Genomic DNA, 72,089 nt, shown 5'->3' with positions numbered 1-72,089 from the left:
TAATAATCGGATTAATGCTATAACAGTAGGTGAATACAAGTTTTGAATATATCGCGTTGCAAAGCCCCATTCAGTGATCCCAGCGAAAGTGAAAAAAAAAATCAAATTGTTACTTTTATAAAAAAATTCGATGAAAAAAATGGGCACAAAACCCAAGAAAACGGCAGTATTGACGAAGTTGAAGCCCCATCTAAATACATGTAGCTAATTTATATAATTATACTGTCAGTATATAAATTACAGATTCACGTAAATGCATTATTTTTGTCTTAAATAGGCCGACACGGCTTAGGGCTGAACCACTAGCAGAAGACACCAAGTTGATGTTTTATGACCTTTGACATTCTTTTGTGGCGAGTGACATGGTCAGTTCAATTCACGCCGAGTGTCCTTGACAGGTTTAACTCTGCTTCGGTGATCATGAAAGAATTGAAAAGATAACCTCTGCCCCAACAATCCCAAGCAATTGTCTGAAACTGCTCCAAGGATTATTAAATCAGGATGTGACACTTCGTAATTTGCATGTGTCCAATTCATATGTTAATAGCATATTGTTATTAAAATGATGGTCTGACCTGGCCAGAGGGCGTTAATATAATAGACGTTTGATCAAGGGACAGAGTAGTTTCCGTTTGTATCGGCAACCGAACGAAACATAATTATTATGCACATTCCGACCAAACTAGCTTTGCCAGGCAGAGTAGGCCATGACGCGTAGGCCTATGTGCCGAACGTACATTTTAAAGTATTTGCATAACTCTTTTGCATGAAACTGTAACAGTACGACAGCAACTTAGCTCACTTCCGGTAATTTTTACCGGCGTGACCTTTGCTGTTACGTAACGTAATGTTGAAAATCAGGTGGCAAATACAGTTTTTCAGAAAACAACAAAAAATGGAATACACGAGTGGTCTCTCCCTTCATTTCCATATTGAGCCCATAGATAAGATATGAAACATGAGTATAAGGCAAACAGTAACGTGTAAAAGTCCAATTATTGTGGAGAAAATGAATGTTTATTGTGCGCGAAGTAGCCTAAAAATTTAAAAAAATGCATGTCACGATCACCAAAATGGTTATATCTGCAACTATGAGCCAACGCCGGTCGTATGCTTTTCTGTAATGATAGATATTAGCTAACTTGAGCTTGTATTAAATTTTCAGCGAAAATGATTGGTGGAACAATCGAGTCGTAGGTTGGAAAGTTGCTTTCAAAACGGCTTCCCCTCGCAATCGTGCGTGACCATAAGTGACCAGTGTCAGCAGGAAAATTAACAGCCGGCCTTGTCCATATAATCGATTAATAATTGTCAGGATCGTCCAGTTGACTACAGTGATATTTATTTATTCATACACAATACTGCCCTGTCATACAAAATATCGAAGTTAATATAAAATGTAATTTCAAGCCATTTGACTGAACTTACAAACAGTTTATAAAAGATTATTGTTGAACGAGACACTGAATTAGAAATAACATTGTAAAAGGTACGAGAATAAGTTAGCAGGTTGTGATGGTCTAGTGGCTAAGTCCGTGCCTGAAGTGCGTGAGGTTGGAGGTTCGAACCCTACCATAGCGGGTTTTTTTTTGTTGAAAATATTTATGATATTAGTAAATAACTTTCAGGAAGGGTTTCTGATCATTTGAAGCAGAAATAATGAGGTAAAAATGAAAGAAAGCATTTTTTTTATATCTTGACCGCTTGTGGTGTTCTATTGAAGATAATTAAAGTTACTCTAGACAACGAAACGCTGATTCCAATTCTGTGTATGTCTGGGTATGGTGTAAGAACGGTGTAAAAATTACAAATAATATTATGCCAAAATATCAGGTTTGAAATTCGTAAATTATGGCTGACGCTATCTTATTTTTTAATATGTAGGCCTACGCATAAAGAAAAACATTGCAAACGTGTTGCATAGAAAAATTTTTAATTGATCATAATACTGACGGGCCTACACCATAGGCCTAACAGAACAAGAGAGAAAAAAATCGAAATACTGTAGGATTCGAACCTTCAACCTCTCGCACTTCAAACCACGGCGTTAACCACTAGACCATCACCAGGAGGGTGAAAGTGCATATAGGAACAATGCCAAAAACTACGTCACGCCGGTCACGCCTTTGTTCGAGTTAAACTACATCATTCGCCATTTTGTAAATATTAACGCATGATCGTTGCTTTGAAGTTTCCACCGGATAGTCTGTGGATAGCGCAAGAGCATGCTTTGACCATGCGCAAAAAATGAATATCATGAAGATGTTTAAGATTGATTCTTAGATGTTTCAAAAATTACCGTCATATTGCATAGATTCATCAAAGAATGGTTTGAAGTACTAACCTTATTTAGTAATTTTAAAAAATCGGGAGAATTTTACAAAATCAATGTTTTTACCTGTCGGTATTACAACTCGTGAAACACATTAGTGATGTGCCTGGGTGACCTAATCTACTAACCTTTAACGTTTCCTCTATGAACTCTAACCCTCCTGCAATATGGCGCCTATTGTCTAGAGTTAAACTACATCATTCGGTGTGTTACGTAATAGCTACGATGCCTATCCCTTTATATCCCTGCCATCACAACCTGCTGTAACATACTCGTATCTTTTGCAATCTTATTTCTCATTCAGGGACTCGCTCAACAATAATATTTTTTAAACTGCTTTTAAGTTCAGTCAAATGAGGTGATATTACTTTTTATATTGACTTCAATATTTTGTAAGTCAATGCAGTATTTTACTTGAATAAAGAAATATCACTGGAGTCAACTGGACGATTCTGACGATTATTATTCGATATAATGACAAGGCCGGCTGCTATTTTGCTAGTGACACTTGTCACTAACGGGACACGCACGATTGAGACACAGGCCGTTTTGAGAGTAACTTTCCAACCTACGACTCGATTGTTCCACCAATCATTTTCGCTGAAATTTTAATACAAGCTCAAGTTAGTTAATATCTATCATTAGAGAAAAGCATAAGACCGGCGTTTGCTCATAGTTGTAGATATAACCATTTTGGTGATCGTGACATGCAATTTTTCTCATTTTCCCGGCCACTTTGGACATGTTCAAACTTCTTTATTTTCAATATTATTCAACTTTTACTCGTTTTATGTTCTTTGCACAAATGTTTGGTATCTTATCCGTGATCATGGTACACAATTTAAAAAAAAAACGACCCGTGTCTCCCATTTCTGGAGCTATTTCGCTAAAACATGTTTGCCGGCCAAATTTTCAACATTTAGTTACGTAACCCGTGTTCACCAACCCGTAAAATTTTTCTATCGAACAAAACAGGTCACGAAGTTGCCGTCGTACTGTAATTGTCATCTAAAACAAACAAACAAAAACAATATTATTTGAAGTTTTAATTAAAAAAATTACCCTATTTTACTAAATTAATCACAACACTGACATGAATACAAGTTTTAGTATTATTTAATAATATTATTTCCTCTATCGTTTGATGTACAATGGTACAGGGTTTTTTTTTTTTTTGGGGGGGGCAAAATAGTTTTGTACTTTTAAATATTAAAATATGAGGGTGGGGTCATAACAGTTTTAGGTCCATTAACTTGTGAGACCGGGGGTCAACAAAGTTTTGGGTTAACGAAGAGGGGGGTGGGGGTTAAAAAATTGTAACACGAAAAAATATATTGTACCCCCACCGAAGTATTTCTGAACACTCCCTAAACTTAGTTGATTTTTCAGCAAATGTTATTTTTCAGTGAGTTTTGCTTTTATTCTGTGTTAAATTATGGCAAACGGAAACGATCAAAATATGATGTAGCTAGGAAATAAATACTATAGATCGCCCGCACTCACGTTCATGCAGTAGGACCTACTGATCATGCATCGAACCATAGGCCTAGATGTTAAAGAAATGCTAATCACTTGCACCTGTAAGATTAGTTTCTTTGAAAAGAACGGTATTGTATTCAATCTATTATATGATTGAAGACAGGTGTACAGACGGCTTGAAGTGAGCCTATGATTTTTTTTTCTGGGGTCTTGTGGTGTACGCTGGTTATCATCGATGTTGAAGTGCCTATAATAGTTCAATGTAAGAAAATGAGCCAATAGACGTGATGAATAAAGATCGGATTTTTGGATTATTAGTGGTGGTATACAATTAAATGTCAAAATTACTGTGCCATTCTACTTTTCAACAATAATTCATACTGGCAGGCTATACCAATAAGTGTATTAGTGCAGATTGATATTTTTCGGGATACTTTTCCACAGGGAGGAAGCACATGGCAAAAACTCTTGCCGCGGGTGCCATTTTGGAATCACGTGAAGTGTCAAATTATTTTTTGACTTCAAATGCTCACTGTATTTCATATCTTATGCTTGTCGTATATTTCCTTTGTATTATCGATAGTTAGTCTCAATTTCGACATTACTATATCAACAAGACATTCCCTTATCAAATTAAAAGAGTTTCTTGCAGAAACAAATCACTGTGGCCTGATGGGATCATAGTAGTTGACCCACTTCCGCCCGGTCTAACCTTGCTTGGGGGCGCTTTTTACTATCTTCAACAGGTTCGATTCGCTAAACTTACGACACCTTTATGTGGTGACCTCAATCCCATGGGCTGAGTAAGAGTTGATGTGAATTATTCATAACCGATCGATACCTTGCCTCACTTTGTTGAGAGCAAGCCAACAAAATTTGCCATAGGTTTGCGTGGCTAAACAAAAGCCGTGAATTTAGTGTCACCCCCCTGACTGCTCTTCGGATGATGTATCATAAGAACTCAGTCGTCAAATGATGATAGTCATATAATGACCAAAAGATTATTACTGACTATATCATTGAAGACTGAGTTCCGCAGTCTTAATACAAAATCTGAATTTTGATGATTTTTACGATCGTCCGGATGAAAAAAAATCACTGAATGGGCCGTTAGTTCCTCCTCTCCTTACACTGGCAATATGGATCAAAGAAAAAAATAAAAAAATAAAGAAAACAAGAAAAAAAAAGACAAAGAAAAGAAACAATAAAAGAAAAACAAATATGAAAAGTTCGAACAATATTTGGTTTATAAAATTAATGTGACCGTGATGAGGCTCGAACTCACCACCTTCCGATTTAAAGTTCGAAGCGCTAGTGTACCAAATTCTGATGCCTTACCAAGTGAGCTGTGCTCCTGAGATACGAAATAAAAATAAAATAATACACTGTATACCTGCTTGTGTCGGTAATTGATTTGCTCAAATTCCATAATGGTACAGTGCAACAGAGCAAAAATGCCCAAAAATTTAAAAGCTATATAATTTATGACCACTATACACTACACATAAAAATACTAATACAAGGGAATTTCAACGTAAGAATCCAAACAATTAAGTACCAACATGCACAGCTTTGTCCTTATATCACATTTGGGTTTTTAACAAAATGTTATCAAACCTCTACTGTGATTGGCAGCTGCACAAGGCATCTCTTTGATAGCTGATCATGGCCATCCATTCAGCAAGTGGCTACTAACTGACCTTGACAGGCTTGAATGAGCACTGTCATCTGCTACAAAACCATCACACTCTAGGACCTGGTCACTCCATAATGCTACAGCTACAGGGAGCACAGTACTTTGACAATGGAGTGAAAGACTATTATTATTGATTAGGCGCGGATTTTAAAAGTACAGCTCCTATGCGTGTATAGCAAAAAATTGGAATAGAATGTTTGGAATCATGTAACTAAAGTACTAAATGCATTCTGCAAAATGCGCTCTGACCAATTTATAAAGCGTTTCATTAGCTTTAATTTGACATATTGTTTGACATATTTGGAATTATGGTAAATCATTAAATAAAATATTTATTAATTAATCAATTATGTCAATTAATTAAAAATTTAATGCAAATATGCATATTTACTCTGACAGAATTGTAGGATTTGACAAGAGCCATCTTTCTTGTAAGTTTGATTCTTATAACATACCGGTATCGTATTGCGTCCCGTTATAGTTGCGGAAAAAAAATACGCGTGCAGGACACACATACGCACACACCCCCACACACACCCCCACCCAGAGGATCGTACCGTTTTACAATCTTATAACATTCATTGGCGCTAGTAGTAGTAAATTTCAATTTTCTTTGCTTTACCTCACTTGTTCTGCTCAAAATTAAAAGGGGACATATCTAGCTGACAGCAAAAGCTTACATTTTATGGAAATTATGTTTAACTATTTGCTTAAACAGCACAAAACAGATAAAGCAGACAAATATACTATACATAGGCCTATACATGTATGGTATCATGCCAGGGACTGTTTAAGAATATAACATTCGATTTATGATATTTACTTCGAGGACTGTTATTTATCAAAAATGTGAAAAATATCAAATTTTAATAATTTGTCATAAAATTTGTATTATATCGTGAATTTCAAACAATGAAATTTATTTGATATCAGAAAGACATTCTTCGTATTCAGAATGCAATTCAATATGTCTGATGTGCTCTCATGTCCCACAAAAAATACTATCGAAACGCTCAAAACGCTCATTCCAGATCCCTTAATTTGGTTAATTTTCTTTTCTTGTTTTCTTTCTTTATTTTTCTTTGATTTATATTGCCAGGGCAAGGAGAGTGAATTAAAGGCCCATTCAGTGATTTTTTGATTTTTTTTCATCCCGACGATCGTAACAATCATCAAAATTCAGATTTTGGATACTAGACTGCGGAACTCAGTCTTCAATGATAGTCAGTAATTTTTATATTTTGGACATTATTATGACTATCATTTGAGGACTGAGTTCTTATGATCCGAGGAGCAGTTTCAGACAATTGCTTGGGATTATTGGGGCAGAGGTTATCTTTTGAATTCTTTCATGACCACTGAAGCATAGTCAAACCTGTCAAGGACACTCGGCGTGAATTGAAAGACCATGTCACTCGCCACAAAAGAATGTCAAAGGTCATAAAACACCACTTTTGTGTCTTCTGCTATCTAAAGGCCTATGGCTGATTTTGTACCTTTCGTCATTGTCATAGATGTGCTAACATAGCTTGCTAGTGCAGTGGTTCAGCCGAAAACCGTGTGTCTAAGACAAAAAATAATGCATTTACGTGAGTCTGTAATTTATATAGGGGAGAGCGGGGAGTGTTCGCCCTATTTTTTCTGACCAGCCTAGCGATGTCAATTTTAAGGTTAGGGATGATCTGATTAGCCCATGTGAAAGCCCTATGTCTTAGCTATATACGACCACAATCCCAGACCTATAGGCCTTACAATAGCAACAGGATAGAGCAAACAAAAAGTTTTGCAAAGTGGCGAACTTGCCCCATATTGGGGCAGGTTCGCCCATATGGTGAGGTAAGTTCACCCTAATCACAAAAAAGGTTTAAACATTGCATAACAATAACATATTCAATGGACACATTTAGCAAGAGTATACAGGGCATTCATTCTCTTCTGGGGAGTCACTAGATTTGATGCAGGGGTCGGGTCAGGGTAAAATGTAGGGGTCCAAAGTGAGCTTAAACGAATCATGTTTACAACTTCGGGGAGAAATGGATTAGGACATAAACTGTGGTATGAGTAATACCGATATCACATAACTTTAAAAGAACATGTTTTTCATAGTTTTACCTTGTTTAATGGTTTAATTATCAATATTTTGTATAATACGCTGATGGGGCAGGTTCGCCCTCCAGTTTGGGGTAAGTCCGCCCGGGGAAGATATAGGGCGAACATGCCCCATCCTCAAAAGGGCGAACGAGCCCCTTGTGCACATTTTTGTATTTTCTTCAGGGTATGCAAAACACAAATCGAATAAGGAGATTATAACTGCATTAAATCTTTGACAAATCCCATATGTTCCCAATACAGATTTCCATTAAAACCATCTGTATTTATGTATCAATGATAATACAACATTATGAATGCAAGAAAAAATTACGTTTTGGTGTAATTTTTTTGTTTTGGCTGCAGTTCGATGAACATGTCCCTATATGTCGCGTAGCTAATATGAGAAGTTTATAATGACCTATGGCACCTAATTTTGCCATCACCAAATTCCCTGATAGCCGTAGTGCTGAGAAACAAGGGGTGGGCGAACCTGCCCCTAGGGCGAACACTCCCCGCTCTCCCCTACCGGTACTGACAGTATATAAATTAGCTACATGTATTTGAATGGGGCTTCAACTTCGTCAATACTGTCGTTTTCCTGTTTTGTTTTTTTGCCATTTGTTTTTCATAAAAAATTTTTATAAACGTAACAATTTGATTTTTTTTTTCACTTTCGCTGGGATCACTGAATGGGACTTTATAGCGCGGATTATTCAAAACTTGTTTTTACCTACTGCTATATAGTATTAATCCGATTATTACATAACTTTGCCAGCGTATTCAAGACATAGGTTATGTAGGGATAAACTGTACACATGGGTATAGAAGCCCTGCATGCTTTTATCGATTGGCTCCAAACAAAGGATTTGAACCGGTGTCCTTCACCGTAATCACGGCGCAGTAGCCTACAGTCCATTCAATCAAATGTTGTCAGTGTGCGAGACGAACGATGTATAAATCTGGAGGTCACATCATCACTTATCATGCTTATTGTAAAAAGTTTGTCCAATGCATATACTGTGTGTATTGTTCCCGGGTATTGTCAATACAGTTAACAGGTATTATATTTTGAAAAGGCCGCTATAGTATATTCACAGGGGTGTCTTGAATGGCCAATCATATGGGACATAATCAAATTGCAGTGACTGCTTCCTTTGTTACCACATGTCAGTCATCTTGTGATTATTGGACCATGTAGGCCTAAACCTGCAAAAAATGAGCCAAAGTGCAGGCCCTATGATAAAAATTATGCATAATGCGCAATAATATTATATATTAATCAACGCATTTGATGTTTTTGAGGATTTGGGTACCTATTTAAAGTATTAATACTTAAAATTTATATGCAATATTGTAATATAACTGGTAAGAGGATGCGGCCCTGATGTAAAGACATCGTTACGAGCAGCATCATGAGCTATCATGTGACTAAAACGCCGAATGTGATTGGTTTATAAGCTGCACGTAACGAGAAAGAAGCTACGCGTAGCTAGTCCCACGTTCTGAGCCGCTTAGCTTGCCATAGGCCTACACGTAGTGTGATGGACTGGAAACTACATGTAGACGCATCGATCTGAGGACAGCTTTCAAACATAAGTCTTGATAGTAATACGCTGTTACTTAGCATATCTGGAGGCAGCAGCATTTTTCTACAGTCACGTGATAATGGCACCGGCGGATAATACACGGGGGAAGCCGACGGTGTGGAAACCGGGTCATTCTTCGGTATAAGGTGCACAATTGTACGTTTATTTCTATTCACCTCCTTTATTGACCATGTGTATGTTATAGTTGTACCACTAGGGTCGTAAGTTTGTTAATTTCGTAATATAGGCCCTACCATCACGATTTTTCGTGATTTTCACTATGAGAGAATCATTTCCGTCACGTGACGGAGATGATACAGCAGAATTTCCATTCCTTGACATCAGCTCCGTCACTCTACAGATAATGCCCTGCTTTGACCTTAAAACTGGTCAAATGGAAATGTAATGATATGTAATGTTGCATAATCTTGGTTATACTCCCTTCCTCTGTAGGTAAAAAACAAATGTTCAATGTGCGACACATTTTTGGTATCAGTTGAACTTCGTTGCAATTGTGACAGAGATGACGACGGTGATGGAGATGACATTAGCTGCAGAAAAAGCCAAACAATTATATCAAGCTGCTAATAAAGATTGAGCCAAACACTTTTTAACTACACTGGAGACATGTCTCTTTCTTAATCTGTAAAAAAATTAACAGAAAAATCATTTTGAAATGTCTATTTTCCAAACCTTCAAATGTGCACCTTATTACCGAAGAATGACCCGTCCACATCTTTTTTTTTTCCTTTTTCAGCTTTTTGTATTTTATCTGTACTTGGAGCTGGTGGGGAGAGAAAGCATAAAATACATTCAGGAAAAATACCCGGGAAAAATACAACTTGAACCGAACATCAAGGCTCCATTTCAAATTTTATGCTGGTTTCATACTTTCCTGCCGCTTGCCGCTTTGCCGCTCTGAAGATGATTTTACTTCACTGCGCAATCTCACTAAAAACGCTAGCGGTGACCAGCGGCAAGCCGATATATCGATCACTCCACCGCTTTGCCGCGGCGGCAGCACCGCTGGGAGTTGAATTCAAGTAAACTCGGAGCGGCGCCGCTCTGACGTATGAGAACAAAATACGATTTTGGAGCGGTGCTGAGCGGCAAGAGTAGCTTTCAGAGTCATGCCGCTGCCGCTTAGCGGTGTGCCGCTCCGCTTGCAGAAAAGTACAAGCGGCATGATGAAGCGTCATGCCGCTCAGCGGCAAGCGGCAGAAAGTATGAAACCAGCTTAACCCTAAAAAATCACTCATTTTTGAAACCGGACGTTGTTCGAATTCGCGCCAAAACTCTGAAATAAAATATTGGGATTTTTTCTTAGATTCCTTCATGTAGACACCTTCCCAGAAACAAATGAGCTGAAAACGGGCGAATTTTGACAATATCTTTAGAAAATAAGCCGCAGCAAGCTCAAATAAGCGGTGGACTATTTTAACCGAGTGGAGTGATCATGTACGGTAGGCCTACTTGTCTGGGGGAGTGATTTGGTGGTGCGCCCTCTGAAAAGATTTGAAGAATAGAAGGCTGACGTTGCGCCAAAACATGTGGGCCTATTTAATGATATATGAACTACCACTAAATGTTCTTGTCAGTGCTACAGTGCAAAACTTCTCTTTAAGTCCACTTTTTACATCAAAGACAGGTTCCACGCAAAACCAGGTCTACATTTCCGAAAATCCAAACGCCTGGATGCCATTAATTATCGCTACCCACCCAGTAAATTATTTTCCCTAATTTGAGGGCGAAAATAAATTAAATTGCCCACCCAGTAGGCCTAAATTATCCTTACCTCCCTGTTGTCCATGGGCCCTGATGCTCTTGCTACGCAACGCCCCTGGCCTACATATTTGCAATATGGTAAGTCATCATTCGGTATCGTATTGGTGGATTTAGTGCTGCAATGAAGATCTAAAATATTTAGGAACCAATAGCCTACCCTTAAATTAGTAGGCCTAGGCCTATTGTTCACTGAACCGTAGCACCACTTCAAGGTCAGTGACAACCTTTGAGATTTCCTTCCACTCCAATACCGAGTAGGCCTAGGCCTAAACCCAAGTTTGGGGTATGAAACAAAAGCGAAACGTTTGGCGTTGGGGTAGCCTAAATGAAACACTTGGTATAATGTTGCCGAATTTTGTTCTTCATTGAGGAAATTGTATTCTCAGCGTTCCATTTACCCCACCGTTCCATTTAGGGGAAGGTGGGGCATAACGGAACACCTAACTTCAAGGATGCTCTGTGACGTCACCATAAGTAATAGGCCTATGACTGTAAAAATTATATGTTCAGTTGAAGAATGTATTTACCTTTAATATACCATTAACCAATATAACTTGAATCTTACAGTTTTTTATAAAAATGAAGAAATATTTTCAAAGAAATAAATCCGTTTTGCCCCACTATCGGGGCAAAACGGAACCCCCCTATGGGGCAAAACGGCACCCTGGGTGTAAACTTGTATCAGTAGTTCCATCGGTAGGCCATAGGCCTAGTTATATGTTGGCCTATATTCAGTTAGGCCTACAATATTAAGTGGGCCGACCATCTCTGTGGAGTGAGTTAACTTCTTATAGACCTAGTAGGCCTATAATATGTATGACCAATATTTGATTAGAAAGAAATATTGAGTAGGCCTACCCATCTCTGTAGAGTAAGTTAACTTTTAATCATTAATTCTTTCTGTAGGCCTAGTTTAATATGCCTATGTTTCAGCAAAGTGTTTACCATGCTCGAGTAGGCCCCTAGATAACGCCTACATTTTCTTGAGTGAAGACGTATTTATGTACAATTGGGGCAAAACGGAACCCATCTGTGGGGCAAAACGCCCGGGCCAAAACGGAACCCTGTTCCGTTATGCCCCACACTAGGGGTTCCGTTTTGCCCCATACCCGATTTTTTAGGAATAGGTTGTATGCATAATACATTGTAGCATAGGCCTATAGCCCATGCAGTACATACAGGTCAAAGCTAGTACCTTAGGGGGCGGTCACTATTTACGCCAGGGGGGGGGATGGAGGATTTTCCAACTTTTCCCTCAAATTTTTTCATGTTCCCCCTGTTGGCTTCAGAAAAAAATTCAGGTTCCCCCCATCGAGCAGGTAAAAAAATTCAGGTTCCCCCCTCCCTAACAAAAACAATACTACGGTCTTCATGTATTTTTACTTTGTACTTTTATTGTCTCTCTTTTAAAATAATGAAATATATGAGTATTCATAATCATGGAAAGAGTTCTGTATACTGTACCCCTTGTTTTTTAATAAGTTTGTACAAGAAATGTTTTTTTTCTTGGCCTTTTAAAATCACAAATGGAATATAAACAGAAAAATAAAATTAAGTTACTGGTAAAAGTATAGTACAGGTGCACAGAACTCTAGCCTGTACATGTATTAAATATCACAGTGCTATATTCACAGGCAGATTCTTGTGACTGGCAACGCAGGTTTAATATTAGACTGCGCTGCATTCCTTTTTTTTTGTTGATAAACAATTCATACGTTTCCATGCATGAAACCATTTAAAATATATGACGAAACACATCACATCTCCAGTGACTGCCCTGCCAGTTTTCTCATGGATATCTGAGCTGTTGAATCAGAACAGGAATGATGAGTTTTCCATGGTGAGGTCAGAGAGATTAATTTAGGGAATGATAAATTAAACTGGTCTACTACAGTAGACTAGTTTAATATGTGCACCAAGCGACTCGAGGGTGCTACAAGTAGGACTCAAGGTGATTAGAGAAGAAAAAAGACTCACAAAAAACAAAGGGGAAAAAAAGTCAACACATTGACAAACTACTTTGCTTCGACAAGTAAACAAAATGAACATGAATCATGCTCAGATTCAGAAAGTTCAGATTCAGAAAGCTCAGCCTCAGATACAGACTCAAGTAGCAATTGAGAAAGGTTATAAAAAATAGTTAACAATTTTTGTGACATCCTATAACATCATACTTGGGTAAAAATTGCTATTTAAAAATGGTCATAATCATCTTTATTATAAAGCAATTGTCTAGGATCAGGGACTTTTTCCACCACAAAAATGGTTAGTTTTCAAGATATTGATGAAAACTGTCAAAATTTAGATTTGTTGATAAAACAATTTAAATTTTGCTTCTTTTTGGCCTATTAAGGGCTGGGGTATGAACGTTTGGACAGTATTTATTTTGGGACATCAGAGCACATCAGACATATCGAATTGCATTCCGAATACGAAGAATGTCATTCTAATATCAAATAATTTTGATTTTTTGAAATTCGCAATTTAATACGCATTTTATGGCAAATCATTAAAAATTGATATTTTTGATATTTAACAGTACTTGAGGTAAACTTTATAAATCTGATGATTTATACTTAAAGTGTATGTAGGTGGGATGAAAAGCCGACGATCAATTGAAAATTTTGACCTTTCGTATTGAAGATATGGATTTTTTTCCCAAAACACCAAACAAAATTAGGTCTTTTGGGAAAAAAATCCATATCTTCAATATGAAAGGTCAAAATTTTCAATTGACCGTCGGCTTTTCCTCCCTGCTACATACACTTTAAGAATATATCATTAGATTTATATAATTTACTTCGAGGACTGTTATATATCAAAAATTTGAAAAATATCAAATTTTTATAATTTGTCATAAAATTTGTATTATATTGTGATTTAAAAAAAATGAAAATTATTTGATATCAGAAAGACATGCTTCGTATTCAGAATGCAATTCGATAGGTCTGAGGTGTTCTCATGTCCCACAAAAAATACTATCGAAACGCAATAAACGCTCATTTTAGATCCCTTAAGGCCAACTTAAATTAATTGTTTGTCTCAAAGCCCACCTATTTTTCAAAAACTTTATTGTTTTGCTATTTTTTATATTTTTTTTTAAAGATTTTTTTCAAATGTTTTTTCAATTAATGTCAAAAGGCAAAACGTTTGGGTAAATTTTCAGTATTTTCGGGATGTTTGTAAAATAAAATTAAGAAAATAAAAAAGAAAACTTGGATTTGTGGGATATCGAATGCTTGTCCATTTGCTAAATGCGCGCGGGGGCTTTGAGACAAACATTTTTTTAATTTGGCCTAATTGGAAAAATCATTGGTTTGTGTGAAATTTGATGACGGAAATTGAGTCTAACTCTCTTGCCCTTTCCAAAAATGTATGATTTGAGTACATAACTTTGAAAGGTAAAACTTGACAGCATTTTGTATTTTTCACAAAATTTAGGTTTGACGTACCCCATGCCCCAGCAAAAAGTAATTTACAAGCCAAGAAAAGTAGTGGGATCTGTCCTTTTGTCAAGATTAAAATTTGAATAGTAATAATTATATTTGTCTTCATATACTGGTTAAAAATTCAATTTATTTTTGGATCATATATCAATAATACACATTTTTCATTCAAGAAAACAGTTTAGAATTGTGGGTTAGTACATTGATACTTTTGTATAATATTTTCCTGGGTTAGTCAGGCTGTAAGACTTTTTTCTCCATCTGCTTTCAGATTTGCACATATACATTTTGTATTTTGTACTTTAATGGTTTTGAAAGAGTGTACTGTGCTGTTTTGTAGGTGTAGAATAGTAATAACAACATCTGTATTTGTAGCAAAAGCAAAAATGAAAATACTTTCAAATTAGTTTCGAAGCTTGTGGCGAAAGTGCTGGCTGCGGGGCCATGGTGATAATTGCGTAGCACCTAACATGCACGTACATTGCAAGTATTTGCACATTTTACACATTAAAAGAACGAGGCCCTGTAGCCTGCACTTTCACAAACCTGGGAACAATTTTGACTTTCACTGTAAAAATCAGTAGTGAATCAGCCTTGTTTGTACATTGTATTTTATGTTACATTTAATCCAAGAAAACATGTCATGCCACCAAGGCTGTCAAAAGATTAAATAAAGTAGTGAATATGCACATATGCTTTAATATCAACATGTACTACCGCTCTGTCACTCTGCTTTTCCTGTTTTACAGTGGGTTGTGGTTTTTTTTAATATACTGGGGAAAAAATTCATGTTCCCCCCAAATGGAATAAATATAATTCGTGTTCCCCCCAATCATAATAGAATTTTTTTCGTGTTCACCCCTTCAATCCTCCATCCCCCCCCTGGCGTAAATAGTGACTGCCCCTTAGTGTTTACATATACACAATTATTTAAGAATCCGATATTAATGAAGTAAAATTTCAGCACATTAAACATCTTCATATCTTAGCCTACGTCAGACAGGTTGTAATTTTTTGACTCGATCTTGCTCGGATGTCAGTAGATTGTTTCAGATCAAATTTTTGTTGTAAATCTGTGTGGCCATACTTGTGTTCCTCGATATAATTTGCATAGACGACAGTATTGCCAAGGCCTATTTTCCCTATGGGTCCGTTTTGCCCCGGGGGTCCGTTATGCCCCACCTTCCCCTAGGGTAACTTGGGGCAAATTGGGACACAGGGTAATTTGGGACAGTGATTTCGGAAATACTTTTATACCTTAAAATAGTCACATTTTGCCCATTTTTGCAACAAAATAACTTTGATATAATGTCTATTTATATTTCAAACCGTTTAAAAGTACCATTCTTCATTAAACAGGAACTTCTGAGGGCCGTAAGCTTAACACATCAAAATAAGTATTCCATTTTTTTGTCATGTCTAAGCAGAGTTCGCGACTTGTGGCTCAATATCTGAATCAATGGTCCGGATTAGTGTTTCTCAAATTAAAAATAACTTCTAAGCTACCCTTTCAATTAAATAAGACAAAAATTGTAACTTTTTCTTCGAAAATTATAAGAAAAGCTTTCTTTTAGAAATATGCCAAATTAGGGTAAAATGGGACGCCATTGATTTACTGTGTGCTAACTCAAACTGTCCCATTTTGCCCCAACAAAAAAAGTCCCATAGTAAATCAATGGCGTCCCATTTTACCCCAGCTGTCCCATTTTACCCCAGCCTCTGTTACAGAAAAATCTTGCAGTGGGGTAAAATGGGACGCCTTAAAGACACCTTAATAAAATAATGAAGCCGGAAGCCGACCGGCACCAATTTTTGTGAAACGTAAGTCTGACTTTTTCTAGCCCAGTAGCCTACTGGTGCTAGTACTGGGCGAGTGATAAAGCGGCTTATTACTGGCCCAGTACTGGTAGAAGTTAGCTGTGTAGACTCTTGGCGATAGGCCCCTATACATTTTGTTTTGTAGTGGTCACTTGTCGCAAGTTGCCGGGTATTAGTATTAGGGCCTATAGCCGAGTAAAATCTGGTGGGGCAAAATGGGACATTAGGTGGACCAATTTGCCCCACCCCCTACACCAATTTACCCTAGGCCTACTAGAATCAAAAATGCCCGCAAAAATGGTTAAAGTCACCCCCCCTTCCGAAGAAAATGATAGTCAGGCCACCCAAAGAGATTTTTAAAAAAGTCAGATGGGTTTCCTTAGTTTTAAGCACTAAAGTAATAAAGACAACGGAATTCATGATGAGGCTGTCAGACTATCAAGAGAAGAGACTGATCTTCATTCGTCACCATTGTACACTCATTGCCAAGGAGCTGGCGTCCGTTGCCTTGGTATCGTTGTAATCAATGACGTCACTCACTGGCCAAATTTTCCCAATCAATTACCCAGCATTCAACTCACCGGAAAACCGCATTACCAACGCGAAATGATATTTTTCTCAATAAATGCTAGAAAAATTAGTTTTAGCGCTATAAATGCACATAACTGATTGATTTGGATTACAAATAATAACTAAATAACTCTGAATTCATTTGACATGAATAATGAATCATTTTAATATAAAAGTTCAATGAAAAAGTGGATTATTTTTGTAATGCGGTTGATGCGGAAAAAGGTGTAGTTCGGCCACAGCTGAACGTGGGAAAACAACACATTCCTACGGCTGCAAGATGAGCTCCGATATAGAATCTCATGTTTTGAGAAAATATGAAATCAAGAAAAGGCTGGGTAAAGGGGTAAGCTATTAAATATAAATGAACATGTACGAATTCAGCTCATGAGCATTGTATTACAAGGCATTTCAGGGCGTAAGCTTACAGTTACACGTACACTCACAGTCACAGACATGACAGACCACGTCATGACATTGACAGGCCAGTACTCGCACTAGTCGCAGGCACCGTAGTACTAGTACGCGCCGCTGAACATGACCATGGCACCAGAGTCTCAGTGATAAAACAAATTGGGATATGACAGCTCATTATAAAAGTAATAAAGCTATGTAAGCTGCCATACCCTGCCAGGCATTGCGTATCCTGGAACACTACCCGATTTCAACCGGCTTTATCGCTAGCGAGGACAAAACTTTTTAGGTTTATTCTAGGAACATCTACAAATTTGGTATCACTGTAAAGAGCATTAAGAAACTTAGACAATGGTACCAAAAACAGCTCTATAGCTCAAAGTATGGGGGAGTTATACCTATTTGAAGTTGTGAAGGGTAGCGGAATTTGTCTGTCATTTTTTGTTTATGGTACCCAGGATTTATTTGTCTAGCACTTGAATATTTTTACAAGTAACAAATCTGGTATCAATGTAAAGGGCATTAAAAAGAAAGACAATGGTGCCAGAATCAGCTCTATAACTTAAAATATGGGGAGGTTAGCATGTTAGGCCCTTTAGTACAACTGATTCTTAGTTTCATGTTTCATGGTTGAAAACAAGGGATGAGGCGACTTTTAATTATTAATTATGAATTATCTATTATTTTCTTTATTTTAAAACAAGTGGTCGCAACCTACATCAACCCGTTTTGACTTGGAACATACATTTAATTATTTCACAACTATGTTTGATTTTATACATAAGTATAAATGGTACAGTTATGTTCTTTGTTTATTCATCATTATAGTTGATATGATCAAAGTCAGAAAATAGCAAATGCAAGTTATTAAAAGTTATTTTAAAAGAGAAAATCCAAAATAAAAATAAAATAATTAAATATTTTGCAATTCTCTGTTTTGGATGCGGGCGGGAAACAGGAAACTAAGAATTAATTGTAAAGGGCCTTATGCCTATTTAAAGTCATGTGAAGTTTACTGGTTTTTTTGTGAGTCAATTTTTTGCGTACAATAAATACAGCATTATTTTAGAGACGATGATATTGCCTCCAAGAAATAAATAAATAAATATTGTAAGTAAATAAACAAGTAAATTTAGGAATGAATGAATAAAGGAATAAATAAAAAAAAATAAACAAATGAATATATGTAATCATAATCTAATATGACCCATGCAACACATGAACATGTTCTGCCAGTGCCATTAGGCTAATGGAACTCGATTGTTAGTTTCCGATTGACCGCCCGCATCACATTTTCAATTTGACCAAAACTTTCATTATTTTGATAAAAAAGTCAATTATCTGAAAATTGAGATGAAAATAACCAAAATTGAAACTCTCAAAATGTCTGACATCCCCTGCTGATCATAATCAGCAGTTTTTCTTAGTTGTACATGTAGGGGTATATGGTAAATAATGGAAATTTATGGATTACCTCATCATGTTTCTAGTGATTACAAAACTTGCAAATTTCTTTTCATTTAAATAAAAACAAATTCAAATCTTTTCTCAATCTGTTGCAAAATGTCTGTAATGATGATCTAAGCATTAATACCTGTTTTGAAATGGTCTTTCATCAACAATATATACTTTGGTACTGGTGGGGTACCTAAATTTGGAGAAAGCTGTTCATAAAATCATTGATTTTGTTGACATAAATGGATAATGAAAAGAGACCGAATAATGAATATAATGAAATAGCGACCTCGTCCTTTTTTTCAAACATCCAATCGGAAACTAATAATCGAGTTCCATTGGCCTTAGTTTACTTGTCAACCTCATCTGACACTGCACTACTCAACTTTAGTATTGAAAAAAAAATACAAAGGAAGTGAAAAAAAATTGAAAAAAAATTATACAAATTCTTAAAGTATCATAGAGTTGATTAAAAGTAGTAACAAAAATAATATCACTTGAATTAAGTGTGCATTTTGCCACATACGACATGACCCGATATGCGCTACATCTCCCACCCCAGCGTCAGCCCGATCAGGAACAACACGTGCACCGCCACCTCACCACTTCTCCCCGTATTGTCGTATTTTCACGGCCAATTGCAAATACGTGTCATCACAGTAATTCCCTTTGCGCATCTATGCGCGATGGATTTCTGCAGAAGAATGACCACAAACAAAGTTAAAATACTCTAAAATTTCATATTATATGGGTGTAATATAGGTGTAATGACCTCCTTCTGCTCCATTTCAACAACTTTTTACGCCAAAAACCATGAAAATCTTACCTAAAAAATAGACCTCAAAAAACTGAAAAATTAGGGGCTTTCCCCAAAACAAACCCCGTCGTGTTTGGTATGAGTGCAAAGGTCACAAAATTCCCTATAAAATGATGACATCATCCAGGTAAGTCTCGTGGAGTCTCGTGGATAAATCCAAATCGAGATTTGGTGAATTTCAAGCAGACGAAAAAATGGCGTCCCGTCGATCGAGTCGCTACGGTCGTAACTCCTGAACTTCAACAAGTTCATGACATTAAAAAACATGCTTAATGTTCTTTTTTTGTGGAAAACTTTACATAATTGGAAAATTCCATAGTATTTTTAAAATCTGTAAAAATAATTTCCTATTGTATTTGGAGTTTTGAAAGGATGAGAAATGGTGAGTTGTTTTCACCAAGTTTCACACACAAACAGATACAAATGCGTAAATCATCGTATGCGCTGATCTCGCTATTATCGCGCCAGTCAGTACGAGCGCACAGACTTTTTACCGGACTTTCTTACATGATTAGACTCTAATATTATAAGAAAGTCCGGTGAAAAGTCTGTGCGCCTCTAATTTAGAGGATGTCTTGCAATAAATGGACATTATTAAATATTCGTAATTATTATTACCCACCATACCCTAAACTAAAGTCCGGTCATTGAAGGAAGTCCCGTTATAACGTGAAAACTACCATGAGAGGACATATTAATCGAAGACGAAGTATGCATTCGGCAGCCAGTGTGTAATGGCCGCTGTTATTTTCACTCGGCGCAAGCGCAGATGAGATAGCTCATTTTTAGGTGACGTCACCACCATTATCGTTCGGAAAAAGCTTCCGACTTTGCCTTGCTTTGGTAGGCTAGCTCACATCACACATTATACTAGGTGGCGCTATTCGTCCATAGGGAAGTGGAAGTGCATGTACGGTCCAAAAATGGCTTTACTGTGGGGCTCAATGGAGAAAATCACTAAAAATTTATTTTGACAACCAAAACCTAAGTGATGTTGACTTATGTTGGTACTGGCATGATACTGGATTCATAAACTATCACATAGTGCAATCCATGTTCCACCAAGTCGACGCTCGATTTAGCTCAAAAGTAATTTGTGTGTAAATCAAGACCATCCAAAACAGCTTTCTTACAGTAAAGAATAGGAGGTCATCTGGGGTCACATAGAGTAGTGTGCATTGTACATGTGCCTGCTGTCACAAATTCACACACAAAATATTGGGCAATTTGATGACACTATTTTTGTTGTCTGTAACTTCAAAAGTATATGCACTAGAAACATGATTGACCCCTTATTGTTTAGGTAATTTAATTCTCTTTCAAATGAAAGAACTTTCAGCTAAAAATATCGAACTTCAGAATTTTATGAACATCCCTACCTTTGGATTTATGAATGAAATTATGCAAAGAAAACCCGATGGGAATTGATTCAGTTTTCAGCAAATTATGATACCGTACCGTACTTTTTTGAACAGCTCATCAATTTTTCCCCGAATGTGAGCACGATATTTTGAAAATGTATGCAGTGGAATGTGGTTAAAAAATGTCTTTTATAAATTTCGCTTGGAGTCGGAAATTAATTGTAGTAAAATTTGACTCCTCAGCTCAGTTGTTGGAAATTCTTGGATGTTGGAACAAATAAAATATATTTTGTTTAAAATAAGTCAAATAAAAAATTGTTTATATTACGTTGCTAAAACGTATTGCATAATTGTTCTATGGATATTTCAATGGAAAACAAGAAATAGCAAAATATCAGTAACATCCCATTTTACCGTAACCCCCCACCATGGTCGACCCAGGGGTTCTTTTCATGCTGAACACGATGGCGCTATTCACAACATGCGATACTCAATCGTTTAGCCCGAAGAGCATGATAAAAACACATTGTCTTGTTATGACAGGATTACCCGATATTGCAGGACAGCGAAGTCCGGTTGGTAAAGGAATTCCCGGAATTTAAGTAAGTATGTCTCGTAAAAACTCTGTGCGCCCGTATACTGCCAGTGCTCCGCGTTCAAGCAAGAAACTTTTGCCGTAAAATCATCTCTTGCTGCATGCTGGACCATAGTGAGAAACATCCTACCATTGTGTCCTATATCATATGGGTGTCTATCTCGCTTCGGTCATGACGGTGGGAATTTATTGTGTACATTTCCCCAATACAAGTACTGCCACACAAATTCAGTTACTCAGTTGGGACCATCACAATCTTCCGCTACATGTTTCAGGGCTATTTATTGTCCAACTTAATGGAGAGTTGTGTTCTGTTAAAAAAAAATCACTCAAAATCATCTTTTAAATATTTCTTTGGACAAAAGCTGATGTGTAGAATAAGTTGAGCAATCACAGATGACATACATCAGTGACAAAAGTTTCTAAAGTGAGTATTTTATATACTATAAATGCAAACTTGCCAAAATAAAACCCTGGAGGCACCCTACGGTTGTACCGTAAACCGGGGCTACATTGCCACTACCGGGGTAACTTAAACTTTGCCACCCGACTGGTAAAATGATGCCTTTAGTGCAGAGTACACAAAAATAACACAAGGATTCCAATTAGCTCATGTGAAAATATAATATGTGCCAACAGTGCCATACCTATGTAGTTCATGTATATATGGTGGTTAGTAACTTTGGAACATAATTTAAAAAAATTAGCCCTGGTTTTTCTACACGTTTTTCAAATTTTGTGAAATATCGACCCTACAGCCGTAAGTAGGCCTACTGACTTTACAAATTCACCCAATGTATACTTTGATACTTATTATGTCCTTACTACTGAAACATCAATCTGTAGATTTGTACCCTCACAGCCTACTTTGCCACCCCATATCGGGGTAACTTTACCACCCTAATTCATATGTTAGGCCGACAGTTTTGAATAGATTTATAGATTAACCCTAATACCCAAAAATCTTACAAAATCTTACGATGAAAAAATATGCGCATGCATGAATCCCAGGGTCTGCGATGACGCAATCAGCCCAAGTGTCATATGCGCATGGAATTGCTGGCCGGGCAGCAATAACCCGTGTAGCTACCGTACCGTGATCGTGTGGTTGGCATGCGAGGGGTCAAAGGTTCGAATCCGGGGTGCCAAGTCAAAATTCTTCTTCTCCTTGACTTTTTCGGATCTTCTTTGACTTCCGATCCCAAAAAGCAGGGTCCAGTGTTAGGGTTAACTAAGATGTATTTTTCCAGATTAGAGCCTACTATAACCCTAACACCCAAAAATCTTACGATGAAATAATATGCGCATGCATGAATCCCAGGGTCTCTTGATGACGCGAATCAGCCTAAGTGTCATATACATGACGGAATTGCTGGCGGGCAGCAATAACCCGTGTAGCTATACCGGACCGTGATCGTGTGGTTGGCATGCGAGGGGTCAAAGGTTCAATCCCGGGGTGCCAAGTCAAAATTCTTCTTCTCCTTGACTTTTTCGGATCTTCTTTGACTTCCGATCCCAAAAAGCAGGGTCCAGTGTTAGGGTTAATTCTGGAATACCCTTCAAACCAGAATGAAATCTATAAATGGTTCAAAGGGTGTTTCAGAGTTATCCATACTATTAGTTCTTATTATTTTAGGTCAGATCAGATCAGTACCATGGGGCTGCTTTGCCACCCAATGTATTGGCTTCTAGATTGTTCAGATAGGTGTTTAATCATTGCTGTTATATTTTAATAACCCAAAGGGTGGCAAAGAAGCCCTAATCATAGGTTGAACTTGCTTCAAAATAGGCCTGGCAAAGTAGCCCTGACCCATGGGGCTACTTTGCCACCCAATGTTTGTTTTTAAAAATTGGGCACAGAGTGCCCCAATGGTTTTCATATATGCAAAATGCACTGGCATATAGCTTTCCTAATAACACCTAACAATTCATGCAAACATAAAAAGAGGGCGCACCACAACATCAAAAAAATGTGGCAAATAAAGTAGCCCCGGTTTACGGTATCTACAACTTGAGAACAAGTCCTCAAATAAATCGAAATTTGTAGTTACTACAACTAGTCAGTATGATAACAGTTGATGTCTGTGATGTAGGCCTGCCGGGTGTACATCAGTTTTCACGAAGCACCATATTGTGCACAAAGTAATTGGTGGACGATACTGTTTTGTTTTGCATGCTATGAGTTGAGACATGATCAACATAGATGTCGAACATTTACATTTTAAATTATTAGCCCTTGGTTGTAAGAGCAACAAGGAAACATATTTTAACATTTGTGTACGGCAGGGCCTCAGATTCGACGAGAATCACAGAATCGATTCTCCTAATGATTCTCGTAAAAAGTTGTTGCGAGAATCAACTTCTTTCATTGAATCATGCAGTAAGTAAAGGAACTCCGATGTTTTTTGATTCTCGCGAACTGGAACGAAACTGAGGCCTTGGTGTACGGTACTGTTTATTGATACACAAATTGGGACTTAGGACCACTGAGAACTGAGAAGAACCTTTTCTGGGTAAATATGTGATGCATGTTAACTCATGTTTATGTTGTTGTTTATTTATTTCTGGCTTGCAGGCCTATGGCATTGTGTGGAAAGCCATTGACAGAAGAACAGGTGAAATAGTTGCCCTCAAGAAAATCTTTGATGCCTTCAGAAACCAAACAGATGCACAGGTAAGCTAGTTCAATGTTCAAACACTATACCGGTACTACTTTGCAAATTGATGTGCAAAAGGTTTTTTACAGGTCGTGCCTGAATGAGGGGTTTGTTGTCAAGGGGGAAACTTTTAACTGTAAAACATTTCATGTGTATGTTCATTATTTTGGCTTGGTATGTTCAGTGTGAAAACATGTACTGTTCCCAACATTGGGGGTTACGGTACTCAAAGTGAATTTTTAAAGTGTTAAAGGCGTCAAAAAGATGATGCACATCACATTATAATTTGGTTCATTTTTTCACAGAAATTGACTGGGCCATCCCAGTAAGAGCTGTATGGGGAGGGGAGGGGAACGGGAAATAGAATGGAATTAGTCAACAAGGAACTTGAGTTGTGCAGTAAATGAGTGACATTTGTAGCTATTTGTGACCATCAATGTTCCCTTCATTCCTCATTGAGCTTTTTTTTAACAATTCTAACTTGTTTTGATATTTTCTTGTCTTCTCTTACAGAGAACATTCCGAGAAATCATGTTTTTGCAGGTAAGATGCTTATTCATTGGATTATGATATTCCAGTCGAAATTCCAACACCACCCTATAAGACATAACCTTAACCTCACAACACAGGCAGTGTAACCATTCCATATAGTTGCCCCATTTAATATTCACACTCCCTGTGTGGTAGATTAAGGTTGTGTCTTCCATAGGGGGTGTATGAATTTCAACTGGAACAGTCCTTACTTGCAGGGGCAGATTGGGTAACAAGAAAATAATTATGTGATCTGTTGCAGCAATACCTGTTCTTTCATATTTACTATGTGTGGTGTTTACTACCCATATCTTCAGAAAACCTATCTGGGACCACCGTCCCTGTTTTTCAGAATTTACCTGCCAGACTGGACGTATACTTTCTTGGAATAGGTCACAAAACATTTTCTCATGTCTTCCCATTTTATTTTAGTCCATTTTAAAATTATTTGCTCATAAAATTTATACAAGAAAATACAATTTTAATGTTTAAATGTTTAATATATTATCTGATTTAAAAAAATATTTTTGTATCTTACAGGAATTTGGTGACCACAAGAACATTGTCAAACTTCTCAATGTAATGAAAGCTGAAAATGACAAAGATATTTATTTAGTATTTGAATATATGGGTAAGTATAGTGTATAACATGTATAAGAATGGGCTATTCCAGATGAAATCCATACACCCTATGGAAGACATGACCTTAATCTTCAACACAGGGAGTGTGAATTTCAAACGGTGTTACCTGAGAGAAATCTACACCCATTCCCTGTTTGGGAGTTTTAAGGTTGTGTCTTCCATAGGGGGTATGGATATCAACTGGTATACAGCCTTTTGCAAATTACAGAATTCTGCTTACCCATAACGCATTGCAGGGTCAGAATTGCAGAATAAATTTGCAGGAATCATTTGATTCTCGCAAATCATCTTCTGTGTAAACTACAAACGTTTGCGTTTTACGATAATCTTTGCGAGAATCGATTCTCTGATTCACGCCGAAATTCTGACCCTGCGAATCTCTCCAAAGCACAAATCCACTCTACCGTGGAAGATTTTGGAAATGTGTTCCATAGGGGGAGTATGTTTTTGAAATGTGATTGGTCAGGGTTAATCATTTTGAAACTCATACTCCCCTGTATTATGGCTTTTCCTTTATCTTCCACAACTGGAGTGCGTATTTAAAATGGAAGTTACCAAATTGTCTATTCTATTCAAAACTCATATTCCCTCTGTGGAAAATTGTAGCTAAATCTTCCACAGGGGTAGTGTGTATTTTAAATAGAAGAGCTCATTTCTCAGGTGTTGCCATCGACATATGTGATATGATCAAGGGGAATGAGTCGCATGTCGACCCTGGTCGAAAATGAGTTTTACATACGTTTCTAAAGAGGACATTTAGAGCTTTCAGAAACTGAAAACCCCATGTTGAATCGACTTTTATTTGCGAAATTATATAAATTTATCAATCGCCCAAAACAATATAAAACAAAAGAATTTTAACACCTTCTTTGCCAATATCTCAAAATCAAAATTAGCGACATCCGACTCATTTTCCTTTATCGTGTCACATATAGAAAGTGACATGTAAGCTGTAAAACCCAGCATGTTGATATGTGCAACAGGGATGTTACCAAACTCTGAAATTAATTAATTATTGGTTACATTGTACACTTTAGTTTGAATGTTCAACAAATTAAACAAATTTGCCTTTTACAAGCTGCCGTATGTGACACTACAAGTTCAGTGTCTGTCATAATAAATAAACCACAGGATGTGGCCATTGTACTTCTTGTTTCTTAAAACTACAATCCCAGTCATAATTGTTGGAACACTTTAACATGGGTACTTCAAATATGCCCCATTCCCCCTCGATCATTGTTGGTAGTTGTTTTTTTGGTCATGCACACCTAGAGACATCCAATATTGATTGGTGGAGCAGGGGGAGGGTTGTAGTAGCTAAAAAAGGGAAGGGTTCAGACTTGACACCAAAGAAAGCAAATTTTAGTATGTCAAGTATATAACAGTGTGGCGGGACCGGAGACTGGTACGGGCTACTGGTTTAGTTTTATCACCACCACGGGTTCGTTGGTGTGGCAGAACACACCGTGTGGACTAGTAGACTTGACACAAACCTTAATTAAAGCAATTTTTCACACATGTATTTCTCTTATTACAATTGGTAGCTTTATTTGCTCTCTTTTCTCATAACAACTCTTAACAACCAATAATATCGCAATACTAACGATACAATACTAGCATGTAATGGAGAACAATAGACAATCCCGTAATATTACCAGAATTATAATACCAATGGAGAATTACGAAAGAAGAATACCGAAACCTCTGTGGAAATAAAGCACAGAAAAAAAAAAATTATAGTAACTTGTAAAAAATGACCAAACATGATCAATTTTAAATAAACATGACTAATTAACTGAGACTTCTGCACCAGCTGCACAACAATACATAGCAATTTTGCAGGCCTATACTAATTCAACATCCTTTTGAGTTTATTGTGACAAACACAAACTTCGCTCGCTTGCACAGTTTTGATATTGAATTCATAATAGGCCTATGTTCACATCCAGGGATCATCATTCTTCTAAATGAACCACATATGGGCTATTTCATTATAAATGACAACATTGAGTCCCAAAAGGGGTCAAAATTCAAACTCATTTATTTCATGCAAATTCATTATCATTTCAAAGTTCAGATGGTGTGTCAATAATTCTCAAAATATTAGAGCGTCAAACCCTCAGGAACCATTAAAAAAATTAAATTGAATTTTTGCTGTGTAAAACATAGCTGCCGTCTGGAGGGACATTTTTTAAACAATTTAATACACAACTTTGAAAGAGTATATGTAACCAACATTGGGTTCATACTTATTCATATTTAGTCTGTAATAATTGTTGTATGTTCCTTTACACTTCAGTGTCTTAAATATGCCAGTTTCAATATAAAACAATTAGTAAATTGATACTAATCCAGATAAATGGTGCAAAATTACTACATATTTTAAGGATAAACTTTATCTTCACATGAAAAATTCATGAAATAGTCATTTTGTCCTGCCCAATAGCTACACTGATGCATAAGTGAGTATTCTGCGTCAATCTGTTGTACTAGTCATGGAAAACCTAAAATAAAAGACCCTCCTGTGTCATTTGTTCTGGATAGGACACATTTTTAACACATAATAAAGCATACTTTAACTTTAGAAATAGCTGCATCAATATTATTGCATCAATATTATTGCATAAAAGATCCCCAGCATTTAAAATCCACTACAAACAGGGTTAATATTCTGGTTCAATTAGGAATATTGCAATTTTTAGCTAACCAAAGTTCAATGCAGAATAATATCATATGTGTTCTCAACAACTGGACAATAATTTGAACACTAAAGTGGTTTGTAAGCATAATTTGCAATAAAATGCAAAAATTTCTTGTGGGTTTGGCTCTTTGAAATTTTTATTTTTTAGTTTGTTTACCAATTCATGGAAATGACATAATTGTGCTGGAGAGGACATTTGTTAAATTGCAAACAGAATCGTGGATACAAGCTTGCAAAAATGCAACAAATACCAAATCATGTGCCACCTTGGTAGAAGGAAGACCACTCTTCCTCTACAAATTTCACATTCTATGATATAATCCTTCTTATTTCAACAATTAGTAATTAACTTCAGTTCTGGAGAGGACACATTTTTAACGCGGAAATGTGGTATCAAGAACAAGTAGTCTACTGTATGTAAAATAAATGAATTCCTCAATCAGTGCCCTGTCCCATCAATTGGTAATATAACACAGATTATACAGGTAGGGTAAGGGTTTATATTTCCTCTTTAATGTTAACAAAAATGGAGGCATGAATTGGAGAGGACACTCATTTTTTTATTTAACGAAAATGCCAATTTTGCAAGAATCTCTGAATTTTAACATTTTTGCACCAATTTTCACCATTCAACTTGCATGATGTTCCACACATATCATATTTTCATTGCAACAAGCACATTGCCATAGAATGTACCTAATTTTTCAAAGAATTAATTCAGAATACATGGGCAAAATGAAATGGGACTCCAAAATTGGGTTAAAATGTACCTTTTGGCAATTTTTTATACAAAAAATAGACAGAATTCTGTAAAAATGCTCATGTAGCTTGTAGTTTGTGGCATACTTAGAATTAAGTTAATAACACTGCATTATCACCCTAATTATATCAACCAGATATGATAAAAGCCATTTTTGTGAACGTGTCATTTATAATGAAATAGCCCATAGGTTAACAAATCAACACACACAGATCCCGTCGCTTATATCAACCCATGATATACACTCGTCATCATCAATTAATAATCACACAGTTTTCTATAATTATTTAATATTATCAAGCTCAGGCCTGCACACAGCTAGATCACCTGACAAGTTTTCTTCCAATTGTTACGTAACGCATCACACAGCGAAAATTGTTACTTATCACACAGCTTTTATCATTATTAACAATGACCATGGAAGAAGAGTATAAATTGCCACTTAAAAAAAAAATAGAAGTCTCAGTATCATGTTTTAAGCATGTAATGAAGAAAACACATAAAAACACATAATAATAACATACACTTACCAATACCAATCATCCATAATAAATAAACACAAATCCTACAATCTACGAAAAAAGTCCTTGGAACGCTTGGTACACACTGTCGAAATTCTGTTCAGAATTTTATATGATCATGGAAATGACGTATATTTTGCCTGGGAACAAGCATGACATCTACAACAATGGTTTACCCTTCCCCTCTCCCCATCAATCAATGTTGGAACACATTGGGAACCGCTGAAGACTTTGGCATTTCTCAACATTGCACGGGGAGAGGGGTGACAGTTTTCCGTTATTTACACGCAAGCGTTCTAAGACTTTTTTCGTTGATTGTCTCTACCGAATGCAAAATATTTCATCTAAATTTCGTTTTTGTGTCATAACTCAAAAACGGAATGTCGTATGAGCTTCATATTGCACACGATTTGAGAGTGGATTATATGCTTTGAAACCATAACAAAATTGTTAAAAAAGAAATTGGTTTATTTAGGGAGTGGTCACTGAAACCATCCCCTATGCTAAACAATACACGTTTCGTAATTATGGCTCTAAACTGCTCTAAAATGTCATTTTTGTCACATAACTTAAAAACAAAATATTGTATGAGCTTCATATTGCACACGATTTGGGAGTATATAATATCCCTTTGAATCATAATAAAGTTGTTGATAAAGATGTTGGATTATTTAGGGAATGGTCACTGAAAACACCTCCTATGCTAAATGACACACATTTCGTAATTATGACTAAAATCTCGTTTTTGTCTCATAATTCAAAAACACTACAAATATAGTTTTAAAAAAATATTACTATGTTTTGCACCATGTTTTCCAAAATGTTTTTGAATTTTATTAAAACGTTCTGTACCCTTAATATAATATAACCCAACATGTAAATGTTTTCTGTAAAACTTGCGTTTGCTGAGTATAGGCTTATCCGAACGAATCAGAAAGATTGTGATGTAACAATTTGAAACAACTCAATTCTGAATATTATTTATAATAAAATACGCTTTTGCGATGAGAAAAAAAAGAAAAAAAAAGAAAACAACAATTGAATACACTTAAAGAAAAAAATCGACCACCACGGGGACTCGAACCATTCGCATCAATCAATAGTCAAAAGATTACCAGTCGAAGGACTAAGCCGTTGCGCCAAGCTGCCATTTCGCAATCAAGTAATCAGTTTTGGTCTTTTATAGTAGTCAGGTATCGGGAGAGTGTAAAGCTGCATAGTGCAAATGGCAAAGTGGATCAGTTTACCATAATGACAAAATGGTTCAAAATCGACATTTTATGGTTTTTAGGCCGCATCTCATGGAGCGTAACGTTCGCTTACCTTGGCTATACCAATTGAGAATGTTTGAATACAAAAGTAATGACAAATTGATCGCATTTATGACATTTGTTAACAGTTTACCATTTTGAATTGAAATAAATATCTATACGTATATATTAATATCAATGCAGGGCAAACTGCTCATTATGCACGCTATTCAATGCAGCAGTTTACCATTACAGATTACCATTATGGGTTTACACTTTACACCCTTTGACTATTCGTATTTTAATTGCGTGACTCATTGCTAAATTATGCATTCATTATTTTCAATGCTTCTTTTTTCTTACTGAGTATTAAAAAAAGAAAGAAAGAAAGAAAGAAAGAAAGAAAGAAAAAAGAAAGAAAGAAAGAAAAAAGAAAGAAAAAAAAAAAGAAAGAAGGAAAGAAAAAAATGAATGAATGAATGAATGAATGAATGAATGAATGAATGAATGAACGAAAGCGATTTGAAATAAATAAAAACATGAACGTGGAAAAAGGTTGAAGTGACCGCTTATAGGTTCAAATTGCAAGCAGCTTAATCACGAACCTCACGTGGCCGAGTGGTTAAGGCATAGGTCTTGTAAACATGAGGTTCTGGGTTCGACTCCCAGGCGGTATTACTTTTTCTGTTTCATTTATTATTTATGCGACGGTGAACCCGTGAAATATTTGTTTATTATAAATACATTTTTGATTTATTTTTTCTGTCTTTCTTTCTTCCTGTCTTTCTCTATGTTTGATTAATTAATTTAATTATTTCTTTCTTTCTTTTCCAAAAGCCCCCAAATGAAATACTTTCCGATTTAAATATGATCATATAATAGTCCTACAAACCCCCTCCGCCCTACCCCACATATACCCCACGCCCAACACCTCGCACGCACACACCCCACATTATACACACACCACATACACAAAAATGTGAAGCAAAAATCTGCTGAAGATAGTTGTTACATCATGTCAAAAACAAGTTAATGCTATCTACTGAAGATAGTCGTAGTTTATTATTGACTTCCTTGCAATCTTAACGTATATGCGGTTTTAGTATTTAATTAAAACTAATTTTTCTGTTTTGTAACGCTGTTCACCTATCTGACAAGTGCTATGAAGGTGAACTTTAAATATTAATTTGAAAAATAAATTAAACAACTCGAATCATGCAGCTTAGAGCCGTGATACGATTTCTCGGTTTTGAGATATAGCATAAAAATTTCATTAAATGCGTGTATGTTAGGGTATGGGGTGTTTCAGTGTCCACTCCTGAACCAACCAATTTCTTTATCAACAATTGTATTACGATTCTTAAGTACATGGTCTACTTCCAAATCCTGTGAAATATGAAGATCATACAACATTCTGTTTTTGAGTTATGGGACAAAAAGCGACATTTTAGAGCAGTTTAGAGCTATAATTGCGAAATGTGTGTATTTTAGCATAGGGGGTGATTGCAGTGACCACTTCCTAAAGAAACCAATTTCTTTAGCAACAATTTTGTTATGATTCCAAAGCATATAATCCACTCTCAAATCGTGTGCAATGAGAAGCTCATACGACATTCCGTTTTTGAGTTATGAGACAAAAACGAAATTTAGATGAAATATTTTGCATTCGGCAGAGACAATCTACGAAAAAAGTCCTTGGAACGCTTGGTACACACTGTCGAAATTCTGTTCAGAATTTTATATGATCATGGAAATGACGTATATTTTGCCTGGGAACAAGCATGACATCTACAACAATGAGTTTACCTTCCCTCTCCCCATCAATCAATGTTGGAACACATTGGGAACCGCTGAAGACTTTGGCATTTCTCAACATTGCTCTGTTGTTTGGTGATGCCACTTTCACCTTGATTTCCCCCCTGCGTCTCCACACTGTTCTCCCTGATTCTCGCTCCCGAATGCAAAATATTTCATCTAAATTTCGTTTTGTGTCATAACTCAAAAACGGAATGTCGATGAGCTTCATATTGCACACGATTTGAGAGTGGATTATATGCTTTGAAACCATAACAAAATTGTTAAAAAGAAATTGGTTTATTTAGGAGTGGTCACTGAAACCATCCCCTATGCTAAACAACACACGTTTTGTAATTATGGCTCTAAACTGCTCTAAAATGTCATTTTTGTCACATAACTTAAAAACAAAATATTGTATGAGCTTCATATTGCACACGATTTAGGAATATATAATATCCCTTTGAATCATAATAAAGTTGTTGATAAAGATGTTGGATTATTTAGGGAATGGTCACTGAAAACACCTCCTATGCTAAATGACACACATTTCGTAATTATGACTAAAATCTCGTTTTTGTCTCATAATTCAAAAACACTACAAATATAGTTTTAAAAAAATATTACTATGTTTTGCACCATGTTTTCCAAAATGTTTTTGAATTTTATTAAAACGTTCTGTACCCTTAATATAATATAACCCAACATGTAAATGTTTTCTGTAAAACTTATGTTTGCTGAGTATAGAAACAATCAAAACGAATCAGAAAGATTGTGATGTAACAATTTGAAACAACTCATTTCTGAATATTATTTATAATAAAATACGCTTTTGCGATGAGAAAAAAAAAAAAAAAAGAAAACAACAATTGAATACACTTAAAGAAAAAATCGACCACCACGGGACTCGAACCATTCGCATCAATCAATAGTCAAAAGATTACCAGTCGAAGGACTAAGCCGTTGCGTAAGCTGCCATTTCGCAATCGAAGTAATCAGTTTTGGTCTTTTATAGTAGTCAGGTATCGGGGAGAGTGTAAAGCTGCATAGTGCAAATGGCAAAGTGGATCAGTTTACCATAATGACAAAATGGTTCAAAATCGACATTTTATGGTTTTTAGGCCGCATCTCATGGAGCGTGACGTTCGTTTACCTTGGCTATACCAATTGAGAATGTTTGAATACAAAAGTAATGACAAATTGATCGCATTTATGACATTTGTTAACAGTTTACCATTTTGAATTGAAATAAATATCTATACGTATATATTAATATCAATGCAGGGCAAACTGCTCATTATGCACGCTATTCAATGCAGCAGTTTACCATTACAGATTACCATTATGGGTTTACACTTTACACCCTTTGACTATTCGTATTTTACTTGCGTGACTCATTGCTAAATTATGCATTCATTATTTTCAATGCTTCTTTTTTTTCTTTCTTTGTATTAAAAAGAAAGAAAGAAAGAAAGAAAGAAAGAAAGAGAGAAAGAAAGAAAGAAAAAAGGAAAGAAAGAAAAAAGAAAGAAAGAAGGAAAGAAAAATGAATGAATGAATGAATGAATGAATGAATGAATGAACGAAAGCGATTTGAAATAAATAAAAACATGAACGTGGAAAAAGGTTGAAGTGACCGCTTATAGGTTCAAATTGCAAGCAGCTTAATCACGAACCTCACGTGGCCGAGTGGTTAAGGCATAGGTCTTGTAAACATGAGGTTCTGGGTTCGACTCCCAGGCGGTATTACTTTTTCTGTTTCATTTATTATTTGCGACGGTGAACCCGGTGAAATATTTGTTTATTATAAATACATTTTTGATTTATTTTTTCTGTCTTTCTTTCTTCCTGTCTTTCTCTATGTTTGATTAATTAATTTAATTATTTCTTTCTTTCTTTTCCAAAAGCCCCAAATGAAATACTTTCCGATTTAAATATGATCATATAATAGTCCTACAAACCCCCTCCGCCCTACCCCACATATACCCCACGCCCAACACCTCGCACGCACACACCCCCACATTATACACACACCACATACACAAAAATGTGAAGCAAAAATCTGCTGAAGATAGTTGTTACATCATGTCAAAAACAAGTTAATGCTATCTACTGAAGATAGTCGTAGTTTATTATTGACTTCCTTGCAATCTTAACGTACATGCGGTTTTAGTATTTAATTAAAACTAATTTTTCTGTTTTGTAACGCTCGTTCACCTATCTGACAAGTGCTATGAAGGTGAACTTTAAATATTAATTTGAAAAATAAATTAAACAACTCGGAATCATGCAGCTTAGAGCCGTGATACGATTTCTCGGTTTTGAGATATAGCATAAAAATTTCATTAAATGCGTGTATGTTAGGGTATGGGGTGTTTCAGTGTCCACTCCCTGAACCAACCAATTTCTTTATCAACAATTGTATTACGATTCTTAAGTACATGGTCTACTTCCAAATCCTGTGAAATATGAAGATCATACAACATTCTGTTTTTGAGTTATGGGACAAAAACGACATTTTAGAGCAGTTTAGAGCTATAATTGCGAAATGTGTGTATTTTAGCATAGGGGGTGATTGCAGTGACCACTTCCTAAAGAAACCAATTTCTTTAGCAACAATTTTGTTATGATTCCAAAGCATATAATCCACTCTCAAATCGTGTGCAATGAGAAGCTCATACGACATTCCGTTTTTGAGTTATGAGACAAAAACGAAATTTAGATGAAATATTTTGCATTCGGCAGAGACAATCTACTGAAAAAAGTCCTTGGAACGCTTGGTACACACTGTCGAAATTCTGTTCAGAATTTTATATGATCATGGAAATGACGTATATTTTGCCTGGGAACAAGCATGACATCTACAACAATGAGTTTACCTTCCCTCTCCCCATCAATCAATGTTGGAACACATTGGGAACCGCTGAAGACTTTGGCATTTCTCAACATTGCACGGGGGAGAGGGGGTGACAGTTTTCCGTTATTTACACGCAAGCGTTCTAAGACTTTTTTCGTTGATTGTAGATACTAGGCGGCAAGTACTGAGTGTTTAGAATAAACACACTAATCTTTGGCAGGAATGAATACTGAGGCAGTTTGTTGTAATATAAAAGTATAAAAGATATGTCCAGAATACAAAAAAATAGTTTCTATAAAAAGGCACAATTTGGAATGTGAAAGCACACGTTTCTGAGCTGCAAGAATATCTGCTTGGTCAACAAGATCAATAAGTTTTTGTCATAAATCAAACAATTTATGGGCTATTTCATTATAAATGACAACATTGAGTCCCAAAAGGGGTCAAAATTCAAACTCATTTATTTCATGCAAATTCATTATCATTTCAAAGTTCAGATGGTGTGTCAATAATTCTCAAAATATTAGAGCGTCAAACCCTCAGGAACCATTAAAAAAATTAAATTGAATTTTTGCTGTGTAAAAAAACATAGCTGCCGTCTGAGGGACATTTTTTTAAACAATTTAATACACAACTTTGAAAGAGTATATGTAACCAACATTGGGTTCATACTTATTCATATTTAGTCTGTAATAATTGTTGTATGTTCCTTTACACTTCAGTGTCTTAAATATGCCAGTTTCAATATAAAACAATTAGTAAATTGATACTAATCCAGATAAATGGTGCAAAATTACTACATATTTTAAGGATAAACTTTATCTTCACATGAAAAATTCATGAAATAGTCATTTTGTCCTGCCCAATAGCTACACTGATGCATAAGTGAGTATTCTGCGTCAATCTGTTGTACTAGTCATGGAAAACCTAAAATAAAATACCCCTCCTGTGTCATTTGTTCTGGATAGGACACATTTTTTAACACATAATAAAGCATACTTTAACTTTAGAAATAGCTGCATCAATATTATTGCATCAATATTATTGCATAAAAGATCCCCAGCATTTAAAATCCACTACAAACAGGGTTAATATTCTGGTTAAATTAGGAATATTGCAATTTTTAGCTAACCAAGTTCAATGCAGAATAATATCATATGTGTTCTCAACAACTGGACAATAATTTGAACACTAAAGTGGTTTGTAAGCATAATTTGCAATAAAATGCAAAAATTTCTTGTGGGTTTGGCTCTTTGAAATTTTTATTTTTTAGTTTGTTTACCAATTCATGGAAATGACATAATTGTGCTGGAGAGGACATTTGTTAAATTGCAAACAGAATCGTGGATACAGGTTTGCAAAAATGCAACAAATACCAAATCATGTGCCACCTTGGTAGAAGGAAGACCACTCTTCCTCTACAAATTTCACATTCTATGATATAATCCTTCTTATTTCAACAATTAGTAATTAACTTCAGTTCTGGAGAGGACAAATTTTTAACGCGAACTGTGGTATCAAGAACAAGTGGTCTACTGTATGTAAAATAAATGAATTCCTCAATCAGTGCCCTGTCCCATCAATTGGTAATATAACACAGATTATACAGGTAGGGTAAGGGTTTATATTTCCTCTTTAATGTTAACAAAAATGGAGGCATGAATTGGAGAGGACACTCATTTTTTATTTAACGCAAAAATGCCAATTTTGCAAGAATCTCTGAATTTTAACATTTTGCACCAATTTTCACCATTCAACTTGCATGATGTTCCACACATATCATATTTTCATTGCAACAAGCACATTGCCATAGAATGTACCTAATTTTTCAAAGAATTAATTCAGAATACATGGGCAAAATGAAATGGGACTCCAAAATTGGTTTAAAATGTACCTTTTGGCAATTTTTTTATACAAAAAATAGACAGAATTCTGTAAAAATGCTCATGTAGCTTGTAGTTTGTGGCATACTTAGAATTAAGTTAATAACACTGCATTATCACCCTAATTATATCAACCAGATATGATAAAAGCCATTTTTGTGAACGTGTCATTTATAATGAAATAGCCCTTATGATGTCCAAAGATCCTATCCAAACTTGACCAAGATTTCACTTTGGTTCAAATAATTTAACAAAAAATAATACTGCTTTTGTTTATCAAATGGAATGCCTCATGTATGAATACAAAAAAATATCAAATATGGAAATAAATAAAACTATGTACTATTAAGGGCTGGGGTATGAACGTTTGGACAGTATTTATTTTGGGACATTAGAGCACATCAGACATATCGAATTGCATTCTGAATACGAAGAATGTCATTCTGAGATCAAATAATTTTGAATTTTTGAAATTCGCAATTTAATACACATTTTATGGCAAATCATTAAAAATTGATGTTTTAACTAGACGCGAGCGTGTCCTTCCAGGAGCATGCTCATCCAGGAGGTCATGGCATGTCTTATATACTGGTCAAAATACTCATTAACATCAACAGATTCATGAATGTTGTGTAAGTGCTCATTCAGAGAGACTGTAAAAGCGTCGTTGTCAATGGAGGAGTAATTGCGAAGTAGATGCTGACTACATTATAATGTGACCCAGGTGGTGTATGACGTGCAGTCGTAATGTAATTGAATGGGATTATTTTGAAATTTTAAAACGCTTGAAATATCACAAACAAATAGGCCTATGTTGATAAATAATATAAATACAAGCTAAAACCGTTGGGGTTCGATAATGAACCCCACAAAACTAACTGAGTATATGGAAAATGCCATACGGCCGGGCGGTTTCACGAGTTGCCGGCGCGATCATGTCATCCGCCGCCTGATGTGACCTTACTGACCTGTTTGCACAAAATGAGCTAACTTTCTGAGATATTGCAGATTTTGAATTCCGTTTTTCATTAGCTTTTGTAATCATCATGCATTTGTCTTCAAAAAATAACATGCCTCCAGAAATTACTTTTTCTTCTATTGAATGGTGCTGGATTGTCTGTTTATAGTGCCCAGGCGACTTTATGGTCATATTTTGTAGGCAAGTCGCACATGTGCACTTTGATCTTAATGTTCTTGTGTTGTTTCTTTTATAATCTCCAGATACAGACCTCCATGCAGTTATCAAGAAAGGCAATATTTTAAAAGATATCCACCAGCGCTACATTATGTATCAGTTGATTAATGCTACTATGTACATGCATTCTGGCAATGTCATCCACAGAGACCAAAAGGTAATATGTTATGCCAGGGTTGTACATTAAAGCCATATTGTTAGATTTGCTCAAATGGAGAACCTCATTTTGTTTCTCAAAATTATTATTTTCAAATGATTGCACTGTTTGTTGATTAAATCCAAATATAAATAGTTGTGACCAGATTTGATCCAGTCGGGCTAAAGTCAACAATAATGAAACTGAGATATAGGCAGAAAGTGAGGAGAAAAAGCAATAAAAAACATAAGAAAATGGACATATAAAAGGTTCATAACTTTGCAACCAAGTATGCTAGGGACCCGGGGATTCAACATCAGTAAGTGTAGAGCAAGTTATTAATGGTAGTAACTCAATCTTAAAAATTTCTGACTTTGGCCTGAGTGAATCATATGTGCCCATCCACCACAAACTGGTCGTAAAGTCGGCATTTTCCATTTTGAGATACAATCAAAACAGTATATGGATTTCTATGTAAAATATACTAGGAATTTGACCTTTGATGAACCATAACTTCACTTCCAGATGTCCGATGAAGCTGGTTGAGGTGTCATTTTAAAGCTGAAAGTGTGTTCTTTCAAAATCTGCAATAAACAGAAAATGATCTAGAGCCGACTTTACTACCACTTCGTGGTGGATGGTCACATATTGGGTCACATGGTATAGTGAAGTTTCCATTTAATCATTTAATAATATGCATAGATTACCCATGCATGCAAGAAGTTTGCTGATTCTGCACATTACTGCATTGTCATACATGTGAATTATAGCATTGCAAGCAAGTGTGTGACACATACAACTATGCAGAAAGAGAAGATAACATTCCATATTGTTTTTATTTTTATGTTTTGGTACTCTTAATGCATGCATGAAACATCTTCACATTATAATTTGGTTCATCTCAAGTTTGGTAGTGACATATGTGCATATTTCGCTTGCCGCAGTATCAAATCGGGCGCGTAAAGTCAAATGCCCTAAGTGTACACGCACACGTACATGAGCGGTTTGTTGCCACGCTTGCAGCGCAACCACGAAGTAGCATTGACGTCACTACCAAATTTGAGGTGAACAAAATTATAAATAGTGATAATAATATTTAGTGTCATTTTTAGTACGATACAAGAATAATACCACATTCAACATGAAATTGCAGACAGAGCTGAATATTTTAATGGGAATTCATTACATTAATTTTCAATTTCTCATAATGTGGACACAAAATAAGCCATCCAATTACCTGAATACCTGTGATAATCAGGTGGTGGTCGCCGTGCATTCTCTAAATTCAGTAAATTTTCATCGTCAACCGTGTAATTGAATGGGATTATTTTAAAATTTTAAAACGCTTGAAATATCACAAACAATGTTAATAAATAATATAAATACAAGCGAAAACCGTTGGGGTTCGATAATGAACCCCACAAAACTAACCGAGTATATGGAAAATGCCATACGGCCGGGCGGTTTCACAAGTTGCCGACTCTATCATGCCACTCGCCGCCTGGTGATAATGAAAGCATAAGATGCTGTAGTTGTGACAAATGTAATTGTAATTTATTTTTATCTTTTGCAGCCTTCAAACATCCTATTAGACAGCGAGTGTTTTGTCAAAGTAGCAGATTTTGGACTAGCAAGATCCATTACCCAACTCGATGCCAATGAGTGTAATGAAAATAACCCAGCCTTAACAGAATATGTAGCAACTAGGTGGTATAGAGCTCCAGAAATATTACTAGCTTCCAAAAGGTGGGTACAGGTCTCAAAATAAGCCAGAATATCTGAATACTGTTCGGTCGCTTAATTTGATCTTAAAAAATGGTTGGCCCTCATAAATTTGTATAATCCACATCAACTTGAAGCTATAGAAGGATGTACTCCAGGCCTCGAAATAGGCCAGCATTGCTGATGGCCATTTGGGCCCTTGCTCGTAAATGTTTTGGGGCCCTCGCAAAATCTTTGAGGTACCAACCAGGGTTAATTTCTGTAAAGGAAGCACTTTTCTGAAGGAATAAAAAAATAACGTTTTTGTACTTGGTTGATATCCTTCTGAGAATGGGATAAAGGTTTTTCATATAGGGCTTATATATGCAAGATAAATACTTCTGACAAGGTAAAAGCATTTCATGGGGGTATTTTGCTTTGGAAGATGTTTTCCTCAAACAATTTCGTACAGTAGATTTGCTAGATTGAAACACTGTAATGGGTTATTCCAGTTAAAATCCACACACCCCCTATGGAAAACATCTTAATCTCCCACAGTGGGAATTTCAAAAACAAAATTTGCTGATATCTAGAATAAAACACCTATAAACCTGAACTCCACACTTCCTCTGTAAGACTAAATCTTCCACAGGAGTGTGGATTTCAAGTGGAATAGCCTAAAGTTGTTTTTTTAAACTTCCGTGGTCATGCTTGTGCGTATCGCGTACACGAGCGTAAATGCAAAAGCAATAAACAATCACGCTGATTGGCTGATCAACGCACTTGACAACAAGCCGGCTGACCCATTGGTCTTCGGGCGCGGGCGCGTAGTAGGCGACCTTGTCACTTCTACGCGATCGCAATTCACCAGCTGCATCCGGACCACAGAAGTTAAAAAAAAAACTTTAATGCTTTGTATGTGCTTATTCTGTTGCTTTTATTGTGCTTTATGAACATTCACCCTCTCTCAGGTATACAAAAGGAGTGGACATGTGGAGCGTAGGGTGTATATTAGGGGAACTCTTACGAGGAAAACCACTATTTCCAGGCTCGTCAACTTTTAACCAAATAGAAAGAATAATGAATATTATAGACCCACCCAGTCGAGCTGACGTTGAAGCAATGCCATCAGACTATGGAGCATCAGTACTAGACAAAGTGTCACTCAGGTAAGAAAGCAAGCTAGGCTGAAAGTGGGGTTTAACAGTCCATATATAGGCAGGGCACTAAGCATGCTGAAACATGACCAAATTTAGAGAATTATTAATATTATATACCCACCTAGTCAAGCTGATGTGGAAGCAATGCCTTTATTTCAAATTCAATTACTCAAAACCTTGCATTGCGAGGAGTTCTATGAATACAAATTCTTAAACACTTGAGAATGTTCCTGCAATCTTATTGGTTATTACCCGTGTGATATGACACGATATCACACGGGTCAGCGCGTGTGCATCGACGCAATACACATACTCGCAATTTGAACCAATCAGAGGTGCATAGCAACAACAGGACTGTGTTATATGAGACGATAGATGCACTCCAGTGGCTAAAAACAATACCTTTATTCTCTAAATGAAACTAGACATGTGGTCCTGTGACTACGAAGACGGTGATTTATCATCTATGTGATCTTTGACTCAAAACATCATAGGTCCTATTACACATCAACTAATGTGTGCGAGTGATGTTGCTCTGCTATGTTATTTCTAAATGAACATATTTTTTTAATGTTTTTGGTCTGAGACCAAATCCGTGAACACCCAAAAGACACTAGCTAATGGCAATGCATTTGTACAAGTGGTGGCACTGTGCTTGTGCTATGTTATTTGTGACAGAAGAGGCATGTTAAAGGTATTTAGTTTCAGACTGGAAGTCACCCCTTAGTGACCTTTGAATCTAAATAAAAAAGTTGATGATGAAGCAGTACTGTCATAACGTTGAAACACTTGAATACTACTGCCGATGTTGGAAAAATACATCACTTAATGTTTTGAATTTAAATAAATAATTGTTGTTTTGCAAGATGGAAGCATGGCTGACTCCTAAACTCCTTTAGTTTGACCTATATCAAATCAATATGAATCCATTTCTGCAAATGTGCTATTCCATTTGAAATTCACACTCCCTGTGGACAGTTTATGAATAGTCTTACACAAAGGCAGTATGTTTTTCAAATAGAATTGGCTTGGGTTAATTAATTTGAAATCTAAACTCCCTGTATATATAGCTTTATATTTAAAAATATCTTCCCTAACTGGAGTGAGTATATCAAATGAAAACTACCAAATTGTCTATTCTATTTGAAACTGATATTCCCTCTGTGCCACTATACCTAAACCTTAAGGGGGAAAGTGGATTTTAAATGGAATATCCTCGATTTTCTTTCAAATACAGACATAGACAATCATTTGAGGATATATTACCAAAGGCACCTGCTGACGCATTAGATCTACTAAGGAAACTACTACATTTCAATCCAGAGAAGAGGCTAACAGCAGCACAGGCACTCAAGCATCCTTATGTTAAAAGGTAACCTGTCTTATTATAACTTGGGTCAAAGTCCCTATCAAGATCACTTAATTCATCACAAGATAAGACTTTTGCCATAGAACATCCAAGAATCAGTTTTCTGTCATTTTTGTGTGTGTTTGTTTGCTTGTATCTTAGCGCTCAAAGAGACCAAGTCAAGTAGTCATAGTTATAACTTTTGACTATGACCTCATCATGATACATGTAGCCCGGGACATATAGTCGACTATTATATATTGTGCTGTCAAAAAAGCATAAACAGGAATATTTTTACATAAAAATATGTCGAGAATTACACTTAAAAATTGTTTAATTTTTGTTTTATCTTTTGACTAAAAAAATCTTTTGACTAAAAAAATTGTTTAATATTGGTGTACATTTTGTTGAAATTCATCTATATTATATCCATAAGTTTTTTGTGAGCATTTTTGAGTGGCTGTGTTATGTGTTCTGCGGAGTATCCATTCTTCAGTCCACTTAGTTTTTATTAAGATTTTGAACTCCAAATAGTTGTCATATTTGACATAGTTATAATTATATACCTAATAGATAGATTCCTGTCATCTGATTGGTTGAAAGTGCAGTCATTGAATTAGCTATGCCATCAAAATTAACTATGGACCGGTATCATGGAAACGAACTATGGACCAGTCATATGCGTCCCAATCAAACTGCACAATCGCGACTTCCACACACATCCATTCAGATATAAAAACAAATATTGACAACTTAATTCAGGACATTGTTAAAATTATAGGTCCGCTGTGATCTCAAAACCATGCTATGATCCTCGGCTGTGCCTCAGGTCATAGCATGGTTTTGAGATTATCTTAATTGGGCCTATAGTTTTAACCATGTCCCTAATAGCAGTCAATATTTGTATAATATTTGGTGTTGGCTACTATAAAAGCAGAAGTTGTGTGACCTTAATCTTTGATCAATTAAGCCCATATTGAAATTCAGAGGAGGCAGATTTGAAAGGAACAATCTACCAGGTTGTAAATAAAAATAACAAATTCTTTCTCTCCCCATAATTTTTTGTACCATATAGGTTTTCCAACCCAGCTGAGGAAATCGCACTAGATTATGATGTTGTTCCACCACTAGATGATGATGTCCAGTTATCAGTCAATGAATATAGGAGGAAGCTATACGAGGTAAACAAAATTATATGCCCATTTGGTGTTTAATGCTTGTTACCTAGTGTAGTGGGCAGTTTCTGATATATAACTAGACCACTACTTCCTGCTAAGGCCATGAAACAAATTGTTATATTGGCGTAACCAAAATTAGTTTTGAAGGAAAAAAATATTTGGGTCGGGAAAGCACCCACATTTTTCATTTTGGTTTTGTTGCTCTTGTAAAACTAGTGGAAAATACACCCAAAATCAATTTGGTATTTTTATTTGGAGGCAAAATACATCCCAACCTACCTACCTTGGTTTTTAGCCTGTTATGCTAATAGAACAGTATTTTACCTACAAATGTAATGCTGAAATTGACTGAGACATTTTTTTTAATTGAAATTGACTGAGACATTTTTTTGAATTGTCAAACTAATTAGATTTTTACAAATGTTTACATTTTTCTCCTATTTACTTCAACAGACAATATTAGAAAAGAAAACCAAACACAGAAAACAATTACGTGAAGACAAGAAAGCCAAGCCAACACCGCCCCCATCTGACACCTCATCCATGGCGGACGAGACATCGCACCCTGTCGCAGCCGTATCAAGTGCCAACAACAACATCACAGTGCAACCTAAAGTAGGAGCTAGTGGCGCTGCCCCACAAGCCTCAGTCACAGGTGGGTTTCAGGTCATAGTTCACACTGGACTATTCCATTTGAAATCCACACACCTGTTGAAGACATGACAAATTGTGCACACAAGGAGTATGCATTTCAAATCTTGTTACCTGAGTGGTGACTCCATTTGAAATCTACACCCCTTGTGTGGGAGTGGGTGATTAAGTCATGTCTTCTATAAGGGGTGTATGGATTTCAACTTGAACAGTGCATTTACTCTATGCTATTTGTAGGGGGTAATGTTCATAATTTGCATCTGGTCTCGAAATGCTTTTTTCTGGGGGCACTTGACATTGACAAAAGGGTATCATCTGTGAACACAGACATGAAATGTACTATTTCCCCGATAATTCACAGCAGGGAAGCAAATTCCTATAAGAAAGTACTATTGATCAGTGATGACTGATGATGTCATAGTACATCAATGGTATTTTTTATGGGAACTTTTTTCCCTTGCATCACTATAATGAAAGACCGAGATAAAGACTAAATCGCGTCTGACGTCATCTGTCAATCAAACTCGAGCACGGTTGGTTTAAAAGTTGCTGAACGTGCGGCGGTAAAACCAGGCACCTTATTGATAATTTTGCACCTTCAAACATACAAACCATCTCAAAAGTTAGATCTTTATTATAGTTGGAAACTTTCTTTCCCGAAGGCACCATGTCAACAATGCCTAGAAAAGTTGCTTTTTGCCTTGTAAAAGTATATAAATTTTCGCCATTTTCTGCTTTTCCTTTTCTCCGATCAGCAGCAGATAAATCGGCCTTCCTTTTACGTGCTATTTTAATTAATTACCAATCAAGGATTGTAGGGAGTTTGATTGACGAATGACGTCAGACGCAATTTAGTCTTTTTATCTCTGTATTTCATTACAATAGTCACGATTACAACTATTAGTCATGCCACCCTATTATGAACATTCTGGATATATATGGTTTTTGTTTATTGTATATGACTTGTGTTTACTTTCTGCACGTGTGATTATGATTTCTCATTTATTTGTTTTTCTTTTGCTTTTTCCGTCTCTGCCTCTGCTTTGTATGCTCTGTAATTGCTTGCTGTATATTATTGCCTTGCTGTGTCTTGATGGTGGTGTGGTGATGTAGAGTCTAGAGCCTTACCTCGGAGACCGCCTCTAGCTGCTGCGCACTCAGGCGGTGTACTACCAAACAAGCGCCCTCATCCTAGTTCAAGTGCACATCAGATTAATACAGGTGATTAATACAGAAAATTATGATTTTTCTGAGATACGGCTCATTATTGTTGTTTTTGATGTGTTATATGTTTTCTTTGTGTTATACTTGGCTAAGCACAAATAGTAGTATGTATTATATCACTCATACATAAATTCTAGACAGTTCATTGGTTGATAGTATAGCCATTTATCATTTTTACCATCAGCCTCTCTGTGTGGTAGTTTTTACCATCATAGTAGTGCGCCTGCGCCAAGCCGTGCGCTGACTCTTAGACTCGCCGATTTAGTTATGGGGTGGACACCAAAAGGTTAAGTATGTCACGGCAAAACATGGTGTTATGTTGATGAAAAATGTATTCCCTATCTTAAATAGTATTTTTGAGCAACAGAATTTATGTATGAGTGATATAAAACAAATATTAACTGTCTTAAATTTGTGTAATGGTCGAAATATAAACAATCGGTGAAAGATGTATTGTTCCATCTTTCACCTCGTGATTATATTTCGACCATCACACTCATAGACAGTTAATATTTGTATATTATTACAGCTCATGAATAGTCATCAGCAAATCATGCCACTTCATTGGTCAATCACAAACATCAATTCCTTATCCCAGTGTGATAGGTTTTCCTATTTTACTACAACCTCATGCCGATAGTCAAAATTTGGTGTAATAAAACAAATATTACATGGTTTATTGGGTAAATAGGACAACTATTTTTCCCTCGGTACTGGCTACAGGCCTACCAATTCTCAACCTTTGGGTTTGCGGTGATAGGCCTGTTAGCCAGTACCTCAAGAAAAATAGTTTGGCCTATTTCCCCTCTTTAAAACTATTAAGTATTTCTTTAATGTCACCAAACGAAAAAAATAGGACAGAGGATGAGCTGATATTTTTCCCCCACAACCTTTTTTTAAAGATTTCAGAGTCAAACTGCATATATTGAACTTACCAATGAAGCCTAATAAGATGTGAATATGGACATTTCACTTCTATGTCACTTCAGTCATAACTAAGTGTTTTTAAGCAATTTAGAAGTGTGAACTCAAAATGCAAAAATATTGAAAGGAAAAGACCAACAACTTTTTACGGAATTTCAAAAACGATCTTTCAAAAGCTGTTCTTTTGTAAGGTAAGGACAAAAGAAGCTTTTATTTCTAGTAAAAAAAACAACCTTTGTTGTTTTCATGACTGGAACTGAATAATATTACTAGTGTTAACCGCACTACCAGAATTTGGCATCTAAGAACTCTTTTGATTGATTACAAACAGGACTATATCATAATTTGAACTAATCGAGAGATATGACAAGAACCGTCTGTAAGGCTTCAAAGTGGATTAAAATGTGCTTAGATATCTAATTCTATATTTTGATTGGTTAATCAGACGATTACATTATGTAGTTAACCAATCAGTTCTTTTGTTTCTTTGCAGGTGTTGCCTTTGGGAGGACAGCCACCAAAGACCATCTATCATCACCGCAAGGCAAATCAACACAGGGTGCCTCCAGATTACTACATAGGCAACGTAGTCTAGAAAATATCAATGCCGTAAGTTAACAGATTTTGTAACTGCTACTGCCCAGTATATTGAAGGTTTGCTTCTTTGAATATGAAATAAGGTTTGTTATTTCCAATCTAAATACAATCCTAGCCTTAACAAACCTTTATTCAACATATTGAACCTTATTTTCTTACTTTTGACATATCGAACCTTGGTCATATAGCAGGTGGACACCCTTTTTAACTGGAGTGAAGAAAACAAAACCAAATTATCAGCCTCTAAGAAATATTTTGGTACAAAGACGGCTGTATCATGTATTGAGCCAATCAGAAAATAGTTTAGGGCTGAAGGTGTTAAGCTTAAAACTCCTAATTGTATAAGAAATCTATTTTGATAGGTTACTCATATGATTAGATCATTTAAGTAATCAGTCAAGGGCACTGTAAGAAAGGTATTAGTGCCTTGGTTGGTTCTTGTGCTGTGCAAAATTCTAACCCGCTGGTGCTAAAGGTTCGCTATTTATAGAAATATTTATGAAATAAAATGCAATAATTGTCGGGCGTCCATCAAGTAAACATGATAAGGAAGGACCCTTTACTTTTTGTAAAGCTGATGTTGCCTTTACAATGAATAACCTCTTCTGTAACACATCTGATTGTGTGGTTCTTAAGAGCTGAAGTTGTTCAGGGCTATGTTGTTTATCTTGTCAGCATGCAATACAGCAAACAAGACTTGTTTGGCTCAATACATGATACAGCCCTCTTTGTACCAAAATATTTCTTAGAGGCTGATAATTTGGTTTTGTTTTCTTCACACCACTGTTAACTCATCCAAGCCACAATGGTATTTTTTTTCTTCAGGCGCAACACTTTAGCAGTGACAACTACCTCCAATCTAACAATAGTGCCAGGAACGGCACCACCAGCCAGGCAGCAGGCGGGAGTCACCAGAGAACGAGATCCTTCTCAGCAGGACTGAGAAACGCACAAGTCACAAGGGACAAATCCAGTGGCATGGGTCTACATGTATCAAGTTCTAGATTGGTGAGTAAACTTTGTATTAGGTGATTAATCCCACTAATGGGGGAGGGGATGTGAGGGTCAGAAGGGGAGTATGTGTGTCTAAGAGGAGGTTCTTCTCAGCAGTACTGAGAAATGCACGGATCACAAGGGACATGTTCTAGATATGTGAGAAAAATGTGTATTTGGTTATCATTCACAATATAGCAGTTAGCCGGGGGGGATGAGGGTCAGAGGGGAGCAGCAGCACTCAGAAATGCACTAAATTATTTAATCAGCTCGTAATCGGAGGAAATTGTTACTTTAGGCTTTTATCACTACGCCGAAAAGTAGACCCACATTAAAAGTGTCATAGTTGACCTGTCAGGTCTCTATTGTGCTTGTTAAAGAAAATAAACAACGCATTGGACTTGAATGAATAATTTGAGATGTTTCTGGCAAGATGTCACAAGACAATTCTCGAAATAAATATAGGTATTAATCCGCGATGATATAAGACCCGCCAATTATGAGCTGATCAAAGTGCACCAGGGACAGTATCATGGGTTTACCTGCATCAAGTTCTAGATTGGAGGTAGACTTTGTATTAGGTGTTTATTTATTCTGAGCTCCTAACCAAACTAGTCAGTTTAAGAGGGTAGCTAAAAATTTAAGGTTTCCCCATCATTTCAATAAAATTGCCTGTCCTAATTCAACCTTTAAAATATTACCAGACTTACAGCTCATTGGGGGTTCAAAGAGTTCAAATGTGTGTTGCTATGGCCTTATTTTGCAAATCTGGTCTACGATAAAGGTCAATAGCCTTTTTAAACACCTACAATTATAATGTAGCATCTGTCAAAGGCATTAATTTTGCCCGTCCCAGGAGCAAACTCCCCGTCCAAAATAACGGGCAGACGGGTGGCTAGCTAAGACACTGGTAGAGAATTCAGAGATCCAGGCCTTGTCTGCAACATAGAAATCGGCTATTAAGTAGCATCCATGGGATCTAGCTCAAGATTTGTTTACATGATAAGTGCTCATCATCAGCTCTCGTCATACCGCTATTTGTCTTGTGTTATTAAAATGTATTGTGCTCTAATTGGAATGATGCCTAGCAAAATGCAATTACTATGTTCAATAATTGAATGTGCTCTTAATTTCAGCTCCCATCTCAACGTGCCTCATCAGCAAAGGAAGAGAGACCAAAGCCATCATATGGACGAAAACAGTTTGGTAAAAACCTTCCTTCATCTGGGGCTCCTCGCACCAAACTCGGCAGCTACTCACAGAGTCATGGTACCATAAATGCTAGTGCCTTATCACATTTGACGGCTACCAAGTGGTAGCGTATAATGATCAAGAAGGCTCAATCTTCAATAGCTGCCCTCTAGACATTTGACAATTTCTGAATTCTATTGTACATAATGACACCTGGCAGCTTTTGCAGATAGGGTCTTGTACCAACCCCTATGCTTTGATCAGCTCGTATCGGCGGGCCTTATAACATCGCGGATTAATATCAAAATATTTTATTTTGAGGATTTTCTTGTGATATCTTTCCAGAAGCATCACAAATTATTAGTTTATGTCCTATTTTTTGTCTACTTTAACACACAAAATAAAGACCAGATAGATCAACTAGTAGCACTTTAACATGGGTCACTTTTCAGCGTAGTAGTAAAAGGCTAACATTTCCCGCCTATTACGAGCTGATCAAACTGTAGATTTGTTTTGCAATAGTGAGACAGAAATGAAAAAAGTTGGGCCAATTGAAATCGGACCAAACTAGCATCAGTGGGAGTGTATAAATTATGGACCTATACCTGATAATAGCCAATTCCTTCAATATGGTATAATTAATGTTTAGTGCCTAGGTACATAAAACCTGCAACTAAATTATACAATTTTCCATCTGTGTCTTGCTATATGCATCATGGACCAAAATATATCATATTTAAGTTTTAAAAATGATTGTTTGTTTCATTGCCTTTGTGCATTATCTTGTTTTGAAAAACAAAATGAACTTCTGACACAAAAAAAAGATACAAGGCTGCAACAGACAATAACTTTGTATGTCTTAAAAAGGTGAAACCCAGTTAAAATCCAGACACCTGCTATGGAAGATATGCTCTCTTTCTAGGAGTGTGACTTTCAAATGGAGTTAACCTGTATGTGTGACTCCAATTAAAATCTACACTCTCTGTGTGGGAGATGAAGGCCATGTCTCCCATAGGGGGTGTATGGATGTCAACTGGAAAAATCCAATTGAGGAAATCAGATATTGGGAACTGCAGCCAGTTAGGCAGTTTATTTGACATGTTTCTACTGAGCAAGGGGTTGCCAAGTAATGGTCCCAGTAGAAACAGATTGGCTAAACAGATATGTCAGCAACTACTGCCTACAGTCAACCACCTTTAGAAAGTACTACATCATTTAGCAAAGGTGACCACGTGGTTATCATATGATAGCACTGTGGTCATGATAAACTATAAATGGACTATGTGGTCATAATTGAATGAATTGTGGAACTACATAGTGACCACATGGTTATCATATGATAGCACTGTGACCATGTGGTCATGATAAACTGACTGCGTGGGCATAATTGAATGAATTATGTAACCACCATGTAATAGTGATCACATGGTTATCATATGAAAGCACTGTGGTCATGATTGACTATAACTAAATGAATTATGTAACCACCATGCAAACAGAACCACATGTTTATCATATGATAGCACTGTGGCCATGTGGTCATCATACAATGGAACAAGTGGTCATATTTAACACGATCTGGTCCATGGGGGCCAAAGGCGGCAAATTTGAAACTGAAATAAAGGCAAAAATATGGCAGTAAAAACAATAAAATATATACAAAATTACACATCACAAAACCTCATAACTTAAGTATGCTACACCTTGGTGTTTTCAGTATTATGATAGCCTAATGTTACTACAAGGTAATAATTATAGTAACTCAATTTTCAAAAATGTCTCCTTTGGCCCCCATGGAGCAGATCATGTCACATATTGAAATGACCCAACAGTGACTATATGCACGATGACCACATTGACACCAAGGTAACCATGTGGTCACTGCATAATAAAGGGGTGAACATGTTGTCATTATGTTGACCCATTGGCTGATTCCTTGCTGTTGTCTTTATGACTATAAAAGTACCATGTGCTTATCATGTAATGAAAGCACTATGATTATGTGGTCAATATGATGTGACCACAAAGTGACCATCTGGTAATTATGACCACTGATGGTGGTCAATTAGTGATCATTTGGTGATTATGTGGTTATCATTTTATGAGCACATGCTGATGATGTTAACATTAACATAAAATGACCATGTATTCATCCAGTCATCTTATTATTATTTTTTTTTACCTTGGGCTGCACTTTGCACCCCATTTTGAAAGTTGTGGTGCAATTTCATCTGACGCAGAGCAACTTGAAGTGCAGTCTCAGACAATCAACACATAAAAGTCAGTACAATGTGGTATCGCAATTTTGCACCACACTTTTAAAGTTATATTGCAACAGGCACATTTTGGGGTGCAGATTGCAATGCGATAGGGCTTATTTTGCATGCTCTATTCATCACAAAGTGGTCATATGACTATGTAAGTGAACATGTGATTGATGGTGTGTGTGATGTTAGTAATGATCAAGTGTAAACAACTTTTAACAATGTGTGTGAATTTATTAGTATCGCTTAATTTATCAAAACTACATGTACAATACAAAACCGGTTTCAATTTCCGCATAGACAGTGTGCATCATTATTATTTTCAGCTTATTTTGAAATGATCTTAATGATTCTGATTATAAACCATCTTGGTCTGGGGTGGACATTTTATTAATGAATTTAGAAGAGCAGCAACAACAATATAAATTTAAATTTGCATTAACATCATATGCCAAATTTTAGCAAAAAAGAAATGGGCATTTTTATTTTAGGGCCATGTTTCTATGTAGTTCTATGGAGAGCATGTCCCTTGACTCCCTGAGGCTGCTATAACCTCCATTTTTAGTAACAAAAAAAAATATAAATAATATAAATATAATTAAGTAGTTGCCCTATCTGCTCTTCTCCAAAAAAAAATAAAAAGCCCTATACGTCAATTATAATGAAACCGAGTTGAAACTGAAAATTAATTGAAATATTCAGTCATTGTAGTTCATTCAAGGATGTCATGAATATTGAAATTTGCCTCTTGAATATTTATTAATAAGAATGTCATGAATATTCAATATGTCATTTGATATATTCTGTCATTGTAGTTTATTCCATTGATGTGTCTTCAGAATGTGCCTGCTGATGTTACTAACCTTGTTTTGTTTCAGTATTAACCAAATCAAATATATATCAAAAGTTTTTAGAAATGTTATGTTGGAATATAAGTCTTTTTAAGTATGACTATCTATTTAAACTTCACTCTGAAAGAGCAAAAATGCTAATTATTGTATTAACTAAAGGGTTCACATGTTCTAAGTTTCCCCTTACGATTTTTAGAATTAACTCGAAAGGTTTTTTTACAAAAATTTGGTAGCAAATGTTGTCTGACACAACTGGGCTAATTTACAATGTCACACATGTCACAATGGCTCTCTATATAAGATTCAGTTAATTGCACTTTGGTCCATTCAACTGTCAAACAATGCAGGAGGCCTGACTCACTGTAGATTACTTTCTGCATTCTTTGTGAGATTTAGAATGAACCAATGTGCAAAAAATGTTTAAAACGGAATCATTTCTTACGTATGAGCCATAAGCCTTGTGCCGACGGTCTCAGATTTAAGTTTGTGTTAAGCTAACACTAACACTAAGCTACCTCTGAGGTAGCTTAGTGTTAGTGCCCGTCGAAGCAAGTATCATGTGTTAACAAACATGAAGCTTAACATTTACCACCTAGAAATCTCTGTGGTAGCGCACTAGCCCATAGCGATCACTACAGCTAATTACAGAGTGCTTAAAGTTAACAACTGCGAGGAGGGACAATGTGGACAAGTATTAGTGTTAAATGATGAGACCTTACACTACCTCCGTGTTAACATTTTTTTAGAGGTAACAGGGACTGTCTTTTTGAAAATTAGAAAAGAGCTATTGATTTGAATGCTCTTCTGGTCTCTTCAAGAAGAGCTGTTTGCACATGTGGCCTTTAAAGCATAAAGAATTAATGAGTTATCTAGAGGAGCTATAAATCGCTCTTGCAAATCCAAATGCAAGAAGAGCTGAGGATTGATTCCTCTCAAAAGGCAGCCCATGAGGTAAGCTCTCATCTGAACAAGACTACAGTGGCCGAATGCAAAAATGTGTGATATTGTAAATTCAACTAGGTTTCTAAAACAAAAATGCTTCCAACAATTTTTTTTTAATTTTGTAAAAAACTTTTTGATTTATTTTAAAGTCTTGTCAGTGAACCCTTTAAAATGTTATTGAACTTGTAACATTACAATATTATATCAGATAATGTGCTTAGTAGTATTAGGAAGATGTGGTCCATGCAATCGGGCAAAAATATAACGCAGTTGTGCAGACTCAGATGAAATCAATGCCATGTCTCGTTTTCATAGTAGAGACATTACCAAAGCCATAGTCCATGATCGACGTTTCTAGATTTCAGCAGCTTCAAATACTGCTGCATGAATAAAAGAACTTTTGATCCAAACACAAGATAAATTATTTCTTCTGTGGAATTTATGATGGTTATTCGGCCATCTTTCAATACTGAGACTGATATTGATCATCAGGTCAAAATACTTTGCAGTTAACAGGATTAAAATACTTGGATGCAAGTTCATACATGCTGGTGATAAACAATTTCTGAAAGTTTTCACGGACTTTTCATCACACCAAATTCCAACTGGCTTTGAATTTTCAATATGTGACACATCAATAAAAGGGCAAGTACTGAATGCCAATATTTTCGCGTACAGATACTTCCGAGGTGTCAAGTACTTACAATTTTGCTAGGTGTCAAATGTGCGGTTGTTGGCAACTTCTATAATAAAATACATAAGAAATTTCTTCCATTTTAACATATTCACAGGTTTTATTTTTGCGGGCCCATATTAATCTGTGAAATTCGCGAAAATAAAATCACCGCGAATATTTCAGGTATACAGTACATCAAAACTGATGAAAATGTGTGTGACACATTGAAAAGTCAATGTTAGTTGAATTTGATGTGCTGAAAATCAGTTCAAACTTTTAGAAAATTGATTTCAATATAAATGGAATACCATTTACCTTTTTCCAGCTTAATGGAATTACATTTGTAATACATTTGTGTACACCATACTTCTTTTTCATTAAGAAATAAATATTTCATTCTTATGTTATTAACCGCATAATAAACCAAGTGCCAATGTATAGTACGTTTGTAATATTTTTGTGATATTTTCTTTTGAGCAATTGGTACCAAATAGTTGTGGCACTAGAAATGAGTTTTGTTTTGTTTTTTTTTGAAGGGGGGTGCTAGAACATTCTACTTAAGGAAAAACAAACCCAATTTTGCTAATAAAATTTGGGAATAATTCTGGTATACCCTGCGCACAAGTATAAACCTAATCTTAACCCTAACCCTAAAATACAGGGTGCGCATGGTAAACCATCAGAATTGTACTTAAAACACAGGGTGTTCAGTGTAAACCAGAATTGTACCTAACTTTGGTATTTTGGGCATAAAAACGCACATTCCTATTTTGATGGGGGGGTGGACATTTCTGAGGTGCCACCACTGCGGGGGGGAGGTAGACTTAGTAGGCCTATACTGTATTCAGATATAGATAATCTTTTGTAAGTAAGTCATGAATCAGTTTCGTCTGCCAATGATATATATGTATTTCGTTCTGTATAATTATGAATAATTACACAGAATAGGGTTTCACCTTGAGTAATTACTATGGTATTATAATAATAAAGAGAAGACTTTATTGATGTAATAAAATGCTCATCTAGATGTGTGTTCTTGGGCAAGGTTTGATGGTTTGAGTTCAGAGAAGATATCCTTCCCAAAATCCTTTGCAAACAAACATGTTGCATTCTACAGCAAATCAATACAGGAAATTTAAGTGGGAGAAATGCATTGTGGGTAGTGTAAGATATCTTCAAGTTCAAATATGATGTCATGTTTTTTGACATCTATCCATTTTTATATACATGTATACCCAGCAACCAGCAGGTTATGTTTTGGTCATATATAAAGGTCATTAAAATGTTTTGAAATGTTTTGTATGAAAACACACTACAAAATGTTTTAAAATTGTTTTCAAAATGTTATTGTAAAATATTCTTTGCAAACATTTGTTGCCAAATATTTTTTCAACACTTGAAAAACATGTTAGAATATTTGCAGTGAATTATCAAAAAACGTTTCTGAATGTTATGAAAACGTTTTATACCCTTTATATAACCTGACATTTAAACGTTTTCTGGCAACCTTTTTAACCTTTTGCGAATGATGTCGAAAATGTTTTGTATTCGCTGGGTAGTCTGTATACCTTTTTCGAGTCAGTAATTTAGGTATTATTTTTTTATTGTGTCTCTAAATGTAATGATGTGAAGTATATAAAAGTATATATTTTCAGAAAGGAAATGATACAGAAATCCAACTAGCATAACAGATTCCTGACAAAATTAACAGTTTTTGAGAAAATCCCAAAATTTGATTTTACTTTACTGACTCGAGGAAAGTATACAGACTATAGTGGTCTTTTGGTTTTGAAATGTGTTTATATATAGACACTATTGTTCTTACAATTTAATATGTTTCTAAAAAAGATTGATGACACTCGCAGCGCAAACAGGGCGCCCATTTTTGCAGCTTCACTCACTCCGCTTTCCAGAATCATAACTTTGGGCACCCAATCTTTTATCACCTTGTTAAGCGCCTGATAATAATAATATAATGAATGCTTATAATATTTTTATTTTTATTAGTTTTTAAAAAAGAATACCAATAGTTTTTTTTGTTTTTCCATTTTTATTCCCTGTACTTGGGACTGGTGGGTGGAGAAAAGTTACAGAAAACCACCAGCCCCCTTCTTCATGTCAGCCATACAATATTATAAACAAATATGCAATTATTCCTTTAAGCCCAAATTAAAGTTTGATATGCAGTTACACAAGAATACCAATAGTTGCTGGGAACTTGGATAAGTGGTATCAAAAGTGTATTAAACATTGTTTTTTAAAGGTCGAGTCAGTGATCCCATGCAGCAAAGGTGTGACAAATTAAAATTGTTTTTAAATTGTCTATAAGTGAAGGATAAGTCATTAAAAAAATGTAGGTACTTTTGCTATGAAAAATTTAACCGGAATGGAGGAAAACGGCAATATTGACAAAGTTGAAACCCCATTTTTAAATACACAGAGTTAATTTCTCCACTGAGAGGGTTATTTTGTGATCCACAGCATCACCCCCCTTTTTTCAACCCCCCAAAAAAAAAAACACAACAAGATTGTTTACCACTAGAAACCTCTGTAGTGTTTATATACAAACATTTTTGCAGATTATTTCGTTTTTGGCAAAAATATTTTGAAATTTGAACAAAATTACAACACATTTTCTATGGAGCAGTATTTTACACATAATCATGCATAATATCGCAAAATCGGAATCAACTGAAATTTTGGGAATAAGCTTTTACGTGAATATCTACTGGAAAATAGAGGATGCTATATAGGATCACGAAAAAACTCCTGAAAAAGGGCGTCTTGGGTCTTAACAGCCCTACATACGCGTCACCTCCACAGTTGGAGTGCCCCCAGGGGGTAAATCGCTGAATGGGTTACCATGTCGGTTTTAAAAAATGCTTAAAACACCATGAAAATATTGGCCAATTATTACTGACCTATTGCCAAATGTGTTTTTTTAACTGGTTTATTTATTTATTTATTTTTTGCAAATATAATAATATTTTTGTATTCCCCAAAATGAGTAGTGTTTTTCTGGAATCGAGAGAGTGCACAATTTTCAATGCACAACGTGCGCCTTTAATTCCAAACAATGCGTAAACCAAACAGGTTTCTATGGCGGTGACCTTAAGTATTTCTGTGTGGACTCGTGTATGACCGGGTTGTTCAGCTCAGTGCTTTTTGTATATGCACTACTATAGTCGTCATGCCTTCTTGTTTACGGAAATCTGAACGATGTTTAAACAGAAAGCTGTAGATACTGGGCAGCAAAATTCATGTAAATGAGAAGGGCCATATATACACAGGTTTTATGATTCGATTAAGTTTTAAAGCGCGACGGTATAAACATATCAGCAAGTTGGCAATGCTATATTTTTAATAACCCAGGGTTTTTCAAAATAATTATTCCAAATCCTGGTATGTAATAATATTCAGTGGAACTTAATATATCATCATAAACATAAAAGGCAAAAAAGTTAAGGTTAACTATACATACACGGGCCACGACGCCGCCGTCAACTTGACGTGAAGACGTCCGAAGCAACATTGACATGATTGAGCAATGTGAAAAATAGGACTCCGCTCTTCTGTCCAACGGCTAGCGGCTGTAGTTACAACTCACAGGTAATGTATTCTTTCCTTCTATTAATGAGTATATTGCACTTGATTGTTTTAGTTCAAATCAAAACATGGCATATATTATAATATATTATAATATGCGTGAAAATCGTATATTAGGTCTATATGCACTTGATAATTGAATGTTTTTCCCAGATGTTTTTAAAGATACGCAAGGATGAAATGTCCCGTACATTAACAGGTTTTCCAAATTTGATACAAATATATAAAAAAAACCGTTCTGTTTCCCACAATCCTAGGCCTATATATACAGTTTGAGGAGCTTTGGATTTTGCCAAGATTGACCTGCAGATTCATGGATTATTTACCAACCTACACAGCATTCCTGGACTTATCAAATTGCAGAATTGTTTGCGCGACCTTGCAAAAATGCTTGCCATTTTCATAAGTGCTATGACAAGATTCCTAGACTACCTACAGATTGCTGGACTATTTAATAAGATCAACTTACAGGTTGCTGGACTATGACAAGTTCGACCTAAAGATTCCTGGATTATTTACCAAGATTTACCCACAGCTTGCTGGACTATTTAACAAGATCTGCCTACAGATTGCTAGACTTTGTACCAAGATCAACCTACAGACGGCTGGACTATTTAACAAGATCTGCCTAGAGATTGCTGGACTATGTACCAAGATCAGCCTACAGATTGCTGGACTATGTACCAAGATCAGCCTACAGATTGCTGGAATGTACCAAGATCTGCCCACAGATTGCTGGATGGACTGTACCCAGATCAACCTACAGACGGCTGGACTATTTAACAAGATCTGCCTACAGATTGCTGAACTATGCACCAAGATCTGCCTAGAGATTGCTGGACTATGTACCAAGATCAACCTACAGATTGTTAGACTGTTTTAACAAGATCTGCCCACAGATTGCTAGACTATGTACCAAGATCAACCTTTAGATTGCTGGACTATTTAACAAGATCTGCCTACAGATTGCTAGACTATGTACCAAGATCAACCTACAGATTGCTGGACTATTTAACAAAATCTGCCTACAGATTGCTGGACTATGCACCAAGATCAATCAACAGATTGCTGGACTATTTAACAAGATCTGCCCACAGATGGCTGGACTATGTACGAAGATCAACCTACAGATTGCTGGACTATTTAACAAGATCTGCCTACGGATTGCTGGACTATGTACCAAGATCAACCTACAGATTGCTGGACTATTTACAAAGATCTGTCTTAAGATTGCTGGACTATGTACAAAGATCAATCAACAGATTGCTGGACTATTTAAGAAGATCTGCCCACAGATTGCTGGACTATGTACCAAGATCAGCCTACAGATTGCTGGCCTATTTACAAAGATCTGTCTTCAGATTGCTGGACTATGTACCAAGATCAACCTAGAGATTGCTGGACTATTTAACAAGATCTGCCCACAGGTTGCTGGACTATGTACCAAGATCAGCCTACAGATTGCTGGACTATTTAATAAGATCTGCCTACGGATTGCTGGACTATGTACCAAGATCAACCTACAGATTGCTGGACTATTTAACAAGATCTGTCTTCAGATTGCTGGACTATGTACCAAGATCAGCCTACAGATTGCTGGCCTATTTACAAAGATCTGTCTTCAGATTGCTGGACTATGTACCAAGATCAACCTACAGATTGCTGGACTATTTAACAAGATCTGCCCACAGGTTGCTGGACTATGTACCAAGATCAGCCTACAGATTGCTGGACTATTTAATAAGATCTGCCTACGGATTGCTGGACTATGTACCAAGATCAACCTACAGATTGCTGGACTATTTAACAAGATCTGTCTTCAGATTGCTGGACTATGTACCAAGATCAGCCTACAGATTGCTGGACTATTGACAAAGATCTGCCTTCAGATTGCTGGACTATGTACCAAGATCAGCCTACAGATTGCTGGACTATTTAACAAGATCTGCCCACAGATTGCTGGACTATGTACCAAGATCAACCTACAGATTGCTGAACTATTTACAAAGATCTGTCTTCAGATTGCTGGACCATGTACCAAGATCAATCAACAGATTGCTGGACTATTTAACAAGATCTGCCCACAGATTGCTGGACTATATACCAAGATCAGCCTACAGATTGCTGGACTATTTACAAAGATCTGCCTTCAGATTGCTGGACTATGTACCAAGATCAACCTACAGATTGCTGGACTATTTAACAAGATCTGCCCACAGATTGCTGGACTATGTACCAAGATCAACCTACAGATTACTGGACTATTTAACAAGATCTGCCTACGGATTGCTGCACTATGTACCAAGATCAACCTACAGATTGCTGGACTATTTAACAAGATCTGCCCACAGATTGCTGGACTATGTACCAAGATCAACCTACAGATTACTGGACTATTTAACAAGATCTGCCCACAGATTGCTAGACTATCAGAGATGCCAACCCTCCCTATTTAAGATATTTTATTTTCCCATAATTCACATGAAATCACACAAGTATAAATTTTAAAAAACAAAGGCAATATCAAACAAACGAATTATGGAGGGGATGACCAGAAGGCCAGTAAGGCCAAAGGAAGTCACCCCCTTAACAAAGAAATGTTACCATCAAAAGAAGTAAAAACAAAACAAAGCATAACAAACAAACGAGAAACACAATGCTCAAGAATTAATCATATTTTGAGATCAAGTCACGTTTATATATCTTACGGAAATGTTTCAAAGAATTTGCCGTTTTTATTGAATTTGGCAATGAATTCCATAATATTGGACCAGCAGTACGAATGGCATGGTCAGTTAATGTTTTGTTGTTCTTCATTAAGTTGAATTTATCTGCCTTTCTCGTTTGGTAATTATGAATATTGGAACGTAGTGTAAAGAAGCCATCAAATACGCCCGGTAATTCATTATTAGTTTGTAGGGGTCTGCAAGAGTTAAAATATTGTATTTGGCAAATAAGGGAGCAGTGTGGCTTCTATAATGACTATTTGCTATTGTCCTCACAGCCTAAGAGGGAGACGTCCTATTTTGGAAACATTTTTGTCCATTTTGACACCCACATTTGGCAACCTCCCTATTTCTGTTAGGTTAGGTGCCATTGAAGTTGTATGTAATTTTGAAAGCCTCCCTATTTTTTGTTTGAATCCTCCCTATTTTCTGGATGTTAATGTTGGCATCTCTGGACTATGTACCAAGATCAAGCTATAGATTGCTGGACTATTTAACAAGATCTGCCTACAGATTGCTGGACTATGTACCAAGATCAAGCTATAGATTGCTGGACTATTTAACAAGATCTGCCTACAGATTGCTAGACTATGTACCAAGATCGGATTGCTGGACAATTTAACAAGATCTGCATAGAGATTGCAGGACTATGTATCAAGATCAACCTATTTGCACCACCCCTTAACCAAGATCAACCTACAGACTGGACTATTTACCAAGATCAACATACAGACTGTTTTTAAACAGTTAAAACAAGATCATCTTACAGATTCCTGGACTATTGAACAAGATATCTGTCTACGTACCTACCAGTCATCATCATGCACTGCCTATCTTGAGAGATGCTTCCAAATCATACGGTCCAGATTATTTATTTATTTATTTATTTATTTAATATTTCTTTATTCTGGATAGCTCTTTCAATACATATGTACTGGTGTCCCAAGAGGTCCAGATAACTGTTACATACAAAATGTTAACAAAATCTGTGTACAAAATAACAAATAATACATATAACATATTGAAAAACAATCATGCGAATATGAATCTTACTTAAACAATCGCATTTTTAAACATGTGCAGACTCAAAGTGTCATAATCTAAACGCACACCAACTGGAAGGTTATTCCACAACTTAGTTCCTCTATGGTGAAAGGTACGTTTACCCAGAGTGTTCTTCCAAAGTGGAACAACTAAAGTTTTTGAAGATTGACCTTTTGTATGCATACATTTGGTAAAAATAAATTGAGAACTCAAATAAGACGGTGCTGAACCTTGAAGACACTTAAACACTACAACAAGAAGCTGATTTTTCCACCTTTCATCCAGTTTTGTCCAATTTAAAGATTTCATTAAGTCATTTATTGGAGTTCTTATGTCAGCAGCCAACTAGGTGGTCTATAGACAGTACCTATAAGAATAGGCTTTGTATGAGGCAAGTTAATCTCTATCCAAAGAGTTTCAATATCAGTTATATATTTGAGTTAGAAATTTCTTTATAGACAACAACTTTTAATATAACATAGTACACCACCCCTATCACTAGCTATTTGTCTGTCTATCAAACCTGCAAATATCATAACCATCAATGTGAATTTCATTATTATCAATTTCATTATTAAGCCAAGTGTCAGATACACACAAAATATCAAAATCTTTCTCGTGAAGGAAAATGGCTAGATGATCTGTCTTATATCGTAGGCTCCTGATATTTATATGAGATATTTTTAAACCTTTGTCAAGGAAAGAGTTGCATTATCCCCAGCCCCACAGTAATCCACCTGAAGTCCATCCTTGAGATGTCTCTGCATGTGGATGACTTCCTTCCATGAAGTCTTTGGACGACCTGGTTTGCGTCTCCCATGGGTTGGCTTCCAAATGTAGAGTCTCTTGGGGTGTGGCCTTGATCCATTTGCTTCAGGTGTAGACGGCACTCAGCGGTTGATGTTATGATCCTTCCACACCTTGTCCAGCTATCTGAAGGCTAGCTCATGTGCCTCTGCCAATTATTGTGCATGTGTTGTCCAGCTCTTTGACATTTTGTCCCGTCATCACTACAGAAGCAGCAAGATATGGTCGACTACTTAAATGAGACCTTCATTGCCCGATGGAAGGAGAGCTGGATCGGTCAATGGACATGGTCTCTGTCTTGTTATATCTCATCTTGAGTCCTAATCAATAACACGGATGGCTTCAATTATCAGTCTCTACAAAGAGAGCTGTATCATCGGCATTGACCAAATCCGCTAGCTTTTCTTCTGGATATCTTGAGCTTGTCCTTGGCAGTAGGATTATTCCTCTGTTGTTTTTATCAATAACCATCTTCATGATGAAGTCAATGGCTAAGCCAAAGAGAAATGGAGACCAGAATATCACCCTGTCGGACTCCAGTGATGATCTTGAACCAACTATCAAGGGAACCATCTGCTTATATTGCACAGTTTGTGTCGCGATATGGGTTCCTTTTCGAAGGGATTCCGTAGATGCGGAGGATTTCCCCCAAAAAAAACCAAAGGAAAGGCCAGTTCACCGAGTCAACATTAAAGTCGCGTTGAAGTCAATGAAGTGAATGAGGCATGGTAGCGGTTGGTCCAAGTAGTTAACAATCTGGTTTAGACTGAAGATTTGGTCTTGGCAAGAACCACGAGAACAGACTTTTCTACTTGCCTGGTTGGCTCTCATTTTCAGGTCCGCTTCATCCTTTACACACTGGAGTGGAAAGGTGAAAAAGAATTTCCCAGCGATGTCAATGAGGATGATGCCTTGGTTTACTGCAGCAGGAAAGGTCACCCTTCTTTTGCAAGGATAGTAGTATGCCTTTTCCCCCACCTCATTCGTCCAATCAAATTGGCATATATACAAAAGCAACCATTATCTGACGTCATACAGATACCTGGACAATATTGACCAACTTCGACTTACAGATTCCTGAACCATTCAACAAGATCAATCAACAGATTCCTGGACTATTTAACAAGATCGACCTACATGCAAATTAACGGACTACATACCAAGTTCGACCTGCTGATACTCATGAATTGATACGATAACGGTTACAAAAAAATCCTAAAATCCACTTTTATTGAGAAATCCAAGAGCGAAAATCGTAAAACTGTAGCAGAAATATGCCTCACAAGTTCTCACTTGTATTTTCAGGTTTGGAACAAGAAACTTCGGCTTACAAGTCAAGCGTTCTACCAATATCATCACAATGTCTATTGACGCGCTGAAGAGTACGTCCCGCGGCCCAGGCGCCCTGTTGGAAGGACCACATTGGGATCCAGTTACGCAGACGTTGTTATACGTCGAGATTTATTCTGGGAAGGTTCATCGCTATACGTACACCTGCGACAGATTCTGTTGAAACGGTTGATGTTGGTAAGTGGGCAAATGTCCTGTATTCGAGATTCTTATTCTATAAACTGTATATTTGTGTGCAAATAGACGGTGCTATTTACATATTTAAAAAACTTAATTTAGCCAAATAATATAAGTTATTCCTAACATATCATGATCATGATGATAAAGCTTTTTTTGAAAATTTGGTTGCTATTTCTTGCTCTTTTTCTGATGTTTTAATGGCCCAGCGTCTACCGCTTGTGACGATGAAAACACGATTTAAGATAAATAGCGCCATCAGTGTTCATCTTTTCTTTAAAATGACGTAGTTTTACACGCTATCAAACAACCGTGCACATTTCGCCGTTGTCATTATAAATGTTTCAGAAAAAAACATACGTTACCTGTTAAAAATGTGTATGGAGATGAAGATTAGAGAAGCCTGGAAAGGGCGCTATAACCTCATTTTAGGTACTTAGAGGCTTAAAAAAAACCACATACAATATTATTGTGTAACAAAATTCGCATAGAATGTTTCAACTTGACCAAGTATAAAAAACTTAGTGGTTCTGAAACAAATGCTCGAGTGGACTACTAGTCTTCACAATATCGTGAAACCAACATTTGAAAATGAACCGCTATACAAACTGGGTGTCATTTTAGCAAAGTGTTTACATGTTTGTTTGGGGTTTTTCTGCATTATAACCAATCGTTTAATATAGCAACACAAAAAAAGTGAGAATTTGAACAAAATTGCGGCATCTACTCAAGATTTTGAATGCTTAAAAGTTGGTACTTCAAGGAGTACCAACTTCCTTTGACGGTCACTTTTTGTGGATTTCAAAAAGGCCTTTGACTCCATCAACAGGTCCGTCATGTTCTCAGTGCTGCGGCATTATGGAATACCAAAGGTTGTGGTCAATGCCATCCTGGTGCTCTACAAGGACTCCAATAGTGCCGTTATGGTAGATGGAAGTATCTCAGAGCCTTTCCAAGTAACAACTGGAGTGCTTCAGGGTGATGTGTTGGCACCTTTCCTGTTCATTATCCTGGTAGACTACCTCCTGAAGAAATCAACTTCTGGAATTGATGCTGGAATTGTTACCTACCCACGTCGGTCAAGCAGGTATCCTGCTAGGATGCTGAATGACCTGGATTTTGCTGATGATATTGCCCTGTTGGAATCTTCTATAGCCCGGGTCCAGTCACAGCTTACTAGGACTGCAACAGCAGCAGCAGATCTAGGCCTTGTCATCAGCGCACCTAAGACAGAATACCGTATATGACTGCAAACTGTAACGCCCAGCCAGCACTTGAAGTCTATGGTAGTACCATCAACCATGTCACAGACTTTAAGTACTTGGGTTCCAAGATGGGCTCTATTGTTGGAGACCTAAAAAGAAGAAAAGCACTAGCCTGGGCCGCTTTCTGGAAACTGGAACACCTTTGGAGAAGCCCATCCCTGCCAATCGGAGGGGAAGAGGAAACCGGGACGGCCGCGGACACTGTACTTACAGTATGTACAGCACCTTCTGGGAGATACTGAAGGGATGCTGCAGCCAAACAAAATTGTTTCGCTTGCCCAAGATCGCAACAGTTGGAGAAAGCTTGTAGTCGCCTGCTCCGCAGCCGACTGATGATGATGATGATGAGACTTGTTTGTCAGAAAACATGACAAAAATGCATGTTTTTGGTTCTTTTTCCAGGAAATTAGTAAAGTAGTGAACTTTTTCTTGTATCTCCAGTTAGTACTAAAATAATGATTATGATTGAGCTATGTTTCATTTTTTCAATCCCATAAGTGCTGTAGTTTTCTGGAATGGGTAGTAAGGCACAAAAGGTGTATTGTGCAAATAGTAAATAACCCAGAGTAACCACAAATCCTTATTACTACATACAAAAAGGACAATAGGAATAATGGTTAGTATTCGCTGGCGAAGTGATATAATATTCAGATTAACTACCATAGCAATAGGGTAAAGCAACTTTTGAATATATCGCACTTCACTAGTACGTTCACGCGGTACCTCTGCATTGCGCCATATCATACTGATCACTCGCACCTGTACGATTAGTATCTTTGAAAAGAGCGGTATTGTATTCCATTTATGATTGTAGACATACACATGTGATGAGTGCAACCTGCTTCTAGTGCAGCGCTATATATTCAAAATTGTTTTACCCTATTGCTATGGTAGTTAATCCGATTAATACACCACTTCGACAGCGAATTGTACAGCAAATATGCAAACCACATTAGTCCTACTTACCCAAGCAGAAATAATTCTCATGCGATATAACACCAAATGGTCCTGCTTTGGCCGCAGCCTTCAAAATACATTTACCATCCAGGTTGCAGCAACCTTGGGAATTGTCACAGCCGAACAACGCAGACAGAAAAGGGTAGCAGGGCCAAAGTGGCACCGTCCCGCTCGAGCGCAGCCTATTTTGTGCTCTTATACCTTATCGCGATGTGTAGCCCTACATAGCTTTACCATTTGCAAGTGTTGATTGAATCTGTTCTCCCCTAATCAAGGTGAATTTGTAGGTGCTGTAGTGCCAACCCAATCAGGAAAAACCATCATCGCAGCACGCCGTCATTATGCCTTCTTAGATTGGACAACCAGATCTGTGAACAAGGTTGCCGAAGTAGATGTGGATAAGCCGGACAACAGATTTAATGATGGGAAGTGTGACCCTATGGGAAGATTTTGGGCTGGTAAGAAAATTTCTTGCATGACTGAGAAGTAAGCGCATAAAACTCTCTAGCATGATGGTGATTCTTAGGTGTCAGCTATAGGAGAAGGAAAAGCTGATTCAACAAGTTCAATTCAATTAGCGATAAAAGCAGTGAGGTCGACATAAGAAAAACTGCCGATAAATAGTGAAAGAGAGGGGAGAGAGGATAAAGGTAAACACATTACTGACAGTCACTTTCATGATAAATAATTTCTTCAAAATACATGATACTTTCTTTTTGATTTTCTCATTATTGATTGATCGGGCTATTCCAGGTGAAATCCATACTCCCCTATGGAAGACATGACCTTATTCTGCCATACAGAGAGGGTGTATTTCAAATGGGGTGACCTGAATGGTGATTCTATTCGAAGTCTGCAACCCCTGCATAGCGGTAGGCCTGCGATGGATTTCAACCGAAATGGTCCATTACAAATCTGAATCAGGATCTGATGGTAAATAATTTTCAACCCTTTTACTCCTTTCCGTTTCTTCAAACAGGTACAATGGGTCAGGAAGATGAGCCTGCGCAAGTGAGACCAAAACAAGGCTCCTTATTCTGCCTGCATCATTCAGACAACACAGTAACAAAACACGTCGAGAATATCGACATAGCAAACGGGATGGCATGGAGTCCTGACCGAAAGACTATGTATTACATCGACTCGTTAGCTTTTGGTGTCGATGCGTTTGATTATGACAACGCAAAGGGTACTTTAAGTGAGTATTCTACCTATCTTATCTCGACGCGTCGATGCAAACATAATTGGCAACATTGTCTTGCCTATATTATGGAGTCCATTAATCATATGATTAATAGTTACGCAATGTCGAATGCTTTTCTCTCGACGATGAAAACGATCGATGCTGCGCACCACCTTTGGATTCCATATCCATAAAGCCCGCGTATGTCGATTCACTTTGCATTGGTGTCGATGTGTTTACCTCAACGATGAAGATAATCGAACCCGTGATCGAATGTATTCGTAAATAACTCCAAGCGTATTTGGTGGCCTAGCCCTAACTATCATAATCATCATACACGATGCATTTTGTTCACGTCTCTCTTTTCAAGTTACTCCGATTTTCGGTCAAACTTTAAAAGTTCTCTTTATAAATTTTATTAATTGTCAACAGGTAATCGCCGACAAGTAATTCAGGTATCATTGGAGGAGGGTTATGCAGACGGGATGACAATAGACGAAGAAGGCATGTTATGGGTGGCATGCTTCAGCAAATCAAGGGTTAATAGATATGATCCTGCAACGGGTAAGATATATTTTTATGATAATCCTGAGGATTTCTACCTACATTATAAGCAGTACGTACAAGAATGAAATAATATTGACGTCACTTTCATAAGAAGCATGTGACCAATCAGCTTGCTTGAATGACGCATAATACAAGCTCGAAAATCTAATCTATTGACCTTGACCTATTTCGATGCATTACGTAGGATAGGGAACGAAACATCCTACATTGTGCAATCATATCTTTATTTGATTTTTTATATCAAAACAAACATTTTGACGCTTTTTTTCAAAATTGGAGCAATTTTTTGTCCGAATGGAGTTCAAAATTTGACTGTTACTTTTTGTAAATAACTCAAGAACGCCGTACATAAGCTACTATAAAACGGTCCACAACATTCGTTTGGAGTTACCTTTATTTTTGTACAGATATTGTTTTCAATTCACCGTAGAAGTGACGTAAATAATCGGTTTAACTACCATAGCAATAGATAAATACGATTTTGAATATATCGCCCTGCACTACAACGTTCACGCGGTACCTATGCATTGAAACATAGATGTCAAAGAACAAGGATAAAAACCGGGATCATAATTCTATAGAATATTCATATCATGCTGATCACTCGCACATGGAAGATTAGCATCTTTAAAAAGAGTGTGGCATTGTATTCAATCTATGATTGCAGACAGACACATGTGATGAGTGCAACCTGCTTGTAGTGCAGGGCGATATATTCAAACAAAATTGTATTTATCTATTGCTATGGTAGTTAATCGATTAGTATGTCACATCTACACGGCGAATTGGCGGGCTCACTGACTCCACATTGTACAGTAACGATGAGAACAATAATATCAGCTCAATAAAGGGAGTACCCGTTCTTGTCGACGAGGATATAGTCATCATGTTCAGAATAATTGCCATAGGCCTTCCTTATTTTCTCTTACACAGGGGAGAAACTCCAAACGTTGAAATTTCCCGTTCCGGGCATCACATCATGTTGTTTTGGAGGACCCAACTACGATATCCTCTACGTCACCACTTCAAGTTTCAAATTGACCTCTGACCAGCCACTGGCTGGTTCTATATTTGCTGTCAAGGATTTAGGGGTCAAAGGTCTTCCCGCAAACGCATACCGTGATTGATTTCGCTTCACCTTTACTAGGGGTCACAAATTCACAACCAATGAATGTAACAAGAATTCATGATTGATTCGTTATACTATATTAGGGAACGAACTAAAAGATCGATGACGTCCTATAAAACGAAACTAGTTTCGTTTAGGGAGGGGGTAAAAATACTCGATTACGTTTGTAAAAAAACATCGGTCTGAAGAATGTGTCATTATTATTATTATGTCAAAATTTTCAACATTTCATTATTACGTTTAATTCTGGCAGGGAGGGAGGGGGTCGGCTGAGAAACGAAACTAGTTACGTTTATAGGACGTCATCGATCTTTTGGTTTGTTCCCTTACTTGAGCTCAATTGACCTCTGCGCGTGCAGTGCAGAACTGCATGCAGTCCTACCTAGCCAATGTAAACATTTTTGGAATATACGTTATAAAAGTATCCTTTTTAACGTCTAAGTAACGTTTTTTTTAAATGTAAAAACGCCATTAAAGCGTTAAAAACCCTTTAGTAAATTGATTTGGTTTTGTATGACGTTTTAGAAAATAAAATAAAATGTTTTCTGAGGGTTATTTGTAACCTTTGGGGAACAATAATGTCACGATTACACGGATGTTATTATCCCTATATCTTCGGGTCAGAAATTGCCATGACAGCAAGGCGAATCCACTCGTTGTTCAACAGCTCGGCATGGCGATTTTGTTCTGCCGTGATTTAATAGTTACGAGATAAGGCCAAAAACAAATGTTTGTTTCCTGTAAGCAGGTCAAAAAAGTCAAATGCGAAAAGCGTTTTTTTTAATAATTTTTTGAGATCCATGTCTTCAAATGACCAAAAAAAGCTATTTTGCTGCAAATTGGAATGGGAATTTATAGTGGGTCTCTCCGACACACACACGCACAAATCAGATTTCTTCATACTAAAGAATATCCTCTTTTAACCTGCAGATTAAAAAAGGTATTAAAAAATGTGTGATGTTTTCTCCAGTAGTTTTTCAATACGATCGTTTGTGCTTTAAATGTGTAAATGTTTACTCCAATAGTGTTTTATATTATTTTTTTGTGATTTTCTGGGGTTTTTTTTTTTTTTTTTTTCCTTTGAAAAGTGAAAAAAAAATTGTAATGCGCAAAATAAGCCGTCAAAAACGTAACGCGCGCGCTACAGGAAACAAACTTTTTTAGGCCGAGCACTCCAGGCAAAGTATAACACACCACCTGTACCTGTACGAACACCACCTGTACGATACATCACATTTCTTTTCCACTAAGCATGTACACAATGCTCCGCTGCTGAAATCACGATCTGCGCATGCGCATTACTCTTTTAATGATAATAACTAAGAAAATTCGATTTTTGGGCCGCTTTGCTTTCAATACCTAGACGGAAAATTCAATACACAGATTAACGGTTATCAGATTGTTTCAACACATATATTCAAGTGCAAGCCTGGAAATTGGCTTTTACATAAAGCAAAAACAATTAAATATATTTAGAGTTTTGAGAAAATGCATTCCCAGATCTAAACGTCAATATCAAAAGAATATGACGCCGCCATATGAATGATATCGTTATGAACACGGCAGAGTGCCGAATACGCAAAATTGCTGTTCTGAGTAAACGGCGTTTGAAAATTTTGGTACTATACCATTGGTCCTTCTAATAATTTAGAACAATCCTGAGCACTCATTTGAAATGTATATTATAGTAGTGAATGTACACGAATAATTTGCAATACTTGCATGTTCTGAAATAATCGATATATCCCTCAAAACGCGTTTTAACATCTATTCGGCCTTATTTTGTACCCAAAATGTCTCTACCACTGCGCAGAGAGAGGTCGAATACGCATTAAACTACGTGTAAACCATAGCACGCATTCTTGATTTGGGGCTTTTGTGTAGAAATTACTGGCTGTCCTATGGATATGTAGACTTAACTTGCTATACAAGTTATAAATAGTCATCCCTGTAATATTTAGCAAAAACTCGAGGATTTTAAAGCAAAAATAACAATATTGGCCTATATTTTGCGTATGATTTTCCGGGATTTTCCAATTTCACGGGCGCGCACTCACATTATTAAACCACAGCAATATCATGTGGGGAATGTTTGTACTTATTTTGGTATCACTGGATAGAAGATACCTACAGCTATACGTCGGTATCAAATATATTAGTATATGACTTGTAATATAGAAAATTGGGGGTTTCCCGCTATACAATGCTATAGATCAACATGATTTGTACAGCTAAGTATACGATTCGTCTCTCTGCCGAATTCATTTATCGCACTTAGGCGCGATTCGTCCAAATCAAAATTTCAATATCTACGTCAGTGAGTAAGATTTTCCATTAATTTTTGGTGGAAATAAAAGATCACCTGAAATATAATCATAAGCATGCAAAAACTCAATTTGCTCAAAATTCTCGATTCGTCACTCTGCCGAATTCATAACGAATGATAGCAGCATCTATGCCCATTCATCAGATACACGTGCGAGGCACTGGCTTTTAATAGCTATAGAATGTATTTAAATCACAAGGTCAACAATTTTTAGTACAGTCGGTCATTTCAAATGTTTAGTTTTAGTTTTGGTTTTGGTCACGTGGTTTCCTATTATCCTGCCTAACCGCTGAGTCACAAGATATCGAACTCTTTGTTTCTACCTTTTGTTAAAAACTGAACATTTGTATCAGGCAGATTCGGTTTTCGTTTCAGTTTCTTATAAGTGGTGTGAAGAAGAAAATTATAGGATTTGAAGTTACCTGATCTAAGTATACAAAAGAAATGTTGAAATTTCGCAGTGCAATATTCACGAGCAGAGAAGTCGAACAAAGCAGTCTACATTTGAAAGCATTGATTTAGTTTGAAAGCATTGACTTGAGACTACGAAATAGCCTTAGCAGTCTAAACGCAGGACAACCGATTGTTATTGTTCTGCAAGGCTCACTCAGTCATTTAATAAGGCAATACAAACGATCGAATTTGGTATTCAAATGAACAAAATTTTGAGTTACACCTTTTCAGTGTAAAATTTTTTTTCTCGGCCAAATGAAAAGCAATAATTTTCATTTTTTCAGTAAATGTCAGGAAAAACTGTAATGCTTGATACTGTATTTTTTTTCAAATCTTAGTGTTAAACTTAGTCGTGAAATTCAGTCATTTAGTGTAAGATTTTCGATTTTGATAGGCTTCAACTCTGCCCGCGAGCCTTTTTTGGATC

General features: G+C 36.5%; 1 protein-coding gene and 1 pseudogene across 2 annotated transcripts; both read left to right on the top strand.

Annotated features, from left to right (window-relative positions):
- The first annotated feature begins 16,923 nt into the window (after positions 1–16,923).
- LOC140139764 (extracellular signal-regulated kinase 2-like) lies at positions 16,924–50,800 on the top strand. Of its 2 annotated transcripts, XM_072161470.1 has the most exons (14): positions 16,934–17,149; positions 24,021–24,119; positions 24,616–24,645; positions 25,174–25,264; positions 38,263–38,393; positions 39,946–40,118; positions 41,045–41,242; positions 42,471–42,605; positions 43,657–43,762; positions 44,213–44,414; positions 45,524–45,631; positions 47,052–47,167; positions 47,981–48,163; positions 49,285–50,800. In XM_072161470.1, exons 1-14 carry the CDS (start codon positions 17,084–17,086, stop codon positions 49,465–49,467), a joined length of 1,821 nt encoding a protein of 606 aa, XP_072017571.1. In that variant the 5' UTR covers positions 16,934–17,083; the 3' UTR covers positions 49,468–50,800. The 2 variants fall into 2 exon arrangements, with proteins under 2 accessions (XP_072017572.1, XP_072017571.1); XM_072161471.1 differs by lacking the exon at positions 45,524–45,631 and having other exon boundaries at positions 16,924–17,149.
- Positions 50,801–57,247: 6,447 nt separating this feature from the next.
- LOC140139763 (regucalcin-like) lies at positions 57,248–69,905 on the top strand (annotated as a pseudogene).
- Positions 69,906–72,089: the final 2,184 nt, after the last annotated feature.

This window comes from Amphiura filiformis, chromosome 18 (assembly GCF_039555335.1).
Source record: "Amphiura filiformis chromosome 18, Afil_fr2py, whole genome shotgun sequence".
NCBI lineage: Eukaryota > Metazoa > Echinodermata > Ophiuroidea > Amphilepidida > Amphiuridae > Amphiura > Amphiura filiformis.
The sequence above is the reverse complement of the archived record's forward strand: the minus strand, read 5'-3'. Positions and strand labels throughout refer to the sequence as shown.

Coding starts and splice junctions, on each gene's coding strand:
- LOC140139764 (XM_072161470.1), top strand. CDS start 17,084: ATGAGCTCCGATATAGAATCTCATGTTTTGAGAAAATATGAAATCAAG. Junction 38,394..39,945: donor TCATCCACAGAGACCAAAAG/GTAATATGTTAT, acceptor TATCTTTTGCAG/CCTTCAAACATCCTATTAGA. Junction 44,415..45,523: donor CCCACAAGCCTCAGTCACAG/GTGGGTTTCAGG, acceptor GTGGTGATGTAG/AGTCTAGAGCCTTACCTCGG.